Source organism: Megalops cyprinoides, chromosome 6, assembly GCF_013368585.1.
Source record: "Megalops cyprinoides isolate fMegCyp1 chromosome 6, fMegCyp1.pri, whole genome shotgun sequence".
Classification (NCBI taxonomy): domain Eukaryota; kingdom Metazoa; phylum Chordata; class Actinopteri; order Elopiformes; family Megalopidae; genus Megalops; species Megalops cyprinoides.
In genome coordinates, this window is record NC_050588.1 from 16,055,164 (window position 1) to 16,127,252 (window position 72,089).

At 42.4% G+C, this 72,089-nt stretch overlaps 2 protein-coding genes across 7 annotated transcripts; both read left to right on the plus strand.

The window, feature by feature from the left end:
* Nucleotides 1-28,569: 28,569 nt before the first annotated feature.
* On the plus strand, nt 28,570-38,421 carry LOC118779042 (potassium voltage-gated channel subfamily A member 3-like). 5 transcript variants are annotated; one of them, XR_005005026.1, is made up of 4 exons: nt 30,891-31,846; nt 32,777-32,942; nt 34,983-35,086; nt 37,948-38,421. XR_005005026.1 is itself a non-coding variant. In XM_036530899.1 (1 exon), the coding sequence occupies exon 1, from the start codon at nt 28,846-28,848 to the stop codon at nt 30,400-30,402; it is 1,557 nt and encodes a 518-aa protein (XP_036386792.1). In that variant the 5' UTR covers nt 28,570-28,845; the 3' UTR covers nt 30,403-30,774. The 5 variants fall into 5 exon arrangements, 1 of the variants encoding a protein (XP_036386792.1); XR_005005023.1 differs by lacking the exons at nt 30,891-31,846; nt 32,777-32,942 and adding an exon at nt 28,570-29,394; XR_005005025.1 differs by lacking the exon at nt 32,777-32,942.
* Nucleotides 38,422-52,985: 14,564 nt separating this feature from the next.
* Nucleotides 52,986-58,579, plus strand: LOC118779047 (potassium voltage-gated channel subfamily A member 2-like). Of its 2 annotated transcripts, none has more exons than XM_036530906.1 (3): nt 52,986-53,245; nt 53,980-54,400; nt 55,826-58,579. In XM_036530906.1, exon 3 carries the CDS (start codon nt 55,968-55,970, stop codon nt 57,453-57,455), a length of 1,488 nt encoding a protein of 495 aa, XP_036386799.1. In that variant the 5' UTR covers nt 52,986-53,245; nt 53,980-54,400; nt 55,826-55,967; the 3' UTR covers nt 57,456-58,579. The 2 variants fall into 2 exon arrangements, with proteins under 2 accessions (XP_036386799.1, XP_036386800.1); XM_036530907.1 differs by having other exon boundaries at nt 54,128-54,400.
* Nucleotides 58,580-72,089: the final 13,510 nt, after the last annotated feature.

Genomic DNA, 72,089 nt, shown 5'->3' on the forward strand with positions numbered 1-72,089 from the left:
TGTGTTCAGGCAACTTATGTTTCGTTTTTTTAAAGAGGCAATCATGGGAGCTCTTTAGAATGGTGCTGACGGGGTGAAGCTGAGGGAAACAGGAGGGTTTGAAGAGGGTGGAGGCACCGGTGCCACTGCTATGTAGACTGACAGCCCAAGCGGAGCAGAAGGTCACCTGCATGCCCTCTTTGAAGGCTCTCTACCAGGACAGGACAGCCAAGGGACAGCCAAGTGCCAGAACACTGACCTGGTCCAGAACATCAGGTTCCAGCCCATCAGGCTGTGTCAGTTGGCTGTACTTCTAAAAAGAGCCCAGCGAATGGCCTCTATCTATGCAATCTATAAAAAAAAACAAAAAAAACACGAAAACAAAACAGGTTAAACATGGCGCCGTGCAACCAAATCTAAATAGGAGGAGCTGGGGTTTTCTTGCTAAATTCTCAGAGAGTATGTTTGTGTTGGCTGCCAAGTTTTCAGGGAATGGGTTGAGGACGTGAGCATTCACAGGCAGTTTAGTGGAGAGCCCTGGGGAACCGCTCTTCATTGTGTTCACGCACTTGCATCAGTCACGGGTTTCAAAACAAACTTTGTCAGTTCTGCACGAAAACCTCTGCATTGGCCCACCGTGATGTGGACACGGACCTGTGGAATGGAAACACTGCGGTTAGGAGGGACTGCTCTGCTTTTTTTTTTTTTTTGCTTTTGTCTCAGAAGTGTCGTTGTGCAATTTGCAAGAACAAACAGAGCGCAATGCAAAAGCGCATGTGTTAAGGCCCTGACAGCGGCAAATCCCTCCGAATGTTTAAAAAACACCTGAAACTCAATGACTCCCTTTGTAAAACATGACAACCCAATGATTAATTCATCAGGTCTTCCCCCTCTGTTACTCTCCTCCCTACCTTGTCTGTAATATGGCCTTTCTCAAAGACCATAGTTGTTTTGTAAAGCAGTGACAGTCATTCATGTTACTCAGTCACAAAAATTTAATTTCTTATTGTTTAATTGGGACTGCAGGCAACATGCTAGGTCCAATTTACAAGAAAAATGTCGAAAGTATATTGGATATGATCAAAAAAGGCACTGCGCAGCTAGACAGAGAAGAGACTTGTGCTTGTAAGGATAGTGTAGAAATTGAAATATTTGTGAGAAATGGGAGTCTATAGTGATGAGAGACTTTTCTGAGAGACAAGCTCCACCTAATAGAATAGAGGTCTCCTCCACTTGACAGGGAGTTCCTCTCCTCGTGAGGGTGAAGTTAATTTTTTTTTTTCAAAAAGAAAATCACATCAAGCACACATTTCTATAAGTGTACCCCATTTTATTTTAAGATGATCTATATGGTGGGTAAATGTATATTACTACAACATTTTAGTGATTGTTTGAGAATGGATTCTTTAAAGCCATGAGATAGGGAGCATGCTAAGTACATGCTCCTCTGCATTCCAAGATATTTCTGTATGTCGCGTCAATTCTATTCTGTTAATTCTCTTGTTGTAACAGTTTTCTTGCATTAATTTCACTGGGATTGCTACACACTACTATCCAGTTGTATACAGTTAATTGGCATAATACAGAAAGTGGGTTCTGTGAATTATTCAAAATATCAGACCAGATGAGATTAGAGTGCCTGAAATCACTGTGTGTTCATTCTTTAGGGAACATACTTTTCCAGGACATTGTACTGTGCATGCAAAAATGCTAACTATTTTAAATCTATCAAGAACATATTGTGCATGTTAAAACAAAACAGCACAAGACAAAAAAAGAAGTAAGGGAATGGCTTTAAAGTTCCATTTGATTTTTGATTAAAAACAGGCTGGTCATAAACGTCTATAATTGAAAAAAATGAGTATAATTAGTTTAAAAAGGAGATTGATGTAGGACATGCAACTCAAGTGTTTTTCAGATGATAGATAAATTGTGGCCAGTAATCAAACAAAATCAAACATAAATCGCTCTGCAGTTTCCTCTTGTTGAAACAAATCTGTTTTGCCTCTCGTGAAATATAACTAGCTTGCTGCACGTGGTGTCTGCTCTTCTGTGAAATTCTGTGTTCCTGACAGCATGTTATTAAATGTCCCTGTGGAGGCAGGCGTCTGATTGCGCTATCCTCTTTGGCTTCAAAGAAGCAAAACTGTAATCATGCTGTTGGGGGATGACTACGTGGCTATGGTTTTTATGTGAAATAATATGCTTATTAGAAATTGTTCTGCTTTGCCAAGCGGCTTCATTTTTCAGTTGGTTATTACAGTTTGTGCCAATTTGTTGGCCTGTCAAAGTCTATCAGGCTGTCATGTTTTTGAATGGATTTAGGAAGAAGAGGATGTTTTGATTTTGAATTTTGTGTGACTTAGAGACGATGGAGCAACATTATGCAACTTTTTACTCAGTAGATTGCAACTTACACAGCTGACAATTTCACACATTGTCAATTGATATGCTCACACATTTTTTTTTGTAATTGTAATTACATACCTTGCCTAAGAATGCAGGTAATCAAATTGGAATCAAGCCTGCAACCTTTGCGGTACCATTGCAGCTCTGCATATAAAGATTTATGACATATTCTGTCTCTGAGAACTGACCTTGGGTCAGTGTCATATCTTCTCACATAATTGTGGCAGTTATGATCAGGTTTGGGAAAGCTGATCCTGAATAGGTTGTCTGAGACAGAAAGCACTTGAAGATCCATGCATTCATCAATCTTGCATCCTTCTATTCTTTATTCTGGAGCACAGATAAATAGTTCCTTATTGACGATCCTCATTTAAAGTACTACTGTACACATTGAGGGCTTCAGCGTCATATAGAGGTTTGAGCCTTTGTCTTAATGATCAGAAGTTTGCTGAAGGTTGCTGTTTTGGGTGTGTTTTTGCTCACAACATTTTGCCCAATGCAACCTTTTAACTGCATGCACTATGTATGACTTGGAGGCAGGTTCTGACATTCTGACACTGTTTATTTGGTGATGTTTCCCTGTGTTAGTAAGGACTGCCCAGAGATGAGCGACTCAGTGACTGATGGTGCAAGTACTCCAGGAACATACTGTAATAAAATATCCCGTGAGCTGGCCCCTGTTCAACTTTCTCTTCCAGGTTTTTTATAAGTAAGCACTCACCTGAGTACTATCACTGAACCCTTAATCTGAAATCTAGTTTTAAATTACCTGTGCTACTTGTCAAAGACAAATATATCTGCTACCTCCCATGTAGGACTGTAGCCTCTTATCATTTTCATCTGAGTTTATCTGAGTAAGCTCTTAATTAACTTTATGTAGTTGTTCATTTAGATGAATTTATTAAGGAGGTCTGTGCTGTTGCTGATGTAAAATAAGGCACAAGCTGTTGTCAGTAGGTCAACAGGAAACAAGTTTGTGCTGTGCTGCAGTGTTAAAGTGCTTTTTTCATTGCATTTTTCAGTGATTTTAGAATGGCTGTTTAGTACCTTTAGCATCGTAAGAAGGGTGCACTTGCTGGTAGTATGAAAATAATAAAGAGTTTTACTAAAAAACTCAAATTTTCTCTGAACTATTCTGAGCAGCATCTGTTTTCCTGTTAAGAAAGGTGCAGACTGAAACATTCTAGTTACTAATAGAGAGGGAAGAGCAGTGTATTTGATACGCCTTGCAGTCATATATTTATATAATCAGAAACATTCAATGGCATTTTCACAAATGCAAGATCAGGTGGGAACAGCCACATTTGCTCAACTCAGAATACTATTGTGCTGTACTACAGGAGTTATTGTAGTCAGAAGCCATCGTTTTGCTGCCCTCCAGTGGTCGTTTTTATAACTTCTCTTTGGGAAGAATGAGAGCCAGAAGTCGTGAACATTTATTAAACGGGTCCAAATTGAGACCAACGATCTTCTCTGTGATAATGTGGTGAACGCAGCAAATACAGCATCAGACCTGTGTTATGTTAATCATACTCAAAGTCAGTGTCAGATACCCTTGTTAATATTGCTGATTGGTCTACAAAATGCTCAGCATGACTGAGATGAGCGCAGTGCCCAAATATGCAATAGTAAGCCAGGGATTTGTTTTGCATTTTAGTGTTCTATGTAGAGTACTGTTCTGTTTGCTGTTACACTCAAATTAGGAGAGTATTGTTCATGAAGAAGTTTGATTGTGTTTTGAATTTTGGTTAGAGATGAGAGGGGAATTCTCATTGGCTGTAAGAGAAAAAATACACTCAAGATAAACATGGCTCAGAACAAAAAATTCATTAAGTTGTTTTCTTCTGTTTTGAGTGTGGACATATTCATCTTGCTATCTTTAAACTTCCACAATCACCATTTTGAACACCCTGGGAGAGAGTGTGGGTGTAATGTATAATTTACACTGTAAACGTGTGTGTGTGTGTGTGTGCGTGTGTGTGTGTGCGTGTGTGTGTGTGTGTGTATGTGTGTATGTGTATGTGTGTATGTGTGTATGCCAACACAGGACCATGACATATGGAGTAAATTAAAATGTTACACACACAGCCTTAGAGATGTAGTTTTTCTTCATAGCTGTACAAAAATGCTGTCCAAGAATGACCTCATGTACAAACTAATTAGCAGCACAAGACCACTTCTTAGTTCAGGGGCTAATATAAGATGCTATGCGTGCTGCCACATTGACCATAGTGCTAATCAACACAACCTGTAATGGCAACCTAATTCAAAATATATTAGTGTTTCCAGCAGAACACCATTCTTTCTGTTCTGGCTCAGAAGTGACACCCCTACCCCAACACTCTGCCCCCCATAGTCCTTTAGAAAAGTAGCTCTTGGCCCATGATACTGGGAAATTCAACCTCCTGTCAGTTTCCGATCCACTAAACGTTCTCTGTCATCGATGGCTGCCCGTCTTGATTCTGTGAGGTAGTGGCATATTGAGTTTCAATGTGCTATTGTGCGCCTTTTGTGCTGAAAACAAATGCGTGTTCTCTTATTCAACCGAAACCAAAATCATCCCTAATCATGACATGTGGGCACATTGTTGTGGACTCTGTGAAAGATTCTTCAGAGCCGCCTCAGTGTCCCAGTGGAAGTATGTCACGTTATGCGAAAAAATGAGCCTCATTTCATGTTGCAAGTACGTGGTGTGCTGTTTGATGGTACCCTGCCATTATTAAAGTCCCCACTAGAGGGCAGAGGGGTGATACTATAAACAATGCTGGTACCAATACCAATACTTTCCATATTAAATTGCTCAATGTAATAAGCAATGCCTTTTAAAATAGAAAATTAGCATAGTTGAAACATACAGACAACTCACAATTTATACACTGGATACATTTTAGGGAGCATTCAGTCAGGCCTTACAGACAATATAGATGATTTTAATTCTACTCGACATGGAACTTGCATTCCCTAATTGGTGGGTGTGGCCATGGTATTATGCTGAAGTATCAGGATTTGCCAACGGTTTCTGTAAGTTATATCAAACAGATTCAGTGCTTCAGTAGAGATGGAACAATGTTTTAGGTTAGCTTTTCTTAATGGAAATACAAATTAGCAATTGTCTTGTTAGCAAAAATGCCATGAAAGAACCCAGCCAGTCTTTCTGTTCAAAATGAAAGTGTAAAATACATTTTTGAACTTTAATTCCCAGGAGAAATATAGAAATCCACCCAAAGGCAGTCATTTTTGAATGCTTAACCTTATCTCAGCTTACAGCACGCAAAAGTCCAAACTTTACGGTGTACAAGCCCAACTAGTGTGGTACAAGTGGTTTTGGTGAAAAGATGAAAGTAAGGCCTTTTTTGTACAACACGGATGCTCCTGAGATCTTAATGGAGACACGGAGAGGTTGGTTGGCCGTCGGCTCGTTAGTGGTAGGAAATAAAATTCTCTGTGGATCCCCATTGCCAGAAGGTCTGCACCGCTGCAGATGCAAGCGCCGGCTGGAGGCGCCTCTAATTAATCAGTTAATTAAGCCGCTCTTCCTCAAGAAGGATGACTAGTCCCACAATAGCGTGCGGTGGTGCTGCTGCCTCCTTGTAAACACTGAATGGATTAGTGCGAACCACGCCGTGCGGAAAATTGATTGCAGCCGGGGCAAATGTGTCCATCTCACTTGATACCAAGCTTACTGCAAGGCAGGGCAAGTGATCGATAGCAGAAAGTAGGTGCCCCTGGGATTTTGAGATTTGAGCGCAAGTTAATACCTCAGTTGGGTGCAGCTGTCCGAGTTACACGATTTTACTACTGCAATTGGGGAAGAAGAGTTAGAGTTGGGGAAGGTGGCGGCAAACAAGCTGTTGCAGTTAGTTCCTCTGATTATTGCATTACACTGCATTTATTATTTACTGGCTTAGCAAACGCCCACATCCAGGGACTTGGCCTTCGATGCACACTGCCTCCATTTTCCATATTACTCATTTATGCAGCTGGATGTTTACTGAAACAGTTCAGGTTAAATGCCTTGCTCAAGCATGCAATGGGCACCTCACACCAGGGACAAGATCCCACACCCTTCTGGTTATAAATTTGTTTGTCTCCCATCTAAGATACAGTATTATGCACACACATATACACTTACGAGCCAAAACATTATGACCACCTGCCTTATATGCTGTTGGTCCTCCGTGTGCTGCCAAAACAGCACCGACCTGCCGAGGCATGGACTCTACAAGACCCCTGAAGGTGTCCTGTGGTGTCTGGCACCAAAACATTAGCAGCAGATCCTTCAAGTCCTGTAAGTTGCGAGGTGGAGCCACCATGGATCGGACTTGTCGGTCCACGGCACATCCCACAGATGCTCAATCGGATTGAGATCTGGAGAATTTGGAGGCCAAGGCAACACCTTGAACACTTCACCATGTTCCTCAAACCATTCCCGAACAATGTGTGCAGTGTGGCAGGGCACATTATCCTGCTGAAAGAGGCCACTGCCATCAGGGAATACCACTGCCATGAAGGGGTGTACCTGGTCTGCAACGATGTTTAGGTAGGTGGCACGTGTCAAATTGGCATCCACATGAATGGCCGGACCCAGGGTTTGCCAGCAGAACATTGCCCAGAGCATCACACTCCCTCCACCGGCTTGTCATCTTCCCACAGTGCATCCTGGTGCCATCAGTTCTCCAGGTAAACGGCACACATGTACACAGCCATCCACGTAATCTAAAAGAAAATGGGACTCATTGGACCAGGTGACCTTTTTCCACTGCTCCAAGGTCCAGTTCCCTCGCTCGCGTGCCCATTGTAGGCGCTTTTGACGGTGGACAAGGGTCATCTGAGGCTGTGTTTTGTGACACAACCATCATTAAAATTTTCTGTGACTTGTGCCACAGTAGACCTTCTGTCGGTTCGGACCAGACAGGATAGGCTTCGTCACCCTCACGCATCGATGAGCCTTGGGCGCCCAACACCCTGTCGCCGATTTGTGGTTTGTCCCTCCTCGGACCACTGTTAGTAGATACTCATCACCGCTGACTGGAAGCACCTCACAAGCCTTGTCGTTTCAGAGATGCTTTGACCCAGTCGTCTGGCCATAACAATTTGGCCCTTGTCAAAGTCACTTAGGTCTTTACTCCTGCCCATTTCTCCTGCATCCAACATGTTGACTATGAGAACTGATTGTTCACTTACCATCAAATCTACCCAGACCTTGACATGTGCCCTTGTTTGGAGATAATCAACGTTATTTGGTTCAACTGTGAGTGGCCAGAATGTTTTGGCTCATCAGATATACAGTATATGTATATATATATATATATAAGAGGGAAAGCAATCTGATCAATACAATAATAGTAATGCAAAGAAAAACAATAGATTTAAAACCAAAGTGAGGTCTTGCATATAAAAATAATGAACACTTGGAGGAAAAAGAAAAACAAACCAAAAAAATGCAAAATGTTAATTCAGCATCTTCACACAGCCTTCAGCCATGAGGAACTGACACGTGCCTATGCTTTCGCTTCTGATAGATGCTCCTGTGAGATTTGCGTTGCATGATAATGTCAGCTATATATAGGGGTAGCCTACACTTGAGCGCTAAGTAAATGTGCTTTGTGGAAAGCTGCGTGAGACCAGTGGAATGGAACATGTTCTTTTTTTCTTTGCTGTAGGATTTTACATGCAATGTCATGCAGGTGTGATTCTTTAAAGGAGCCATTAACAGATGATAGGGTTGTCATGCTATTATCACATTATAACTCTCTATTGTATTGATTGGACACGATCACCTCTCCTGTCCTGTTTCACGCGCCATGAGGTATTGACTAGGCGCTGACTCTTTTAGGGTTTCCTGTTAACACAGCATCGATAATGAAAATTTCCTTAGCTGCCAAGCGAGAAAGAACACAAGCTCTTAGCATCAACACATTCAAAGGTTATAAATACATTTGAATTTTTTTTTTTGGCTACAACTTAGCAGCCCAAGAAACAATGTCCCTCACTGAGTGACAGGATTATCAAAGTGATAATGGCAACATGGCTGATAGGAAGTGGGGGACCACTAGAGTTACTCATTGCCTCTTTTTATTGTTTGTAATATAATCGATAGCAGCCACTGCAGCCATAGTTTCATTTGCTACCATTTTACTCAAATTGTATTATATCAAGTCATATACAGTAGCTGCTGTGTCAAATGTGATATTCATACTCATCTCATCAGTATTGCAACTTGATTGCTGTATTGCTGTATTTCACCTCTCTAGTACATGGCTTCACACATTGGAATAACTAGGGCAAGAGGAAGACAGATATCAAACATCAGATATGCTAATTTGTCTTGGCTGTGTTTAATTGATGTTTACCTTAGGTTGTCGTCACATTCTGCATTAATAAGGCTTTTTTTTCCAAAAGCTGATATGCATATCAAACAGAGGGACACATGTGTTTACAGATGGTCAGGCTTTCATCTATGTTTGGGTATCTTAGAGCTCGCTGGTGTCGCCTCTCTCTCTATCTCTCTCTCTCTCTCTCTCTCTCTCTCTCTCTCTCTCTCTCTCTCTCTCTCTCTCTCTCTCTCTCTCTCTCCCCTCTCACCCTCTCACTTACTCATGTGTTGTGTAAGGCATAAAAGCTTAAAAGAAAGCCTAATTTTCACTGAACAGTGACAGTTTCTTTGGGGTCATATTGTTTCTCAATGCTTCCAGAGAAGACAGCAGCCTCCTTAGACAGTGGCTAAGGATCTGGGTTTGTATGACAGTTATGGTCTCTATATTCCCAGCAGGGTTACCATTGATGAAGGTGATTAATACAAATCACTTACTTAAATATCTAGCTGTATAAATGTAAAGTTTTTTGTATAAATATAAAGTTACCCCCCCCATATGGACATCTACTCAATAAATAGCTGTGTGAATTTCTTCTCTGTGTGACTGCCCTCCATACTCATGGCTGCTTGGATGGCTGTGTTGTGTTTGCAAACCCTACAGTTGTGCAGCCCGTTGTGATCAAAACGCTTAATCTAAACTTGTTCCACTGATTTGCACGTTTCTTTCAGCAGATCATCTGGAAAACCTCTTCATTGCACACGTACACAGGAGACCTGTGGTTTCTGAAACCCACCATGCCATCATGGAGAATGGCTTTTGAGCATAGATGCATACAGTATAATTAAAGTTACTAAAATGATCTGTTTGTCAGGACTGAGCTGAACGGGTCTCCGTGTAATTGCGGAGTAGCATGACGGCACGCCGGATGTGAAATGGGTGCCAAAAGGGTGCCCTGCGGGACGCCCATTGCAGACTACAGATCTGCTAAAACTCCTGTTGCCGAGCCAACCTTCACCACAGGGCCTTTGCCCCCGCGGAAGAGCGGATGTTTGTTCTGAAGAGAGGGTGATCTGCGCTGCCAGCGCGGTTCTGATGCCAAGGTCCCAGTGGATGTAGCTTTTCTCATCAACTGTCAGCCGCTTCAAAGCTCCGGTTCCAGCAATCTGAAAATAGCACGCTGAAGTCTCCCGCTCCCCCAGGGCTCTCACGACCACGTGCACCCTGAACAGACCTGCACTTGACAAATTTGCCTGGACTTGACTGTGTGCTCCCTGACCACAATCTGACCAGACTTGACTGTAATTGGGTGGAAGCCGTCCAGTGGAACATATATAACGGTCCAGTGCCACAGCCCTGTTCACTTTATTCAGGAAGTAATATTCAGTTTTCTGCTGCTTCAGTGTAGAGTGTGTGACATAGGCTGTACAAGATCATCATTCGCCTTTTAACCCAGGGTTGGCAAGATACAAAATATAGGTTCTAAGGCTCAGGAGGGTGCATGTGTGCTCCTTTATTTTCTCTGTTTTTAGCCAGACTAATAGAATGTGTCACGTCAATGCTTCATCTAGGCAGGCAGGATCAAAATTGCCTCATAGGACTTTTGATTGTTCTCAAGCAAAATTCACTGAAAATTGATCTTCTGTCCTCCGTTCAAGAACAAAAATGGCGTGTTTGTGAGTAAGTGAAGTGTATTTAACAGTGTGCAGTAACCTCTGAAGGCAAAGGCATTACTCTCTCAAAGGGACAACGCAACTGTGGCGACATGTTGAAGGTCCAGAAGTTTGCAACCACCATATGCTCAACAGGATTGTGCTGACATGATTGAATAAAACGGCAAAAACAATAATATGTGAAACTACTCACTGAAAGAGGAGGTGTTTGCAAGAAGCAAGAAGAGATATTTGAAGGGAGCATTTAATCGCTTCATAAATTTCTATCACTGGCTGGTGGGGTGCCGATGTGGAGTACCCCGCCCTCCCCAGTGCAATCGAGCAGGGTGTAAATTACTTTCTCCTGTTGGAACAGCCTTTGTTTATTACCTTATTCTTTGGCTTCCTGCATTATCATGGGTCCTGTCAAGAGTCACCACAGCACAGCCTCACAGTGATTGAGGAAGAGCCCCTTTGTCTTTTTATTTTGCTGCAATCATTACAGAGCCTTCTGTCTAGATCACAGTTCCACTGATACAGGTGAGGAAGGTCTCACAGAACTCAGTACCGCTTTCACTAACAACAAACCCGTCCCCTCCGGGCCTTGACTCAAAATAGAGCACACAAAGAGAGAGATTCTGATTGTGAGAGAGGAGAAAGTGTGAGAGAGGAGAAAGTGTGAGGTGAGAGAGTCTCTCACTTATTTTGGGGGAGAGGTGTGTTCCTCCCCAAAAAAAGTGGGATTACACTTGAGTTCTAGGGACTACCAGCCCCCCCCACGCACACACACACACACACACACACACACACACACACACACACACAATTTCAACTGTGTGAGGGAGCACAGAGGCCAGCAGTACAGTTGCCATTAGATACCCCTACAGTAACAAATGGCTTTGACAGGACGGCCTTGAGATGATGTGAGTGATGGCTGCATCTAAACAAGTCTGTTTCTTCCTCCCAAGAAACTTGCCTTTGTCTGATTTGAGACAATGATAAAAAAACATATTCCCACTAAAAAGCCAGTGTTGTAAAACCACAGCTGTCTGTCCTGTTTCCTCCTTCAGCTGCTGGGCTTCCACACCAGACACGGGCCATAATGGCCGGTCAGGTGTATTTGGCTTGATGACTGGCTGATATACTGTTTTTTAGTTGGTTATACCCACAGCGACTGGAAAACACAAAGGTATCTTGGGTTTGCCCCAGACAACAGGCTGACATGGAGCCTTTGTCTTACTGCCACCCCTCTTTTATGAATGGGTCCTGTCATGTCCCTAGAACAGCATGACTTTATGGAGCAGCACTCGTTCAGGGGCCTGTTAGCATTGTGATGTCATAAACAACGTTTGTGCCTCATTGTCCCATCTGCTCCTGAGCAAACGGATTCCTTCATCTTACCAAATGGCTGAGTGAAAGCAACTGCACAGGAGTGCACCTGAATGAGATCCCTCTGTGTGTGTGTGTGTGTGTGTGTGTGTGTGTGTGTGTGTGTGTGTGCACATGTCCGTGTGTGGATGGTTGGGGTGGTTCCTCTCTGTTCTTTACCCGCATTGTGGCTATTTCATCGCATCTTACAATAATGTAACACCTAGCATTGTCAAATCTGCAGCCATCATACTCTGACATCAGAGATTGGCATACGCTGTGCCATCATCAGGGACCCGGGAGAAACACTTACCCCAAGCTGACTGCGTGTCCCTCAGTTTGGAGCAGTAATCTACCCCTACCCCAGATCACTCTGCTAAGCCCCTTATGCAATTTGACAACAATGAAGGTTCAGCAGCAAAACATCTGCCTGTCATTCTGTTTCCTCCATAGTTAAAAAAAGCAAGTCACTGCCTTCAGCACTGGGCGCAACCTTCCTGAATGCTCCCAAAGTGAAGCTGAGTTTTTGGTACAATATGCATTCACATAGTGACATTTCAACTCCATTGGTCACTGCAGGATGTACCTGAGGGAGTGTTCCCTCCAGAACCATAAAGTTGTTCACCAACAACGTGAACCTGCACAATAAAAATAAAATTCATTTGAACTCCTACGATGATGCTGTTACATTGCTTAGTAGATGACCTTGCCCATGTCAGCTTGCACAGCTCACATCATCTCTGAACTGATTCAAATAAAATGCTTTGCTCAAGTCTGCAAAAGCAGAGCCCTGTCTTGGATTTGAGCCCTTGTTGATCTGGTCACAAGCCTAACCCCCACTACTGCATCACACTGTGAGGAGGTTGAGGTGAGGGGTATTGTGCGGATCTTCCCTCAGAAGAGTGAACAGCTTGGTGACAGAATAAAAATGGCTCCACACACCTCCTCTCGAAACGCAGAGAAACCCCCGCCCACCTTTTGCTGCACACTTGATTAAAGTTGTGAATTGATTTTCCTGTTAGTGAAAACTTACCCTGCGAGGCATAACCTTTACGGTTTGCAGCGGCTGGCACATTCATCAGCTACATGTGTGATTCATCAAGCCTGTCGTTAAGACCAGTCCTCTTTCCCTCATTAATTCTCCATCAGCCCTGGAAGGACATTGCATTGAACACAATGGGTGACATTTTTGCCACGGGTACCGGAGATAAAATGGGACAATTATTATTCTGTTTCATCACAGTTCGTGCTTGTGGCACAAAGTCAATGATTATTACAAAAGTCCAGGATTAAGCAGCAGAATAATTGAAAAAGATGGTATGTTCCAAAAAGCTTTTTAAGAGATGCAATCACAGACTGCAACAGTCATTAAAAAGACATTATTTGGAATCTCCTACATTTCTGGAATTATTATCAAATGTTCCCTTTCTGGTTTTTTTTTAATAGAATCTCAACCCTGTGAAATAAAGCTGGAGATTCATCAGCCTCTGATCTTCAAATGATATAGCTGGTATTCATTAGCAATGGATGGCAGCTCTTTTCACACACACACACACACACATAAAGTCATAAAGTCCAGCAGCTCTTTCATCAGCTAGTCACCTTCACCTTCCTCCTCCCAAAGCAAGCACAGTGATTACTCACAGCAGAACACCTCACTTGCATTCACTCCATTTTCGACAGCATCGCACTCCAGGCTTCTATTTACTGTGTGGCACAGTGTAGCAATGGCAACACTACCATAGGAGACTTAAATATTTTTTCCAAAGCCCTGATTCCTGGTGATCATTCCAAATCCCGTGCTGTGCTTTACAAAGAGATGGAGGGATAGCATTCTTTGTCACCTAGTAAAAATTCCAACAATTTCCAGCAAATTATGACATTTTCATTTTCATCCCCAAGTTTAACTTTCCAGATTCGTGACTTGTCACCAGGTGATGTGAACCTTCCTCAAAATGGCTGTTGTTTGTGAAGTCTCTGTGTTTCTCTGGAGGCTAGCATGAGATCTGAATAAAAGTACAGAAAGTGGAATCCATCAATTATTAGATGCTATAGTTGGTAACTATAAATGGCTTATGATATGCATATCATGCACAACAAACAAAAAACACAAAAAAATCAGGGTAGAAACAAATTAAAACCACTAGTTGCTAAAGACAAAAAACATGGTACTGAGTCATTTGAGCTATAGAACAGTATATCTCCCTTTTTTCTCTGAACATCCCTTCAAAGCATTCATAAGCGAGAGACTGATTTAAGGAACATTTTAGCTTTCGTCTCTCACCGCAGCTGCAGGATGGCCCCTTTTTGATTACTTCAGCTTTTACTTTGTATTTTAACAGAATTCAGAGCTTCGCTGCTCATGAAAGTCCCAGATAAGAAAGTTAGGGACTGTTCAAATTGCACAGGTAGTGTCTTTATGAAAGAGGAATAGTCTGTATGAGATGAGTGGAAACGCAGAATATAAATGGAGATGATGAGTCACTCACCTCTCACAGTGTACTGCACTGAGTGCTCCGGTGAGGCTGTGTATGCAATGTTAAATCATGTGACCATAGAGAGCGCGTGCATCTCCTTGCTTTTGTTTAGTTTCCACACCACCTTCAAGGGTTTATAAATGGTTATTAGACATAGTAAATAAGATGTTTGAGTTTTTTCAGGTTTTTTTGCCCACTAATTAAACAGCGTCCTGTAAATACTAGAATAACAATTTGTACTCCAAGGATAATTGAGTTTTCCCACTTCTCTTACAGATGGCTTTTAATCAAAGAGCAGTCAAAGGGGAAGCTGAGAATTCCATCAGCGAAGTCAGCTAATGTCTTTTTACGATTAACATGGAGTGTCAGACAGAAGTAATTAATCTGCCTATCTCCAGTTTTGTTTGCTCTCCCTCTGATAAGAATGTCATTGATGGAGGCATTACTATTTCAATCTGAAGCCATTGAAGGGAGATGAAAATTTGATTTACAAGCATGATAGCATGTTCAGACTGGGCTTGTCATTCTAATAGTGTCTCAGGCTGTTTCCCATCCAGCTCCCCTAATTGCACTCCTTCACCATCAATGACAAAAAATGAAAAGGACTGTTTATTAGCGTGTGAAAGATAGTGATGCATAGGTGCTATGACCTGAGGCTATCTCTATCGCTCTCTCTCTCTCTCTCTCTGTCTGTGTGTGTGTTTGTGTGTGGAGTGTTCCCCTCCTACGTGCACAACAGATTTGATTTGATGCCATGAAAACATGGTGCTGTGGGCGACAAAATTGTTTTTGGTAATTTGATTTCAGCGCAGTTGGCGAAAATTGGGTCGATATCCCAATAGGCTGCCAGGGCAACGCCACGTGAGGTCAAGTTGACTGCACCCACATGCAGCACACCACCCAACGGTTTCATTTGTTTCAGCCGTCAGGGGCTCCATTCCATCGACTTCCAGGTATTTTGCAATGCCAGCTGTAACATCACACACGGGCGAACTGACTTCACAGGATCATCTCCTGATGACAGGATGATGTCTCCATCCTTGTCACTCCACTGTATCAGCTACAGCTCCTGTGCAATTGTTCCAGTTATATCGGATAAGTAACATGCAATATAGAAATAGAAACAGAAATAACTAAATGATTAACTATCATAAAATCCTGAACTGACTACCTTTTTACCTCTAACAGATGTTATACCCCATTCACACTCTCAAATTTAACACAGAACAGGAGACAGCAGACAGACGATTACTTCCTTTGCAGGCTGCATTTCATCACTTTCTTATTGTGGAGCAATACACTGAAAAATATCAAGCATGAAAGTACCATCACTTCATACTCCTCCAAGCCCTGCCTCAGCTGTTCTTCTGTCGCAAGTTATACCTAGCTAGCCGCCCGGCAACTTGTCATATTAGGAGCAAATGAACAGAAGCATAAACAAGAATGGAAATGTTCTTGTGGTATTTACTGTTTTTCCTTGATTGATTCAATATTCAGGTTGCACTCATTAGACTCAATGCTTTCTAAAATACCTACAAGTGAAAGGTAATTGCTAATGTGACTGTGTGGTTCTGCGATAATGTTTAGTGAGGCTAGCTAAGTACTATTAAAAAGGAAAATGTCTCTATAAATCGACTGAAAAAGTTTGTTAACTCGCTAGCTAGCTACATTTGTGAATGAGAGAATGGTTGATGATAACCCATCCACAGACAAAAGAATAGTCAATCTGCTGTGTGAAGCTGAATGTGTTGTAAACTGATGCTAAATTTCACTTTATTTGTACATTTTTATTGAATTGGAAAGTATCGTCTGTCAGATAGCCAACTGCTCTTCCAAAGTGTTTTTTGGTAGGATTTTGGTTTAATTGTCTCCTCACAGCTTCCAAAGATCACAGCCAAGGAGAATTTCCCAAGACTGATGGAAAAACCTAATTTACCAGCAATGTTAGCATGATCACAATTGTAAAACAATTCTGACTTGAGTGAACTACACCAGTAACATCAACAAGAAAAATAGCCTTTACGTGAACTTGACTAATGGGTTTGAATAACGCCTCATAACCCCAAATGTGCATCTTCCACATGAGATGCTTAAGTTCCCATGTCAGAATTCACACAACAGTAATAGAGCTGAGGAAGTGCATCTGGGAAGCACTCGTGCACATGAGTCTCAAGTTTAAATTGGCCCCATTTGAGAATATGTAACGTCATAGCATTCCCATTAATGACAATGAGGACAATAACAATAACAGCAATAACACTAATTTCTATATAGGCAATATATAATTAATTATGTTGTCCTTCTGTACATGCAGCAACAGAGCAGTCTTGCACATCAGTTCCAATCTTTCAATTAATTTCAGTTTTTCCTTTCAAAGAGGCTTACTCCCTAACTGTACATCACCGCCATTGTGTTAGTTGGCACTGTAAATGCTCTGTGGTAGTGGGTGTGATTAGCATTTAGTAGGGATGTAATGATATATCGAATTTCGCAATATTGCGTTAAAAAATTGTCTCGATACCGTCGTGGGACTGTGACAAAATCTACCAAGATATTACATGGTAATTTTGCTAGTATAGCTGCGTTCTACTATCTCTCCATGTCAAAAATTGTATTGTTTTTGTTTTGCAATTGTACCAGGGGTGGTTTGTTCCTTAGGGTGGTCGGGCGACACACCACCAAAGCGGGAAAGGGAGGGAATTTTTCTATCACATTCTACCACAGTGTTACACTAGCTGTGACTGTTCTCGACAGTTTGTCCTGCTTCTGAATATCATAGTCCAATAGTCCAGCGTCAAGTTCTATTCCGTGGAGTACCGCCCCTTTCAGGCAATTTCAATCTGGTTGAAAATTGCCCAGATCGTTCTGATAGACTCTCATGTGCTTTTGTCATACGTAACCTGGTGCAAGGATCGCCGGGGCAGCCTTGTCACATTCAAGGTCAACATGGCTTATGTTAACTCATAATATATACAGCTGAGCTGAACAACTGGAGTAAGTTTCCTGTTTAAGCATACAGCAGCAATGTCCCCATGTGAGATATTTTTTCTGTATCATTCTGCAAGAATTCTGGCATTGATCCATGAGCTTTCCGCAGCATGAATGGACCTCTCTCCGAATAGAAGCCAGTGGTCAGCTCTAGCTGTGACCACGGGCCAAGTCAGGATAGCTATACCTTGGGCAGGCCTGGCTGAGGTCAATTACGATGCTCCATTTCTCTATCCACAGGCACAGTGCCATTGGCACAATGTCCAATCACATGATTGTGTGTGTAGGAGTTAGCTGAGTGAGACAATATTCAATGAATCAGAGGTTTCCATTGGTTGTCAGCACTACCATCATAGAGAGTGGCCCCATGATGCACCAGGGTCATGTTTAGAAGATGTGCACATGTCAATTTGCTTTTGATCCCCAGAGACACTCTCTTTTCTTGTTGACCCCCCCCCCCCACCATCTCTTTTATCTCTTCCTTTATCTGTTTGAAAGGGAATTCTTTGGGTACACACATTCCATCTGAATGGGGATTTAGTCTTTGAGAGTCTGGGCGTCAAGTGGAACTTGGAAACTGTAATAGCCCTGCCACAGAAGCAAGAAATGAGATATGAAATCTGGCCATTATTATTTCATTCATGCTAGACCAAATCTGACTTTCCCTTTGCCAGTGTTTCTTCTCTCGACTACTTAAATTTCACATTTGATGCCACTAACAGACTGTGGATGAATTTTCAGTCTTCCCTCTTTAACACTATTCAGTGCAAATATAAGAAAATAAGCAGACTTAATATACCAGACAAAATAACCACCAGAATAAAACATTTACAATTTCATGCATATATTGTTTGACATGTTCTGTTCTGTTCTTTTATGTTCACATATTCTGTGTGTGTGTGTGTGTGTGTGTATTTGTGTGAATAATTTATCTATATTCCATTCCAATACATGTAGTGCATTTTGGCATGTCATTTTAATTAACATTTTACAGCACCTTTTAATTTTGAGGTGGTCCTTTTTTCATCTCCCTTTTTCAGTCCGCTCATGCCATCCTGTAGCCCTCACCCCTGACCCTGCTGCACTGTGTAGGGCTTTGCGCCTCAGCTGGATCCCACCAGAGAGAGCGTTTAAAAAAAGCAGAGATCCGAGAGCATTCCTAAATTATTTATCAGCGCATCGCCTCCGCTGGTGAAACTGTCAGCGCACAACAGCATCTGCGCTGACATTTCAGCGCTGCTGCTCTTTGGAATGGCTCAAGGTATTAATTACAAACTCTCACTGGCAAGGTCAGGGGTCGGGGCAGAAAAGAGAAGGTGATGGGTGACAACAACAGACAGATGCCGGGAGAAGAGCACAGGATTTTTGAAGTAAAAGATGAGGAGAGCTGCTCCATCAGAGGAGCTAAGCGGCCACAACGGATTAGGATGTACCATCATGTACCATCATGATGACCTGGGTCAGTATGGTGAGCTAAAGGGTTTGATGTGCTCTCACTGATTTCCAGTGGGTTTTCCAGATTCCTTTAAACAAACATGCTGAAGGTTATGAGTTATTTTCTGGATGATCTAATGATCACTGAATTAACACAAAGAGGACATTTCACCATATACAGTACTTTCATCGCATTGGAATATTTAAACAGAGTTAAAAGGACTTTGAAGCCAGAGAGAGATTTTAAAGGGGCAGGGTTGCCATGCAGTTGGTGGATGTAAACAAGCATTTTCTTTCCATGCTTAGATGGCTCATTTCATTTAGTTCAATTATTCATTGTAATTCCTGCTCAAACCACAATGCAACTGTTTTTTTTTTTTAGAAAAAATAAGAATACAACATGGACAATTCATTTTTCCAGAAAATTGAACACAGTAATTCAGCTATTGACACCCTTTTCCATAAAAATCACAGTGCAGTTATGTAGAGGATTTTTTTAGAGGAGTTGTGGTTTTGGCTTTTACCAAACCACACTTTATTTATGCATTGATGAATGAATCACCCTTTGGAGGTTTGGCCAAAACAAACAATATTCTGAGGAAACCCCCCAAATTAGATTTATTAACTGCAAATAGTCATGCAAAAATAAAATGTGGGGTAGGTTGGACTATTAAAGTGTGCAAATTTACTGCCTTTGAAATCTTCTACATGCAAATTCGAGGAGAATACTTTTCAGGGGAAAAACCTACCAAAGCCCTTGCACAATGGTCATCATCATGTTTTCATGCTCCCTCGATAACACCAGACAGAGAGACCTTTTCGTGACAGAATGTTCCATTTCAGAGACCTGCCGGCTCTAATGATGGGTCTGACTCAGACTCACATTATTATGTTTTATCCGTGATGGTAGTTCCATTTGGGCTCTGCAAGAGCCATCCGCGTTTCACAGGACGCTGTGTTTGGGGTAGGGCTTCATCTGTGTGACAGCAGTCCCCACCGAGCAACTCATTACGAGCGTATTTGAAATGTAACATGTTTAGATAAGCACCCTGTGAAATATTCATCTGACATATTTAATTGATGCGCAGAAGCAGGGGGCCAGACAGGCTGCACCTACAGCGGGAGGTGGGGAACCCAGGCAGCCAGGGATGGTGGGGGGGGGAGAGTAGAGTGGCAAGTAAACTGGTGAAGTCAGAGTGATGTAGTTAACAAGCAGAGGATGCAGGCACCACTGAAGAACCAGAAAGGACATTATCAACGCTGCTGAAATGCACACTACTCAGCCGGAACCGTACCCTGCATGTATAATCACTGATAACGAGATCATTTTTTGCTCTTTCTCACAAATTAAATCTTCCTTTCGGTCGTGAGGTTTGGCTGCGGGCTTATTTCTCGCTCTCCATCCTCCTCTATTCCAGCATACTCCTTGTGTCACAGAGGGTCCCGTCTCACACACTGCGGTGAATGCTGGGCTTCTGCCGTGCTGTACCTATTTGTTTAATCTGTTTCACTGACTGACATCTCCGGCCTACGAGTTTGATCAAACCGCAGTTTGGTGTCAACAGAAAATGAATAACAGTGCCAGTGTCTGGACCTGTGCCGGCAGGAGTCTGAATCACTGCGCGATCAGCAGAGGAAACATCATAGCAGAAGCAGTGCTCACTTCCCAAAATGAACTTCATTAATGCCATCATGAGGCAGGCTGATCCCCAGGGTGAAAAGAAAGCTAGTGTGTTTATAATTCATTAAAGGAGTAAAAATCCCCTACAAACTAATGTTGAGCCACGCTCCATCTTTCTGGGAGCCCCAATGCTCCGCAGGTTTTCCTGGCGACATGTAGCTCAGCTCAGGCTGAGAGCTGCTGAGAAATCCTGGAATGCATAATGAATGGAACAGAAATAATGTAATCTGGTTGGCCTCGATGCTGCGTGGAGCCATCTGGCTGAGGGGGAATCTGTTTTCCCTGAGCAAGGTACTGGAGCTGGGAATTTCTCCAGACCTGCTTGTGTGCTTCCTGAATCTCCCTCTCCTTCCCTCTTTAATCCCACTCTCAGGGAAACCCTGCTGCCAAGGGCCAGACAAGAGGCAGAGATAGAGAGAGAGGAGAAAGGGTGTGTGTGTCTGTATTTGTGTGTGTGTGTGTGTGTGTGTGTGTGTGTGTGTACTATGTGTAAATGGTTGTGCTTGCACGCATACATGTGTCCCTATGCATGTATCCACATAATTGTTTACTTGTACATCGCACGTCTCTATGTACGCATGTGGACAAGTGTCTGAATGTGTGTGCTTGTATGCGTGTGTGTGTGTGTGTTTGTGTGTGTGCATGCACACGTGTGTGTACGTTTGTGTTTGTGTTTGTGTTTGTGTGTGTTTGTGCGTGTGTGCGCGTGTGTGTGTGTGTGTTTGTGTGTGTGCATTTGTGTGTGTGTTCAGCGCCAGTACAGCTCCCTCTCATTGCGGAACAGCCCGTTAATTCTCCATGCTTTGGGAGCTGGCTGACGCCCACGCTCTCTCTGAGCATGTGTGGGGAGCTCAGCAGGGATGTCCCCTGATTTCAGTCCTTTCTGCGCTTCCCTCCACCCCTGCCACGGAGCTGTTCCAAAGCTCACGTCCTCAGGCGGCAGCCTGCACAACAGCTGTTTATGAGCTTGATTGTCTCTGATTGTTCTCTGCTGCTGATTGGCTTGCATGATTCTGCTCTGAAATACACCCTGGAACCACACACAGGGGATGTCAGCTGCCGCCGCATTCATGCTCCAGACAAGGAGGGTTGCCATTGACCTGTCCTCAGATGAATAAACAGGCTTTGGAGATGTGGATTGAAATCATCTGTTTAATGCCCAAAATGCCTGTGAGAAAATGCTCTCTAGCTGTGCATGGACAGGCGTGCTTATGAGCTGCACAGAGGTGAGAAACACTGACACGACCCAGGCTCTGTAGCTCTGTATCTCTCTCTCTCTCTCTCTCTCTCTCTCTCTCTCTCGTTCCTTTGATCCAAGTCAGTGAGAGGGAAACAAGGCTTTTAAGTGGCTCAGCATAAATGTAAGTTAAACCATACATGTGTGTTAAGACTCACAAACCGCCAATCACCCTACCTGTTCCAACTGCCCCAAACCCCCCCCGCCCAAAAAAAAAAAAAATCACATTAATGATAAGAGGTAACAGCTTCAGAAAGTTGGTTGCTAGCGATCTGTATGAATTGGAATGGCTGACACTTACAATGAAAATTGGTTCAGAAAGTGGAAGTGTGGCTCTGCAGTTTTGCCTCTGCTGTCTGGTTTGCCCATATGTTTTAACACCTGCCAGGCTAAGAAACATGGCATAGAGGACGATGAATCCATGGGCCGGTGAGGAGAGTATAGCCACATTTATTTCCTTGTTGCTCATCACAGCTACAGCCGTGAACAGAGCACCAGCTCCCTTCAGTCATAAAGATTCATGGAGCTGGATGCAGCTCAGCTGACAAATGGCCTGTGCCTGGTCTTCTTATGGCAGTGGGAGAGTGGTGCTGATCCTGGAACTAAATTGAAACTTTGACTCATCTTCCAGCCGCAAATAGGAGGCGGCACATTGCTGGACAAGAATGCATAAGTGATCTGTTGACATTGAGATATATTGGTAGTGTACGTACTTGACTTCCCTTAGTTTTTCTAGGCTGTCTAGTTTGAGATTAGTGCGAGTGAATTTGTTGTACTGTTTAAATGGTGTTGTGTTCAACACCATTTAAACACTCTTCTCACTGTTCTGGGAGTATTGATAATCTGGTCGGACACTGTTGCTCATTTAACTTGGATGAATACATTTCTGTTATCTTGTGCTGGAAGTTGCTGTGGATGACAACATCTGCTAAATGAATGTAATGTAATGTAATAGATAAAGTAGAAGGGGGGGAGGCATTGTTTTTTCATGAAAAAATAGCATCTGTCTTAAACCCATTGCAATGTAATGAAGCCATTGTGAAAATACAAAAAAGCTCATTGTTCATTCATGGCAACATGGCATTAGAAAGTAGAAATGAGAAATATAATAACAATAATATTCCTCATCATCCACATTATCATTATCATCATCATTGTTATAGAACCACAGGACTAAATGCAATGCGTGAGCAAGGATTCCCGTTCCGCTGTCTTTCCTCACTCAAGCTGTTTGCTCCACTGGGGGAGACCTCTGTGGAAGGGTCGCACACTCCATATTGATCCATTGCCTAGGGGGAGCTTTTTGTTAGCACAGCCTATCCATTACCAAGGCAGTAGGACAGGACAATGTCCAGGAAAATGCTAACAGAGGGAGGCATGATCACTAACCTCGGACTCCATCTGTTGCACTCCTGCCCTCAGGGTTCTCTCCAGGAGCAGGCTTCCCTCTGTTACTTCCAACAATCTAAAAGGGAAATGGACAAATGAAATGAACAATCTGAGGGGTCAATTCACCAGTAAACTCGTCATCACCTCTGTTGTGGTGATCACTCAGTTCAATTCTCTATATGATAGCTGTGTGTGTAAGTGTGTGAGAGAGAGACAGACAGACAGACAGAGTGAAAGATAGATAGAGGGAGAGACAGAGAGAGAGAATAAGACATTGAGAGAGAGAGAGAAAGAGAGAGAGAGAGAGAGGGAGGGAATGCAAATTGTACTTTAGTTTCATTTTTGTTCTTTTCATCAACCCCCAAAGGCATCGCTGCAACTTTTCTCCTGACATTACCCTACTGAGGCTTCTGCATGTGTAATGCAATTAAGATCATTTCAAAGCCTTATTCATCAGACCCAATGAGTCTCTGATGCAGCAAGAACAGTACTGAACCAAATATACCCTGTCAACGTTAGTGGGTTTGTAGACAGGAGCACAGCCAATCCATCAAAATGCAATGCATCTGATGTGGGACTGTGGCATGCAATAGAGCAGGCTGATGAAATGACAACCACTGTTACCCAGGGAGCTTGGGCTGTATGATATATCTTCTTACAGCTTCTGCCTGTCTCTGCATCAACGGTGTGAACAGATGTTCACATTTTCCTTGGTGGCAGAAAGTAATTACAACAGGAAGATATGAAACCAAAGGTGAGACCTCAAAGACAAACAATCTCATTGGCTTCCTCAGGATGACAGATGTTTGATTTGACCTCTGACTTGACCATGATGAAAGCAGTTAAAAATCAGGAAGCAGCTCTGATTAATTGGTAAAAAAGTGTAGGATGGAAATTAAGCAGGTCTTGCAAAATGTACTTACTGTAATAAGTGAAAAATGTCAACTTCGGAAGTATTAGACTTGAAAGAAAATGCCAAAAACAATGAGTCCTTTGTAATAAATGCATATGGTACATCACAGAATATAGCACTGGCCGTGAAAAAAGGAACGAATAATTGCCAGACACCTTCAATGCATAACTTTCTTGAAGAAGCGAAGCTGTCCCAAAGTCACACTTCTCTCTGAGCAAAATGAGATTCACTGTGAAGACAAAATTAGTGAGGGAAAGAGGTGAGAAACAAAGTGCCACTTAGTGGTACATTTTGACCTGTTTTTATGTTCTATGTGTCTGTGAACAGTGCTAGATTTCATGTGCCCATCTGCTGTCAGCAATAAGGTTATTTTGTCAGTCCTCCAGCATTACAAGACTAAAATTAACCAGGGAACACATGTCTTTATGTGCCTGTTCATGTGTGTGTGCATATTCAACTGTGTGCAGCTGTTTGTGTGTGTGTTTGCGTATGTGCATGTGTGTGTTTTTGTACGTGTGTGTGTGTGTGTGTGTGTTTCTATGTGTGTATGTATGTGTTTTTGTGCGTGTGCCTCTGTGTGTGTGTGTGTGTGTCTGTGTCTATGTGTGTGCCTGTGTGTGTGTGTGTGTATGTGTGAGTGTGTGAGTGTGTGTGTGTGTTTCTATGTGTGTATGTATGTGTTTTTATGTGTGTGCCTGTGTGTGTGTGTCTGTGTGTGTTTGTGTGTGTGTGTGTGTGTGTGTGTGCGCGCACGCACAATATGTCAGGCTGTAGCAGTACACAGAGGTGTAGTGTGACTCAGACACAGCGCGCTCAGCAGGACTGCAGGTCACAGCTGGAGTGTGAGTAACAGTCACGCTGCAAGCGGGAGGGACCTGAGAAAAAGCACATCTTTCCCGGGCTTACACTGATCCAGCTCCGAACTCCAGCCAGGCTAATTCAGTCACCACCGAGCTGGGTACTCCATCACTATCCCGTGACTGTGATGGACATCCCCACCTTCCTAAAGCCATTATTGTCCATGCTCTTCGGCACGCTGGGAGAGATGCCCAGCCACTCTGCAGATGCACTGTCTGACCTTGACCTTACATCATTATGGAGTTCAACAGTGTCAATGCGTAATGATTACAACAGCGGGGCACTGGAATCAATGAACGAATACTAGTTTGTTAGTGCATTGATTCGTTGAAGTAACAGCAAGACAAGAACTACTAGAGGTGAAACACACAGCCCTGTTCAATCCAAAATAGTTCAACATTAATATGCAGTGAGATTCTGCTAGCTACTTTGCAGTATTTTGTGGGGTGTTTAACACTCCAGTGATCACTGTACAGTTTAAACAAACATGCATTTGATTAGATGTCAAAATTGGTCATGACCCCAGCAAAATATGACAGTTAATTACAGATAAATCCTTTTATGTCTCAAAAAAAATATCAGGAGATGACCTTATGACTAACATTTCACTGTTAACATGATTTTAAAGGTATTAAATTCAATTGCTTCAAACTGGTGAAAAACAATGGCACGTAACAGAAAGAATTTGATGGACATCCCAAGCACACACCAAAATATTGGCTCTAACAGTGTTACTGATCTACAAATGCTTTGTGTGTTCAACTGAACCCTTTCCCTGGGATTAATCTTTTCAGTGGATCACCCCCGGTGCCCTTTCATTTCAGTGTGGTTTATTTACTTTGGTGATTGACAGCTTTGCCCTCAGGAAAGGGGTATAATTGAACCAGTCCCAGACTCTCATGAAAAGTAAACTCATTTTCCAGCTTAATAGGGAACTCTGAACTGGACTATTTATAAGTATGGGAGTATGAAACAACAAAACTGGGAAACCCCACACATTGTTATGTACATTTTTTCCCTGAGAAAATTCTTGAACATTATGTGCACACACACACACACACACCATTTACATACACATGCCATAACATTACGACCTTAAAAATGGGTCTTTCTGCATTTTTTCAGAGTGTATTCACATAGGATGGATATTATATCTATCTCTCACTCTCTCTTTTCCTATATACAGTATACAGTGTGTGTGTGTGTGTGTGTGTACATGTAATGTTCAGGAAGTTTCTCAGGGAAAAAATGCACATAACAATGTGTGGGGTTCCCCAATTTTGTTGTGTGCACTATATACTATATTATATGTATATAGGGAGCGAGAGAGAGAGTGTGATGTCATATATTCACTATCACAATACACTGAGATGTACTTGCAGCACAGTAGCAATACAACCGCCTGTTTTTATGCTGTCAATGCCTGTAGCCTGGGGACCATGTCTGTAAGAACCATTTTTTTGTATTGACAGGAGCATTAACCATCTATGTCCCTGCATGATGTCTGAAAAAAACCATTGATCCTGGTGTGACCTTTACCCTTCTCTGTAGTCCTCAGTATCACTATGTTCGACACACAGGGGGAAAACAAATGCATGACTGCAAAGGACTTCCCAAACAGAATTCCAGATATAGGATTGGTGAGGCGTGTGTTTCCCCCTCTGAACCACAGAATTTGTGCTCCGTTTCTGTAACAAGTAATGGCAGCTAGGAACAACTTAAGACTCTGAGAGGTATGGCATTCACAAGGATAAACACTTTTCATAAAGAATTGTGAAAAAGAAGGGACAAAATGTATTTGGATTCTGTGTACTTGCATTTGAAAGCAATGCCATTGAGCATATATATAGCATACAGAACACAGACAGCTACAGGATGCAGGGGAGGGTGAGAGAAATGAGGAGAGTGTGGTTCAAAGCATAGGAAAAAGGGAGAGATGAAAGAAGAAAAAAGAGTGAGTGTATGACAGAGAATGTGAGAAAGTGAGAGACGGGAGAGAGAAAATGGAAAAGGAGAGAGAGAGCAAGAGAGATAGAAGCAATAGTCCGTCAGCTTTCAGCTAGGAATGGCTGTAAGCAAATGAACTGCGGCTGCCTCTCCTCTGGTCTTTTCTTTAACCGCTGCTTTGTTGATCCAGCATAAGATTGAAAGAGCCATCACTTTCAGTTCCAAGGGCATTTTTTTTTCATTCTCATTTCAATGCACTCTTTAGAGCCTGTTTGTCTTCTCAGTGAAAAGAATCTCTGCTGTCCTTGAGCAAACGGAGGTTCATTTGTTTCAGCATCAGTATGCCTCCCATGGCATGCCACAGCTTTTGACATGTATCATTGCTAACAACTGGTAAGAAACAGGACAATTCAGGCTAATAACTCAGTTAAATTTGTGCAGTGCCATTTTTTCCCACCTTGCAAAAGCTGTAACCATTTAAGGATGCGTTGCGGGATTTCTTTTAACTGTGTTACATTAACGTTGATCAGACACTTGGAATTTAGCACAGAAATAATAAAAAATCAAACCATGGACAGTGTTTGCGTAAAAGAGTAGCTCCTCTATTCAGTAATCAGTCGGTCCTGAGTGCCGCATGCATGCTGATACCATGTCAATCCTGCCTTGACAAAAGCGGAAAATTTCCCTTTTTTCCTAAGAGCATTTTCTCCACATTATGCTTTCATGGTGTGTGATGCTGTTAAGGATATGCCTTGAGTGGAGCTGTGCGATTGTCGTGGATTTATGTATGCATCGGTGAGGACAGGTCAGGCTCAACGCATGGAATATTTACTGTGCTTGCGCGCGATGGGCCTTTCAGCACCAAGGACAGTTCCCATCCGGCTCACGGAAGGTCCGTTACTTTTTCGAAATCTATTCACGTCCATCTGAAGGAAACCGGTGTAATATTGGCGTGACACGCAATGAAATAAACAAAATATACTTTTTTTCATTTGTCTGAGTTTGACCTGTAATTTTGTCATGGAACCGGTGCTGTCAGCTTTAATGCTTCGAGTTGTCAGCATAGAACACAAAGTGCGCACACGTGTAGCGAGTAAACCACGTTCCAATCAATGTCACGCAGGTAGTAGCCTATCAAGAGGAGATTTTTTTAATCGTAGGTTGTGCCCGTTTTCCTAAGCGCCTCCTCTTTTACTAAAAAAACAGACCATGTCTTTGGTGCTGGGTGCACATTACCTCTCCCCTTGTCTCAGCTGCTCATGTTACAACACACGTGTCAGTAAAACACTGCCTGAATTTCTCTCCATTAAAATTCAGATCACCGTTTTCCAGAAGATTCAAGGTGCGCAGTAAATCAAACTGCCGTCATCGTCACGAACACGCTGTGCATTTTAATAATCCATGTTTGCATTCTCGGGCAAATGATGAACAAGATATTTTCCATGAAAACGCCGTCGATCATTTTAATCCTTAATGTGGCTGATACACTTTAAATATCCTTGCAAAGAATAAGTGGGCAAGACGTTTGCTGTACCTCTAGGAGCATAAGCCAATACCGCCATTTAAAGCAGCTTTGGAGAAACTGACACACTATTTTACGCGTTTCAAGAAGTAATCAACAGACGAATAATAGAACGCTGGAACTGGTGTAGATAATTGGTTTAGCACTCAGATATGATACAGTTAATACGTGCTCTCTTCGATGGAAAATAATAGAACAAAGCTCTATCGGGATTACAAAATAAATAAACTGATACATAAATAAATGTGGTTTTCTGAGGCACGTGCTCGCATTGTGGGATAAATGTGTCATGTCTACTGAGTATAAATATTAGAGGAAATATGAGCTGACCTTTCAACAGTTTGCTATTTGTATTCAAAGGGGGCGCGCCACGAGGGGTGGCAACCGAAGTGAGAGTCGGTGGCGCGCGTCTGGGGTCTATGTTTGTGTCTGTTTGGGTTCCGATTGGGCGAAACGTAGAAGTGTGTCAGGCATCCGTGCGTCGTGGGCGGGAATAGACATGTTTATAAACCACAGTGTGCGCTCGGTGGGGCAGCGATACTATATAGAGAAACTGTAGACGGAGAGAGAGGGAGAAAGAAGCGAGAACACGGCGGCTAAGAAGCGTCTGTGGCTAACCGTACAGCAGGTAGTTGGAGGAGGCGCGGCTCTCCCTGCCCCTCCACACCAGCCCCTGTATGGATGACCACTTCGGCCTCCTTGACTCGCCTCCGCCTTCGTCTACCAAACAGAGGGACAACAACATCGTTAATAACGGCTACACCGAAACCGAGCACGACATCATGACAGTTGTTGCTTGTGACAACATGCTAGAGGAGACGGCGGCGCTCCCTGGCCACCTCTCTTTGGACCGCTACGAACCCGACCATGAGTGCTGCGAAAGGGTTGTCATCAACATTTCTGGCTTGCGCTTCGAGACGCAACTTAAAACTTTCAACCAGTTTCCGGAGACTTTGCTGGGGGACCCCAAAAAGAGGATGCGCTACTTTGACCCTCTGAGAAACGAGTACTTTTTCGACAGGAACCGTCCCAGCTTTGACGCTATCCTCTACTACTATCAGTCAGGTGGGCGTATCCGGAGACCTGTTAACGTCCCCATCGACATTTTCTCTGAGGAGATACGTTTTTATCAACTCGGGGAGGAGGCGATGGAGAAATTCAGAGAGGACGAAGGATTCATAAAAGAAGAGGAACGTCCTTTGCCCAGCAATGAATTTCAGAGACAGGTTTGGTTGTTGTTTGAATACCCCGAGAGTTCGGGTCCGGCCAGGGGCATTGCAATTGTCTCAGTTCTAGTCATTTTAATTTCAATCGTTATATTTTGTCTGGAAACTTTGCCGGAGTTTCGGGACGACAAAGACCAAAGCACCATAGCTCCTGTTATAAACGGGACGAGCCCTTATCCTTCTAATACTTTCACTGATCCTTTCTTCGTGATAGAGACACTATGCATTATCTGGTTTTCGTTTGAGCTGCTCGTGCGGTTCTTTGCCTGTCCCAGCAAAGCCACTTTCTCGAAAAACATCATGAACATTATCGACATAGTGGCCATCATCCCCTATTTTATCACACTGGGGACAGAGTTAGCTGAGCGGCAGGGAAACGGCCAGCAGGCGATGTCTCTGGCTATCCTTCGGGTGATCAGACTAGTGAGGGTGTTTCGCATATTCAAGCTCTCCCGACACTCCAAGGGGCTCCAAATTCTGGGACAGACGCTGAAAGCCAGCATGCGGGAGCTGGGACTGCTAATCTTCTTCCTTTTTATTGGAGTTATTTTGTTCTCCAGCGCGGTCTATTTCGCCGAAGCTGACGACCCTACCTCCAGCTTCAGCAGCATCCCAGATGCGTTTTGGTGGGCTGTGGTCACCATGACAACTGTTGGCTATGGGGACATGCACCCAGTAACCATAGGCGGTAAAATCGTCGGGTCCTTGTGTGCTATCGCCGGCGTATTAACCATCGCTTTGCCAGTGCCAGTTATTGTTTCGAATTTCAACTATTTCTACCACAGAGAGACCGAAGGGGAAGAACATGCACAGTACTTGCACGTCGGTAGCTGCCAGCACCTATCCTCCACGGAGGAGCTTAAAAGGACACGTAGCGCGTCCTCTCTCAGCAAATCGGAATACATGGTGATAGAGGAAGGAATCAACAGCGCCTTCAAACAGCCCAACTTCACCACTCAGAACAACCAGAACTGCGTGAACATCAAAAAGATTTTCACAGACGTGTAAACAAAACAGAGAAGTTACGACCTCTGTTCTAAACTGATATTAATCGTGATGTGTCAGTGCAATCTGTCGTGTGAAGGCAACGCAGTCTGAGAAGCGTGCCCGTATTCAATCAGTGAGCTGCCGAGTTCATTCGATTCCCTCTCGAGTCGAAACCAGGTCTCATGTCTGCTGTTTCAGGACAAGTTTCATGTGCAGTTGTTGAGTTCGTTATATAATTGAGGTAGACGTCACCAGCCGTAGCTCGTTTTGTTTTTGTTAAGCAGAGGCGATGTTTGCTTCCAGTGCTAATTTTAATTGTTACGTGGGATTTACTTCGCATTCAACGTGTCTTTATGAAGTAATTTTATCAATATCATACTTTGATCATTGATGCACCCGAGTCGTGAACTATATATATATATATATATATATATATATATATATATATATATCACGTTGTGCTAAATGCTTTCAACCAAAATAATATATAAGGGTGTGTTAATGTCAAAATATCCATTACAAGCAACTGACGTTGAAGTAGCCTAGACTAAGGTACTGTTTTATGCTTCCCTTTTAATGAGGGGGAAGAAAATAATATCCGTATATTGTCATCGGAGTACAGTTGTTTCACTGCTAATATACGAAAACTTGTTTTGTGTGTGCGTAACGTAACATTGAAATCAATGTATATGCTCAATATTGCACTCGAGTTGCAAGCGAAATGTTGTCACCAATAGGTAGTCATTGTTCATATATAAACGGCGTGTCGAGGTTTTTCGACGAAATGTGGCTTTTTGAAGACCTCAAATAAAAGCAGGAATACCAGCACGGAGATAAAAGCTTGCTGGGTGGCGCTCTTCTGAAGTAAAGAGGAAAGATGCACGGTGCGAACACGCCTTTTTGTGGATACTTCTAATCCCGCCTTGAGATACAGTCTCCATGGCGACCACTGTTTCCTGGATAACCCCAGTTAATGTTGCCATGGCATCCTTCCCTGTTTCCACAGTAACCTCAGAGATGGTTCAGCTAGCCTGGTCTGTAAAAAATGAAAAAGCCGCAAAAAGGAGGGAAGAAAGATTGTTTAACTTCAAAGGAACCGGGTTTAAGATAAAACTTTAACACGTTATGGCATATACGGGCTCAAAATGAATGTGCGCAAACTATGCATTTTAACTGTACATTTCCATGGGAGTTAACTGCAGAAAAGTTTGACAGTAACAACTGTCTGAATCCACATTTAGCTACAAAAAGACGCAGTATTCTCGAAAGTACACAACATGGCTACACTAACAAATGATTCGAAATAAATACAGTACATGGAGGTGGTGTTCATACGGAACGACTATACAGGCAAATCCCTTGCGCCGAAAATGGCAGGATACTGGAATCACTGAATGGAGACAAACAAACTGAATTTTACGTCATCCATTCACAACGGACCACTCTACACTGGCTCGTGCAAGAGGTGGGTATGACTGACAAGTGTTTGTAAATCAGATCCTTTCTAGTGAGGGCGTTTCGTTCTCTGCGCTCATCATCACCCCAGTGATAAAGTGTTACTCATCATGCTTTTATCTAATCCAAGACGCTTTACAGAATCCCACAAGAATACATCAGGACATGCAGGAGGTACGACTAGAGCTTTAAAGTTGTGTGAAGTCCTCATTAGCGATGAAACGTAAACAATACATTTTATTGATCGTCACCAAAAAAGCCTAATTTGTTCCGGAGCAGACTGGGAGATTGCACAGCTGGTGGGATTGACTTTACTCCCCTTTAATTTTTAATGTCTCCCATCCAGAGTCTAAAAATAGACATCATGAAAGATGAGTCCTCATCCCCCATGACTACGTTTGATGTGATTACATTTCACTTTCAAGAAGAGGTTGGAAAAAAGAAACACACATACACACACACACACTTCTACATTGGCATGTCAACTAGAGTTGACGTCAAGCCAAATCCTGCCCCCTCTGACAATCTCAATTGCAAAACTCCTTTTTATACAGCAGTGCTTGGCCACAAATTGAGTGCAAGTTCATAGTCATGCTACAGTGGCAGTGCTTATCATTGAAGAGAGGGTAAAATATTGGTAAAATAATAATAAAATGATATGCAAATATAATATAATATAACAACAATAATCATAATAATAATACTTCCATATCCAACAAGATATATATATATATATATATATATATATATATATATATATATATATATATATATATATATAATTGTATAAATTATTGAAGGAGGGCTGAGCCCAGTGTCATGATGGGTCCAGTCTGCTGGTGAGAGTGACAGTTGTGCCATAAGCCTTAGGCTGTCACCGAGCGCACAGCATCGAATGACCAGTCCGGTGACTCAGTGGGCTCATTTGCTGTTCCCGCAGGGCAGCAAGATATGTGACTGTGCGTGCCTGGCGCCTGCTGAATCTCATTACCGACGCCCCCGCGTTTCCTCAGCGTGTGCGCCCCCTGCAGGGCGCTGTCAGCGCGGCAATGCTGGCAGGTTCTTTTCCTGGCATCGCGCCCTGCGCTGCCGGTCATACAGCGAGGGTGAATATCCCTGCCTGCAATCAGGGGAGGACCGCTCCTCTCTGTCACAGCCGGGGCTGCACAAATTATCTGTCACAAAGTGTTTGTCAGCAGCATTTCAGCGGCACAACGTTGTGATAATTAAATTGCTGATCTAAAGCGAGCAAATTAGGAACACTCTGGTGTTCTCGCGAAGCCTAAATTAGCTAACCTGATGCTAGCATAACTCCACGCATGACCCTCCACATTCTGCTGTATAGCCTTCAAAGTGGAAGAAGTGTGTCATGCCCACTGTAACTGATGGCATATGTTTAGGTGTTTTTGCATCATTATCAGTCTCTATAATACTTAAGACAAGCGTTATTTATGAGGATTAAGCAGACCACATAATGCTATATAAGGATTCCCTTGAATTAAGGTGTGAAAGCCCTGTCCTATACCTGCATTTCAACCATGTGTGGCCTTGGTTAATGATGACGGGCTGTGATGCATTTTGTGGATTTACACATATCTGAGTTATATTCCAAACTGCTTCTTCCACTTCTGCTTATCGCATAAATGAAACCATCGCCAGCACCTTCATTGTCTTTCCTTTGTATAAACAAATTAGGATTTAGGTCAAGTTTCTGCTGTTGTTTAGTGATGTAATCTGTGGCTTCAGTGTAAATGTTTGGATTCTATTGAGAAGGGAATGAGGTAGTACATTGGTTTTGCGGTGCGTTCCCCAGTTCTCTCTTTGTTGTGTGTGTTTAACAGGGCTCAATATTGCCCTCAAGTGGCGTGACAGAATGCAGAAATAATTTCATCTGAGAAGACAGTTTCTGCATGGTTTGGCCCCAGTCTTTTTTATTTTTACACACACACACTCACACACACACACAGACACGAGCTATCATTATGACGATGATGATTATGATGATGTGACAATTTAGAGAGGGCCTGCTAATGGTCTGTGCTTATATATTCGTATTCATGTCGAATTCATTCGTATTCATGTCTGGTTTATGCTCTGAAATTTTAAATGTTAGTGTACGTGTATACCTATAGTAGCATGCATAATATGCATGTACAAACATAATAATTATACAGGTGCTTTAATATGAAGCACGACCAAGTCCTATTTTAATAACTTCTATTTGATTAGGTGTATCAAAAATTTTGCTTGAAAGATATATAATTTATATCTCTAATTGAAATTTCAGTTGAACCACACACACATACCGTAAGCATACACAACTGAATGCGTAGCAACAGAACTATGTGCACCTTCTCTTTAAGACCCTGGGTAACAGTTTTGACAGCTTCAAAATGTTCTTGTTAAAAAGACCTACAGAGAGTGTAAGACAAGTGCATGAACAGGCAAACAAGAGTTATTTTTGAATGGATGCACGATAAGTATTTGATACATGCCTTTTATTACACTTCTGTCTGGCATGTGAAAATTTATTTCCGTCCTCCAAGGGTATGATATTGGCCATCGTTGTTGAGTTTGTTTGTGTGCTCCATTTCATGGCAATTCATATCTTTGGAAACCACAGTGGTGGCTGCTTTCAAAAAAGCAACCACAAAGTTTTTCAGTTACAGAGGGAGGCTGTGTAGCATAGTGGTTAAAGAGCAGGACTCGTAACTAAAAAGTTGCCGGTTTGATCCCCACTGGGACTCTGCTGCTGTACCCTTGGGCAAGGTGCTTAACCCACAATTGCCTCTGTAAAATATCCAGCTGTTTAAATGGATAACATTGTAAAGAACAGTAACTTATGTAAGTCGCTTTGGATGAAAGCATCTGCCAAGTGAATAAAAGAAACAAAAGTTTTAATATGATATGACAATGTAAAATGAAGTGACCATTAGTCAGAAAGTCATCTCACCATGCTATAGTATTCTTTATTTTTTCCTCCCAAAGTAACCATTGCTGTCTTCATCCATAAAATGGCTGCCTTGACTTGTCTGGGACTTCCCATAGCTGTTAATGCAGGGTACTTGTCTACAGTGATTGAGATGTGCAGATGTACTCTCCTGAAACTGTTGTCTGTCCTTTGTTGCTCTCTGTTCCCCAAGCAGAAGATGTTTCAGGAGGCCTGAGCTGATTGGTGGATCTGGAAACTGTGTTGAGCATGCCCTCCTTCAAAGTAAATCTCCCACCCAGACAGAAAAAGACAGCCAAGGTACAGTCTCTGTCTGTCTGCATGAGTTATATCAATGCTATGAAGATGAGCACAGCTTGTCTTTCTGTATGTTTTACTACAGTACTGCTGAGGTCAAGACAACATCCTTCTCTGGCTCTTTGTCTCTGTGTGTCTGTCTCATATTAGTGCTGTCTAGGAGCAAAATTATGCATCTCATGCACTCATTTTGCTCTTCATTTGCTGACACAGAGCAGTAAAATTAATGCTAATTTAAGGAAATCATTCAGGGAAAAAAAAATTGCAGCCTTGTCACCAAAATCTGAAACGCAATAGAATTAACTTCCAAATCAGATACAAAACTGGTATCAGTTAAACTAAAAAAAATAAGTTAAAAATAGATATTATTTGCTAGATTGTTTTGTTGTGTCTCTTATGTAGCTTAACATTTTTTCAATAAGAAAGAGCAAAATGGCTTTATTACAATTGTGCTGATCCACAATGAATAGGTTTACCACCAGGGGGAAAGTCCATGTCCATTGTGAGATGAAAAGAGGACAACATTTGCTTAGTGAAAGCTAGAGGTAAAATATAAATATAGTATAACTTTCCTGCATTAAGTAACAAAAATGTGCCTCACAGCATAAACATGTCTAAGTGCAGGAAATATGTCACATACACTGTTTTGCTAGAAAGAAAAGTATCATTCCAGTCTTGATGTAGTGGTGTATCTGAGATCTGAGATGCTGGTCAGAATGCTGTTGGAGGCTGGGTATTAATGTTCTGTGGGTGCTGTTGGTCTAGGATGTCCTGTATCTCACACACCACACTGCAGACTCCGAGTGGGTGAGCTCATCCACCCCCAGCTCTAATTCACACTGCTGTTGCGGGACCTGATAATGCACACACCTGGGGGGGCAACCTAAAGGCATCTTACTAATGTATAGCTGCCTGGCGATGCCACCAATAAAACTCTCGCCCGCCCTTCTGTTCTTCCTGTTCTATCTCGGGAACAGATGCTGTGTGGAGTAATGGCTGGTGTGTGTGACTCTGAGCCTGAGGGTTAAGACCCACGCTGTTCCATTGAAGTGTACAGGGAGTTCTCAATTTAAAAAAGGACATGCTTTAAAGTTTTCGCACATTTTGAAAACATCACCATTCTCGCTGTTTTGAAGCTAAGAATTAGAATTATAATTTGTGCCATTTCTCCTCATGGTACATATGTGTTGCACATATAGAAAGAAGCCATTTGTCAGTAGCCTTGTGGGATTGAAAAAAAAAAATATTCAGGTGTCTATAAATAGAGGAATCTTGTACCTACATCTGTAAAACACTGGGCTACTAATGGGTTACAGTATGTGCAAAATGCAAAAATCAATACACTGTGAGGTGGAGGGAATACCGGCTTCTTCCAAGAAAATAAATCATTGCTTAAACCCAACACTTTGTAAATGTTTACTCTGCACCAAAATTGTGCAGGCATTAGCATATGCAGCTGCGATAATACTGTTATGAAATGGGCAATCTGATGTCGGAGCCATGTTTCACCTCTTTAATACAGCTCTTATGCAATGAGAGATGCTATGTAAAAAATTCAAGATATTGCATGTACAGAAACTAAATTTTAATGGAACTATGATTTCCTTCATTCAGTACATTTTTAATGAATGAAGTGTGTGCTGAATACGGTTGAAGTACTGGTACGAATTCATTTCATTTGTCTACAGAGTGCTTTGACTGTTGGAAAGGTTAATACTATAATGTCATGTATCGATACTTACTCTGGACTGTTTGGAAGCAGACTTGGTTTTTGGAAACATCAGCGCAGACACCGGACGCAAATGTGTCTTTCTGTGTGGTCTGCGTAAGACTGCAGCCGCTGGCCATTGGAGCAGTGTCTCGTGACAGCTAAAGCAGCGCTGTTTCTGGTATGATGATGACGCATTCTGAAAAGGCTTACTTTGTGTCAGTTTCATCAAGCAGCAGTCAGGGGAACGCGGTTTCCTTCATTTTCCCAAGTTCTCATACACCAGTGGTCCCTCATCCTGTAGTGGTTTTGAACACATTTTATGGAGCAACATTGGAGGGATTGAAAGGTCAGGGATCTGACGTTTCAGAACATTCAGTTACTTGTGCCTCAGCGTGATTCTGTGCAACCTGGTGTTGGGAGAGGCATTAGCATTCTTCGAGTGATCGAGTCGGTGTTGCGGCTTCCAGCTTACAGCGGAGTCCTTGGCGATCGGGCAGGCGAGTCGTGACTCCGTTCTGTGGGGGGGAATGTAAAAGCGTCCTGCAGTGGCACGGCTAGATGGTGCTGGCAGGGCACGGATCAGGGAGGATCCTCTTATCAGGGTGTTGGCGCATCGCAGAGCCACCTGCTTGCAGTTTTCTCACTCTTGTTCAGACACTCCAGTCTGTGTTCCTGCATTTTAACTGACAGTGAACATCACATCCACTCCATTCTCCTTTCTGTGAAAGACATCAATATTATTAGAATGAAAAGGAAAAATCCCTGCTCAACCTACTGGGTCTCTCTGAAAAAGAGTATATTTTTTCATTTAGCAGGGATTCAGCTTGTGACTTCATTGTGTGATCTGCTGTTCACCCCCACGTTGGCATTTCGTGTTCTCATAACATTGCTGCAGTGTTGTGCCTTTGAGAGACTGGTAATTCTGCACTGGAGGAATGATTTGAGAATCCTCTGAGTTAGGAGGGCAAGCACAGCATTAGCATAGGTACTGATTTAACAACTGAGAGAGGCCCTCTCTGTTCCGCTGAATTTGTATGTGTGTGTGTTTTTGATTGTGTGCATGCTTGTGTGTGTGTGTGTGTGTGTGATTTGTGTATGTGCATGTGGGCCTGCTCACCTCCCTGTCTGATGTTCCTCTCTATTGGTTCCACAGAGAAAGAGGAGGCTCGAGATTCACGCTCCTTTGGATAGGACCCCCTCCCACGCCCATCTCGTCCAGCCCAAACTCCTCCCTCTTTTCCTGGCGATGTCGACTGAAAGCCTCCCCCCCCTGCACCAGAGAGACAAGAAGAAGCTTTCCGCCATGGATGCGGGAAAGCCTGGACACTCCCACTGCCTCTCCCGGACCAGCATGTGCTGTGGCCGCTCTCCGGGAGCACCCGTGCCCCCCCCAAGGTCCCGGGCCTACCTGCCTGCTTGTGTTTAAGGGACACCTCCCCAGTGCAGATCGCTGGTACAACTGTAAGTGCACATGGCCCACCCCCAGCCTGCCCCTGAGGACGTGCAGCATGTGCTGTCTGTGCGCTGTGGACATAGAGATGACGAGGGTCTTCCTGCTTGTCCCATCCCGCCTGTAGTCGCACTGTATTGTCCTTAGCAATTGTGAGTACATAAAGGGATCAGCTATACCACAACCCTGGCTTGTCTCTCCTTTGATTAACCCTACCTCACATTTTTAATGTCTTCCACCTTATGTTATTTATTTTTGGTTTGTCTGAATGTGACAGAGGTGTGTGATGATGACAGGAAACAGGAAGTGTTTTCTGACTGGCTGCAGTTAAATGGAGGGAACCAAGCTATGAAATCTTCAGTAGGTTTTTATCATGCAGAGGGAGACGGGTGGAGTGCACTTATCTCCTTTGAAAGCATTGCTGGACAGTAGCCTTCTAAGTATTTTCTCCAATTCCCACAGTATCTAGGGCTCAAAGTGGTTTGAGTGCAATGACTCTTCCTTATCTGCAGCGGATGTGGAAAAAGATCTAAGAAAAGATTGGTGAGGCATTCCAACTTGCTGTTCATCGGCTCTGGGGCAGCATAGTGGGGAGTTGATTTAATGAACAAATATACCACTGCCCTACAACCCTTTTGCTTTCAGATACACAAACGTGTCTGGGAGAAGTTATTGTGATTTCTGGCTATTGGCAGATAATTGGCCTACATGGGAGATAGCTGAAGGGTCGAAGTCTCTTGGAGAAAAGATGTGCACCAATCACAGATGCCTATACAGGTCTGATTCAGTAGGAATTGTGTACATTGTGTTAAGTTCATGTCTATGTCAAACCACTGATACTGGATCAGTGTACACATTCCAGACCCTAACCTCAACAACCTTGTGTAAAAGCCGAATATTGATTCCGGATCAGTTGAGAAACTCTCTCCATGCCACAACGTTATTTAGAAACGTTAGAGGATGCGTAACCAGACTGCAGCACAGCTCAGCAAAGAATGATCACTTCAGAGGCTATTTTGCACCATCTCAAGGTCTGAAACTTCGAGGAAGGAAATGAAGCTTGTCGACACAGATTATTACATGGATCAATCACCTGGAGGACACATTAACTGCCAGACAACAGTCAGATGGCGATGTTTTTCTCATCTGGTGTCTAGTTTCATAATGTACTTCAAGGAGCGGACAGCAGCTGACTTTGTACTCTCATATTTCACATCAGACTGAGCCAGTTGCAGGTGCTGTCAGAGGTGCTAAATTGGTTTGTTCTCCCCAAGTTCGCTTGTCAGAAGCGAACACTCCACCCTCCCCCCCCCATTCCCACCCCCCGCATCCACAACTGGGAATAGAGGCAGAGAAGAAAAGTTATTTCTTTTCTTCACTGAAGACTGGCCTCTGCCCAATGATATATCATCTTAAACACTGCAAAGGCAATCGGGAAAAGGCACTGAGGTGGAACACAAAGTAGGTTAAACCCAGCCGCAGGATAACTCTATCAGAAGTCGCCTGGAATCTGTGCAAAATAGCTGTTCTTAATGGCCATACCTGCATTTCATTTTAGTGTTTTTTTTTCTGATTGGCTCATCCTTTCACCAGAAAAACACACAGGCACAATGTGTATAAATGTATAGTAAACATGCAGAAAAATAGATATTCTAATGAATCAGGCCAAAGGAAATAGATGCTTTTCATCCTTGCTTCCTGTCTACAAACAATTACTCTCATCTGCGACAGCAACGCCATCCTCATCATCATTCATAATGTGTATTGATTTATTCAGCGCGCGCTGTGCCAGTTTATTATAATGCAGACACTGGGTGTATTCTCTTTCATCTCTCTCATCCTCACTTAAACTCAGGCTGCTGGTACTCAGGAGCATTCGAGGTCCCTCTCGCATGGCTTGCAAATCACAAAACAAAACCCTGAGCCTGTGGTCTCAGTCTGTCATCAGGTTACACAAAACCAAGCCAGTGACCGTCTGGCCTCGTCTCCCGTGGAATCCGCGGGGATTTTAACACCCCCGGCTTTGACAGAATGCCATCTGTGCTGGAGAGGACCCCCAGAATCGGGGGGGGGGGGGGGGGGAACCACATCCGGATTGGTGCGTGTTGGCGTGCACGCATGAGTACACCACAGCTGTAAGACAGCCCAGGGCCCTGCTGAGTTTTCCGTCTCACAGCGCCGGGGTGCTGAGAGGCGTCTCACAGAAGCTGCGCTACCCTGCTACTGTGCGTCAGGGTGGAACCCCTCCCTCGCCTTTCCGAGACTCCGCTGCCCCTCCCCCAACCATCCACCCACATCTGCACAGCTGGGCTCCAGTGTTCTTCAAAACAAGTATTCACATCTGTGTGTGTGTGTGTGCCTGTGTGTGTGTGTCTGTGCATGTATGTACACGTACTTATATGAATGATGTGTGCTCATGCATGCATTTAAGCTATGTGTGTGTGTGCATGTGTGAATGCATGAGTGCGTGTCCTTAGCTGGCAGAAGAATATGTATGTTTACACTTTAAAGTCCATAATTATGTTTTCAGCACCATAGTGTGCTCAGATTTATATCTTTGCATGCTGTAAATATTTAAAATGTACATGCATGTGCTGTGTGCGTTTGTATGTAATATGTGGGTGTGTGTGTGTATGTGTGCGTATGTGTACGTGCATGTACGTGCATCTACATTTGTGTGTGTGTGTGCATGTGCGTGTGAGTGTGTGTGTGTGTGTGTGTGTGTGTGTGTGTGTGTGTGTGTGCATGTGCGTGTGCTTGTGCATGTGCATGTGTGTGTGTGTGTGTGTGTGTGTGTGTGTGTGTGTGTGTGTAAACTATACTGCTTCCAGGTGGTGCACCACATCAGCTAACCATAAGAGCTAGTCTGCTGAGCATAGCTTCTGGGAATTAGCTGGAGTGTGAATATGTCTGCCTGTGACACAGCTGGAGATGCCTGTCTATGTCTCCCAATCCCTCTATAATGATTGATTTATAAGGCTGTACATAAATACACAGCACCGCTGAGCCATTTACTGATAGATCCATTATAAGAAAACAAGAGCTTTTACATATTGTTGAAGCTGGTTGAGTTAGCTTTGGTCTTTAGACTTATTGCATCCTTTAAATATTAGGTTGAAACTGGTTGTATTGCAAAATGCAATGTTTTCTGTAATTAGCACTTACTGATATGTTTTATTTGTATTTCCATGGCAAATCAAGCAGCTTTTATTTTGTTAAATGCTTAATTCAACAGCTGAGTATTTACTGAAAAGATTTAGTTTAAATATATCCTGTATTCCAGGTCTGAATGTAAAGGCAATAAGCTGTTGTCAACATTGTCAACATGGTCAGCTAAAAGTGGCAATGAACAGGTGGATGTGCCTGGTTCGTTCACTCGTGGGAGGATGCTGGGATATGCACCTTAACATGTGCTTCCATTAGGCTTGCTTGTTGGCCAGCATGATACGTGGAAATAGAGGTCGTTTTCCTTGTGTCAAAAATAGCTTGTGTCAGGCAGTTTAGTGCCGGCTGGCGATTTTGTGTAACTTCTCCTTTAGTGGAAGGCATCCATCTGCTCTTTGGCTTCTATGCAGAGGAGACCCAGAGGCAAATTGTTAAAATTGTTCCACTGAATCAAAATAGATTCCCTTTTCATGTGGTTTGGCAGATTCATTTAAGACTAAAGGGCCTCAGATTCTAAAGTTTAGTGAATAGGTTTCTCATCTGTTTCCATTACACGGTCCTGAACGCCAGTGAATGATAGCGGTAATTAAAAGCCTTTCAGGGTTTTTCATGTTTTCTCATCATTTTTTATATCACAGAGTCTATTGAAGTGATCCACTCAACGACATGATATGCAGCATGTAAACCATATGTTATTATTACTTTAATTTAAAATGCTGCACTGTAGTCAACAACCAGAACAACAAATCTTGTATTGTTTTCCTGAAGGAGACCAACAGAAAATTTTCAATGTTTTCTCCCTGGCCACAACACCATGTGAAATTCTTTGCTGATTTTACACCAATAACCTTCATATTGAATGACAGCACAATTTTAAATCTCAGGCTGTTTCCCAAAGCAGTTTCAAGCACAATTCAAGTTACTGCCCAGTCTGAGCTCAGACTGCTACAGCATGATGAAGAAAGGTGTTTATGGGTACCTTTGCACATCACAAGGAGGAGTTGTTAAATATGGGACTTAATTAATCAACTGAGGGCATAAACCAGGTGGGCAGTGCATCCCAGAGGCTGCTGGGATAGCTCTTATGGGGAAAAATGATTAGTTCCCAGTCTGCATCGTGGGAAAGCTATGCCTTGCAGAAGCTGATCCAGTGCAAGCTGTAACAATTGAGAAAGGGGCTATTCTGCAGATGGGGTTGTGCAATGTCCAAACACCCCCACCAGAGGGTGCACTCTGGCGGGGTTTGATTTACCACCTAAACTGGTCTGAGATTCACACTGATGCTGTTGTTAATTGATGTGTGGTAATGAATGATACAACATATGCAATGTCTATTTTCGAGAATTGTGTCATCTGAGTAAAATGGTTTCAAGCACGTGCCAGCAGGCATTTTCTGATTTACAGTAGTAATTAAATGCATCCCATCCACACACAATGTTACAGTGTCATGGCCCCTGGCTCTGTCAACACTGAGCGGTAATCGCGTTTGACCTCTCAGTTTGGTTGGCTGAATAGTGTGCCAGCTCGCTTCAGCATGCGCATTCTCACACTGATGCGTGGGTTCACTAGGGCCAGCGGCAGACGCACTGTAGTCAGGCGGCACGGAAGGGGGAAGAACATTAAACGCTGGTGACAGTGAAAGAGATGCAAACTGTTTATTCTGGGCCCCCTGTGATGTATCCAGGGAGGGCATCGGAACAGGCCGCACCTCCAGGGACACAGGAAGTGACAGGAGCTTCTGCAATGTCATGGCAAAACAGGCAGGAACAAGCGCTGATTTTCACCACAATAAGAATGACGCGAATGCACTGACGGGGCTCCTCTGGGGATCCCGGGCTCTTCTGCAATGGCTGTTCAGTCAAAGCGACACGCTGATCTGAAGTGACTGTGCAACGGCCGAAGCGCAAGTTTTTTGGAACAAGATTTAGTAGCTGTGTGGCGATAACACATTCATGCAGCTACAATATATTCAAATGAAGATGTATTATTGTGAAAACAAAAACCTAAAATGTACAGTACATTGATATGTATAGTGAAGTGTAGTTATACATCCACACACCCTCTCTTCTATTGGACAGGGAAGTGCCAAAATTTCAAATTTGTTGTGTGTGTGTGTGCGTGTGCGTGTGTGTCTGTGTGTGTGTGTTTGTAAACTACTGTTTCATGTGCTTTTTGATCACCTTCTGACCTATCCTAGAATCACTGGAGGAGAGAGGCTGCATCTGTGTGCTGTGGGAAATTTTTGTCCCTGGACAAAATCTGGATCTAAAATCTGTTTCCCACTCAATCTCAATCCCAACTCATTAGTGTAAAAAATAAATTCTGATCGAGGATCAGTTGCCAAGGGAAATGCACTCAACATCTGTGTGAGCAGTGTTTCCTCAGCCTGGGTGATGTCATCACTGCACTGCTCTACAATGCCGGCAAAGATACTGTGGGAAGTTTCCACAGCAACAAGGTAAGATGAGCAGTGACAGGGTACCACAGCCAATGAGAGAAAAGCAACCAATTCAGAGACCTAATAAGCTGTGTTTAGTGGGTGTGTGTATATCTAGGGAAGGGATTAGTGCTTGCAAGGCAGCTGAGGTAAAATAAGCCTGAGGATGTGAACTACGGAAATGATCGGTTGTACTGGCAGTAAGTTCATTTCTTTGGCATATGGGGCTTGTTAAGAGAATGAAGTCTAACCAATTCTTTGTGTGTGTGTGTATGTGTGTGTGTGTGTGTGTGTGTGTATGTTCTGGGAGTCCTTTTACTGGCTACAAGCAATGTGACAAACATTCAGAGTGAAAAAAAGATTTGATAATATAACAGTACTCTGTTTGGTAAATGGTCCTCCAGTGAAAAAACCAACACCTGATGCCTGATGGCTATTTACAAGAACATGCAATGGATGTCAATACAAATGACTGAAGTGTAGGTGGTATCTGATGCATGGTACTCAATTAAGCCAACAGAGTCAAAGTCTGTGGTCATTTAACTTCCCCTATTTTCCTCTCAGCCTGCAGTAACCAGTGCACATGCCACTTGCAGGTCACACATCTTGAAAGGAGGGGAGCCACAGCTCACAGCACAGGCTAGACCCACACTAAGCACTCTCAGAGCTCTGATACAGAGCTGAGAGGAGTCAAGGACCACCCCCAGCAGACATCTCCACCCCAATGGGGCCCAGCAACGCTTGCCTCCTTTGCTTGTTGCCAGGCTCCACTCAGGTGTGATGCAGGTGACATGAGCTAACACCTTCAATTGATTGGTCAGGCTGCAGTGCCTTGGGTCTGTCAACATGCCAATAGGGAGTCTTTCTGGAACCAGCAGTGTAATTAGATCATGTCCGATATTTTCCCCTCTCCATGTCTTTATCCCTTTTGTTAGTTTTTTTTTATGCTCCATGTGATTGGGTGGATTCATTTAACTGACAAAACATGAAAAACACCACTTGTTACAGCACATTTTACACAGTCTCAGACAGTCAAACATCAGCACTCTGGGTCTTCTTCTGTGTCTGCTTCTGCATAACTCATGCAATGGATGCTTCAGTTCATCGAAGCACAAAATCCAAAAATCTCCAGGGTCAAATACCTTTTGTCCCTGCGGGGAGCATGACTCAGCAGTGAATGGAAGTCAGTGCTCAGACACTTCAGAAAAGCAGGAAATGACTGCCCTTTCCACTGCACATCCAGTAAACTTTGTGCTGGCACACAGTGAACTTTATTGTACCATGAGAGCGGAACAGAACTGTTATTAATGAAATGAGACACATTATTATGCTCTGAATGCAGAGCTGAAAAAAAGGTTTAAAGAGCATAATTTTATTGATGTGAGGGGAGGCTGGGGTTAAAGGCCATGGTTTAGTGTGGCAACATATTCCATGACTGTCACTTTCACTGGACATTGTGAACAGGCTGGTTTAAATGCATGTTTTACATAACTGTGGTCACTGTGAGTGGGAAAGTTGCACAGCACAAGACCCAGGGTGGGATGCCAGGCACACACCTGGAGATGTCAATCAACCTGAACACCATTTCTAGAGTAAATGGGAGTACGCATACAAAACCCAAACCTGTGACAACATGTCAGCTCCAGAGCCAGGCTCCATTCATTTGTCCTGAGTTATGTCCACCACCAAATAACTTTGATCTGTTTCACATTTTAATCCAAACAAGAACAATCTCAATGACCCCGCCACACAGAGAGGTTGTTGAAAGTGTTGCTTGCAAAAGCCATGTTAGCTTGAAAGCATTATTAGCCAATGGGCAAAACCAATCACAAAGTTACTTTTCAATGACATTCTTCCAAAATATACCAAATATTCCAAATTAACACCATGGTATAAATGAAAAAAAACCTATAGCACCAAATGGTCCTTTTATTGAAATTGGATCAGATAACTTTATTAAATGTATAAATGTTTGTAAGTGTATGCCACTCTAAGACTGAGGAACCTCTTTCTAAACAGAATGACTCCCTCCTCCCCTGGCCCTCATCTCTGGAGCAGGTGCACATAGCACAAGGAGCGGGCAGTGATGCACGTGCAGGTGCTGCTGGAGACTTGCCTCTCCTTTCCCCAGCGACTGTTCTCTCCGGGGTAATTACAATAGTTGCATGCTGTCCAGTAAAGACAGGGAAATCTGGGACACATTCCGCCTCCTGCGCATCCCGGCAAACACAGGACACTCCCCAGATCTTGCAGCATCCTCATAACTTTGCCGCAATGTTAGAGGAACATCATGAGATGTTTTTTTTTTTTTTTTTTCTGGGATGTACTTTGCTGCTAAACTGTAAATTTTATTATACACACATAAACAAAATACACCCACTGTAAACACACACATGTTGTGTGTGTGTGTGCGTTTATTGTATATTCTTTTGAATATATTCTATACGTAAGAACAAATGGAAAGAGCACAAGCAGCCTCGACTAATGAGGTCTGTGTTTCCAGGAATACATGACCTCCTGTTCTCCAGAGGCAAAACACCTTTTGTTTTCATGCAGCATTTAGCGAATGCTCGGGTGTGCATGATATCAGTGGTGTAAGGTGTCACACACAGCCTGAAACACAATTGTGAGTATGCTTTTTGCTATTTACATGGCTACTGCAGACACACACATTCGCTTTCCAAAAGAGAGACTGCAACACTAGTTAGTCCTCTTTGGAGCCGGTGTGGAGTGCTGACATTATACAATTGTGGTCTGGTAATGATCACTACCAGTGTGCCTTACAAATACAATGACACAACTGCTCTAATTGCTGAATGGGTTTATGTCAAAGTTATGACACTAGAAGACTCTGTCATAGCAGCTAACTGTCAACTCACTGGTCCAATGAAGAGACCAAAAATGGCATAAATATACAGTTTAATCAGGATTTAGTATAAGCACGAAGGCAAAAAGTAAAACCACAGTGCATTTGGGGCTGTCAGATGGGGTTCTCACACATTAAATGTACACAGAGCTTGAATACACTGTGGTTACATGGGTAAGAATCATATACGCTGTTATTGACAAGAGCAATCAATGCTAAACATTCTGAGAAGCTTGACATTACCCTTGGAGATCAATCCAGCAGCTGAAAAAAGGCAACGCTGGAATCATCTGTTGCCATGACAGCAGCAGACTCACCACAGCAGCGCATTGATGTCAGCAGTGAAATGTGTGAATGTGCAACAGGCAATTACTGCGAGCACTGTTTGCAAACATGACTGTCAAGCTGTCTTCTCTGCAGTGTGTGTGTGTGTGTGCGTGTGTGTGTGCTCGTGTGTATGCATCCATAAATGACCACTGGTTAGCTGGCAGTTCAGTGGTGGGTATTATAACTGAAACAACTGGTCCTCTCAGACTTGTCAATGGTTGCAAACAGACCTAAAAAGGGCTTGCAAATCTTTTAAAATGTTATGCTCACAACTCACAGGGCATGATGAGATTATATTTAATAGGCATAACTTAATTAAAGATTTCTTAAAGATTCCCTGCATGATTTTAGTCCTTGGTCTGAATGGAAATCGTTTTTGCAAAGAACATTTCTTCTCTGAACATTTTTAAAAAGTTGTATAGATTCTTCCACATACTGGTGTAAAACTAACCTAAAATCAATGAAACTATCCGTCCAATGAAAGCATCCATGAGGATCAATCAGGACTGAGCCTTATATTTTTATGACAGCTAAATAGCAGTTCCTGCAAGATCTTCTGATCCTTGGCGTTATCACAGATATTCGATTTATTATCACCAGATATACAGCTTGTGCATTCCTTTCCTCCGCTGTCTAGGAGTTTCCAGCTGGTAACAGGAGATTATGATGACGCTCATAGCTAACCCTATTTTCAATCCATCAACAAACCCTACACACCAGCCAGATTAATCTCTTCTGCAACTTCAGGGCACCTGGCTATTTACTGTACATTATATGCACTTTGCACTCACTCTTTGCAAGCTGCTATGGGTGTCCAGTAAATGAGAATGTGATGTAATGTAAATGCTGGACAGGTTCCTGTGCCAACTACAGATTTTCTGCCTTAGACCAGACTGCTTCTAGAATGTTTGTAGTTTATAGCTTCCTTCAAGAATGCAGTTACAGTTACAGCAATGGCAAGGACAGAACTTTCAATATGAAGCACATAGAGATGGATATCATATCTGGTAACTGTAACAATCAGATCCACCCGAACATGTTGTTTCTGCTCAACAAGTGTCATTAATGTCCCGGAAGATGGAAAATCCCCAGATTTAATAAAGGCTGGACCCTAACCCTAACCCCTGTATTAAATTGACCCTTATCCTTACAACAAGTGTTGTATTTTTTCAACATGAATGCATTTCTTTTTAGTTTTGGTTTTCACTTCGCTCATCAAACAGTGCATGTGAGGAGAAAGTAACCCTTGAATTTAATAACGAAAGTAAAAAACAAATGTTGAATGCATCCAAATGTCTACACTTGATTGGCTGTTCGTTTTGGGTCATTTGTTTGTATATTTTAAAGATCTATCATACAAAGGTGCCACATGTTTCTACAATTAAAGTAAATAAATTTGATAAAAGGGGAACTTGCTCAAAATGCTACATCCTGCTAGCATGAGGGACTGTGTTTCATCAGCAGTTTTACTGCAGAGGACAGGTAGCCGCGGAATTCAAAAGTTGTCGACGCTGTTTGAAAGACTTACAGCCGGGGGGATGTGAACCAAAGTTTACCCTACAGCACTGAGTCAGTGGGAGTGGAGAAACGGTAGAGCAGGGAGGAGGAGCGTGGAGGTCGTTTGGGCTGCGGCTTTTTAGCTGCAGTCTCTCTAGCGCGCGGCTGTCACACTGCAGCGTCACTGTTTCTGGAACACACTGTTCCCCGCGCTGCCACCTACTGCGCGCACAGATGTCACGCAAGGAATGCGGTGCGGGGCTCTACCGTGCCGTCTTGCTGTTTCACTTTGTCTGACTCACACAGACACACACACACACACACACACACACACACACACACACACACACACACACACACACACACAAAGAAGAGAGTGCTAAAATTAAATTTTGAGCTGTGTGCTGAAATCAGCAATCAAACATGTTGGATGAGAAGAATGTTGACTTGCATTATATTATCAACAAATGATCCTGTGATTAGTAAATACAGCATGTACAAACATCATGTGTCATACACATAAAAAAGAACATTGTCACCTGCTCTGCTTGCTGGGTAAGGCAATACATTTTATGTTTGGAACTGAACTCAAATGCATATTAAATATTGCAGCAGTAAATGGTCTATGTGCAAGCTATGTTTGATATGTATTGCAGGGATATGCACCATTTCATATAAGTGAGAAAGCATAATTGAGCTATTAACCCATAAGCCTCTATGGTTCTGCATGCTAAAATGACATTGCTTGCAGAGTGAATGAAAGGCCAACCGTCCTCACTGCAAATGGTTAAACTGACAATCACAGCTTCAGTCACCTCCACACCGCCATCACTTTTACCGCTTGTCAAGTGTATTTTCTTTCCGCTGTCTTAATGTAACTCTGTATTGACCAATCATGTCAAGGGGTGACCCAAAATCAATACTGTCCGGCCTGTATTCACGGTTGTCCCTCCACAAGTAAAATGCAAATGAATTTAAACACAAGGGAACATTGGTTTTAATTAAACTGGGCCAGCAAATTATGGTATGTGACGTCAGCCTCTCAAAGCTCCCCGTTAATGCACCATGTATAATATAAATAAGGGAACATTTCCATCATACATATTAGCCAGTCTACTGTATGAGGAGGATGTACAGCCAGCCCATTAAAAGACAAGGTTAAGAACATGCCTGTGACAGCCAGAGTCCAGCAATGGCCTTGAGGAAAAGGGCTTGCAAAACCTTTCCCTGCACTAGTGTTCCATAAGTGCTCCAGGGGATCTCCTCCACCTATTCACTGCCCACACTGGGCCTGGTGAAGAGCCAGCTGCCGCACGTGTCCGGCCAAAGTGCCACTTCACCGGGAGCTCCCTTTGAACCAGCAAGGCGTGCCTTAACTGATGAAAAACTCAGCGACCTGGAAGTCAGAAATCATGGCTGGGACTTCGAGTAAAGGCAACAAATCATCCAAGCTGGCCTTGCAAATGCCTTACAAAGCGCGGCCTTACAATTGCCTAATAATTTCGCAAAATCCAAAATGTACCGTGTTTCGACGGTGTGTGCATGCAGATCAAGTCAGAAATAATAAATGAAACACATTGTTTGGTTATGTAATTCTCAAGCAGCCTGGTCTAACTAATGAGAACAGCAGCTATTGTGTACTTCTGATGTGTCGCTTCCCCGCTGGAGCCACTTAATTATGGATTTGTTACACCTTGTTATGACTCCATTTTAAATGCATTATGTTAGAGTATCTGTTTTATCATATTTTGTAGTTGTCCTGCAGTGGAATTTCACGTCCATCCAGAATGCAGCTGCCCGACTGATCTTCAACCTGCCCAAATTCTCCCATGTTACTCCCCTGCTGAAATCCCTCCACTGGCTTCCTGTCGCTGCCAGGATCAGATTCAAGACCCTGACCCTCGCCTTCTCTGCAGTCAACAGGACAGCCCCTGCCTACCTCCAAGAACTCATCCAGCCCTACACACCAGCCCGACCCCTACGCTCAGCAGCAACTGGACGCACTTGCTCCCTGTAAGCCTTGCTCCCTGCATGGTCAAGGCAGGAGGTGCTCGTTCTGCCAGACATCGGCGTTTCGCCTACATCGCTCCCCAGTGGTGGAACGAACTCCCGGTCTCGCTACGGACAGCTCCTTCACCCCAGTCCTTCAGACGGGGCCTGAAGACGCACCTCTTCAGACTCTACCTGGACTGACCCAGCACACAATTGCTGCCCCCCCCCCGCCCATCAGTGCTGTCGTAAATTGCTGTGCTTTTTAAATTGTGCTTTTAAATTTTGTCTCTTGTTGCCGCCTTAACCCTGACGCTCATTGTGCCGTTTGAAGTTGTTGAAGTTTGCCGTTCGAAAGTATATCGTACTAGTTGCCCTTTAGGCTGTAATTGTAAAAATCTGATAGTACTGCGTCCTCAAACAGACCTTGCTCTCAGCTGAGAACTGTCTCATTGTGGAACTGTACACATCCTGTCCCCGTACTGTCGCTGTACCTACTGTATGCACTTTTGTAAGTCGCTTTGGATAAAAGCGTCTGCTAAATAAATAAATGTAAATGTAAATGTTATGGTCTTGATTTTGTTTTGGTTTTGACTTTGAACTTGTGGCCATCATGTTCTAGAAGATGCTGTTTTGAATAAGACTCTGTGCTATTGCTATCCCACTCCTGTCACCTCAGCAAGCAGACTTAAAAAATGTTTCCATTCTCAAACGGAAGAGAACCCCTAGAATAGACTCGCAAGCATCAACAGGAGATGCTGACAGCGTGGAGGAGGGGTATAGAAGAATTCATCCACTAAGGCGCTACTGTACAGCTCTTGGCTGTCCTGACCACTGGCACACAAAAAAGCGCAGTAAATTAGGCAGAAAAGGGAAATAACCATCACAAGTCCTGGGACGTCACAACAAAGCAGCCCTCACAAACCCAGTCACTGTTAAGAACTGCACTGAACGAGCCTGATGAGGTTCTCTCATGGATGCACCAAATATTTTATAATTGTCAGTCATTGCCACATAGTTTATCAAATAGTAGACTTTCAAGCATGCTCTTTGATTTAAAAAGTTTGCTTCTGTATTTTCTGGGTTTTGTTAGAGACAAGCCTGTCCCTGAAGTAGATACTGCCTCACATGAAGAGGTTGACTTCCTTGTGCACCACATTGCTTCAGGCATAGTGCAAATAAGGGATGGATAGGGTAACTCAGTACGGCTATGTGTGGGTGTTGGGATGTGGAATAAATGAGTGAAGAAAATCAATTCAGAACCAATGCCCTAATTTATTTAATCCTTCTTTGTTGCATTAACTGCAGACATTTCACTAATGACACATTGCACATATGTAATTTTTTCTTTGGCACTGTTGATGTAAGTTTATGTTTTGCCTAGATTTCACATCAATCACTCAACTGAATAACCTGACTCAAGAATAATTTCAACAAATTTGCAATAGATTATTTTCATTGACTCCACAGCACTATGCACCCCCAAAGGTCTTTGTTGTGCTTGTTTGAACTAGATCTGTGTATTAAAGGTATCTTAATCCTGCTTAATTAAAATGAGGCTGTTATATTCAGTCTTATCTGAGAGCTACATCTATATTTACTAAAAAAGTTTCTCATTGTACAAGACTTGTCTCCTTTTCTGCCTGAGTCACCTTCTTGATAAAGAGGCTGTTTATTTTTCAGGAGAACCTGACCAGTAAAATGTTTTCATGAGCTAATTGGGTTATTAAATAGGTGCTCCAGTACAGACTGGCACAGGATATGTCATTAAAAGTTGGATAATTTCTTTAAAATTCCTAACATGGCCTCAGTTCAATTTTAATGAAGAAATGCACATAATCACAATCTCCAATGACTGGAAAGCCTAATCAAGACTGCCAGAAGTTGGTTGGCACACTAGCTGTAAACTTTTACATTTTCTTGATACCTGGTATTGAGACCTTGCATTACTTATATACAATTTTCTGCAGTTTCCCCCCTGGAACTAGCAAACAGACAACACATATGATTTTCCCGAAATGACGCCTGTAGACTTCAAAGTGGTTCAGAGATTTTAAATTGTGGTATATTTGTGGTATATTTATATTGTTCTGCAAAAACAAGTACTACTACTGCTACTGCTACTGCTACTACTACCACTACTACTACTACTAATAGTAACAATAACAATAATAATAATAATAATAATAATAATAATAATGACAATGACAATGACAATAACAATAATAATATAGACTTGATACGTTTATAGAGATTTAAATAGCCCTTGGTGGGTGTGTGATTTTATGTATTAATTTATTTAAAAAGGGAGTTAAAAAGGGAATCTGCAGCAGCCTCTTATCCCCATGGGAACTGAAGTCCCAGATGGGCCCGTGAAAGTCGAGGGGAACAACACAGCCTTGTATGGCGCGTCCCCTTTAAATTGCCCACGCTGCAGAAAGGTAAGGAGTGGTACTGTATAGAGCAGGGGAAAGCGCGTTCGCTTGCCCGCTCGCAGGCTCCATAGTCGCTTTGTATGCACAACAATGTCCGACTGCAGACTTGACTGTAAGCTTTAACTAGCCGACCTAAGGCAGTTTGCGGCAAAATAATAAAGGGTCAAAGTCTAAAATAAAATTACAAAAGAATACGGCACCGTCCATCTAACTAACGATTGGGATCCGAGAACTGAGGCGAAGGATGAAACCGAAGAGTTGCATCATGTGCACTGCTTGACGAGGGTGATTTTATATGCATGCCATTTCGATTCAATGCCTAAAAGCAACGTTAATTCGAATGCCTGTTATTTGCATGGAGTTACAGTAGACTATGGGTCCACTTAGCCTGACAGCGCAAAAAGCCATGGCTTGAGCATGCCTCTGTAGCCACCTCCTTTTGCCTTTCACCTATGTCAGCTAACGGCACTCACAAAGCTTGCATTAAGAACAAAATAAATCTATGCACGAAAAATCGACATGGATCTTTCTGGGAGAGCTTGCCTGCGGTGCATGCACGTGGATGCGGAAATGTGTCAAATTGTCATAGAAATGCATTTAAAGTAATTGAGAGTAAGCTACATCTAACGCGATGCATTGGTACCCAGAACCACATCCAAATGCCTCCAATTTATTACCACTTTGGGGTATACTGCAGCATTTGTGGATTTTTTCAATTGGCTAAATATTACAGTGGGTTAAAACTGAGGAAGGGTGGAGGGGGACACCGGTCCCTCTGTTCACACCCATTAACAAAATTCATGCTGAAAGAATGCAGAGATGAACATACAAATAATATCTATTTACAACACCTTGTGTGTGTACGTATGTATGTGTGCAATTTGCTGTGATATAAACTTAGCACAAATCAGTCGAAATACAATCAGCAACGCCTCCCCGCAACCTCCCATGCTAATTTCTGTGCAGATCTTACTTCTGAGTACAGTTATCAGGACTACCTCTGCTGCTGTGTGTTGCAGGCAACGTCATATCTCCTAAGGACACTGGGGACGTCCACTTTTGCTGAGCGTAGCATCTTTGGATTTTAGAGCAAGGTTTAGGGGTAAAATTAAAACGCATCCCCACCCACCTTGTTCTATACCCCCAATTCTCTTCACCCTTCAAAAGACAACCTATTGATGAAGCCGAGAACCCGGCAGAGAGGAAGCGAGGACTCGCCCGCATCGCTCGTCCCCCTTAACACGGCGGTGCGGGGGAGCTAACGGTTGCTACCTTCAGCACCTGAATGACTTTAGGAGGTGGACAGACCGAGCACCGGGGGATCTGAGATCCAGGAATTCCATCAGCGGCACTGGCGACTTTCTGAGATCAAGGAGACTGCTTCGGATACACGACCCTCCCCCTTTGCATCAGATACAGGAGGCGACAAGCTGTTTGCAGGTATGTTTTGGCTTCTGCTGTACGAATTAGCGAAGTAGGCCTAAACTAAGTTTCTCACATTTATTCCGAAAATAAGTTTACCTATACACTGCAAAGAGTTTGTGCTCTGAAAACTGTTCTTAAAGGCTTCATTCCCCACTGCGGCAACATAATCTTAGATTGGTGATTGATAACTTTTCAAGCGGATCTTACGCCACCAAAGGAGAGATAAAGTTGTAGGTTTATATGCACTTGATGCTGTTTTTCCGGATAGCACACTGTAGTAATTGTGACTACATTTGTTTAACAACTCCATACACCTCATAATATTTTTTTTTTTTAAAAATGATGTTAATTGAAAATCACTAACACTTTTTATCTCTTAAATACTACAGACAGGCATTACATTTCGTTCCATTTACAGTATTACATATGTATTTAAACAGTTTAATTAAAAAAACGACAATGATAATATTGTAACCGTTGATAAAGTGGAAAGCACGACAGAGAGGAGGGCAGGTAGACAGATGAAGTTACACTTAATAATGGCACTAAAATCTATTTGTCTGCAGTTTAATATTTTATATGATGCTCTTGAATATTTTAACAGCAGTTGCATTTTAGATCGCAAACATTCCAACAGACCTAATCAAAAAATAATAAATAAAATTGGCAATTATGTGTGTGTTCTTGGAAATTTTGAGTCATTCACAAGAAGACAGTGGTGCTGATAGTTGCAGTTTTCTAAGCAAATGTGTACTATATGTAGTGATTGGTGAAACCCCTATTATATTTGCAATGGTGTTGATAAGCAGATATGAGAAGCGATATTTGGTCTGGTATTGTAATAAGACAGGTTAATAGTGCATGATTGCACCGCAATGAAATTATATTGTGTATGCATGGATATTGGCCGATGCAGTAGATTAGAACAAACACATGTCTTGGTTCACTATCTGTCATTACCATTATCTGCCTTTGTAATTCAATTTCAGTAATTATAATATAGTAATATAGTAACAAGCCTTTCACATGAATACAAGTGTAAATATGTTTAAAATTTTCACCCCTCAGGCTTGAATAATTTCAGCTATGGACTCTTTAAAATGTGTACAGTTGTGGCAAACATAATGTGTATTCTATGATGTGCACATGTTTTGAGAAAGTTTTAAGTGATGAGAATGCCATGTTGTAAGCTTTATTCTGAATAGCACTTTTTTGAGCCTGACAAAACATACCTTCGGTGAGGATTTTGTTAAATGTGCATTTATGTCTAATCTGCATGGTATGAGGCTCAAACAATTTGCATGTCTTACATTTTAATAAGATTAAAATTAAAATGAAAAAATACTGAAAAACAATTTTATAAAACAGACAGCTGTGAAAAATAAAACACTACTCAAAGTATCATTTTAATGCCTTTCCTTCTGCTTTCATGTCCTTCAGCTTGACCTGGACAGCATCCTGTAGCCTTCGGCTCTCTATGCGGTTGGGCGTCATCCTTTTCTGAGTCTGCACAGCTGCAGGCTTCACGAAACAGTGCAGCCCCAGCCCCCACCCCAGCCCCACCCCAACCATCCCCTTCAGAATGACAGTAGCCACTGGAGACCCATCCGATGAGGCGGCGGCACACCCCGGCCACCCCCAGGATGCCTATGACCCCGAGGCTGACCATGAGTGCTGCGAGAGGGTGGTCATCAACATCTCTGGCCTGCGGTTTGAGACGCAGCTCAAGACCCTCTCCCAATTCCCTGAGACCCTGCTGGGGGACCCCAAAAAGCGGATGCGCTACTTTGACCCGCTGAGGAACGAGTACTTCTTCGACAGGAACCGTCCCAGCTTCGATGCTATCCTCTACTACTACCAGTCAGGCGGCAGACTACGACGGCCAGTCAACGTGACCCTGGACATTTTCTCTGAGGAGATTCGTTTCTACGAGCTGGGGGAAGAGGCTATTGAGATATTCCGGGAGGATGAGGGCTTCATCAAGGAAGAGGAGAGGCCTCTCCCAGACAATGAGTTCCAGAGGCAGGTGTGGCTGCTCTTCGAGTATCCTGAGAGCTCAGGGCCAGCCAGGATCATTGCCATCATATCGGTGATGGTTATTCTCATTTCCATCGTAAGCTTCTGTCTAGAGACCCTGCCTGTATTCCGCAACGATGAGGAAGAGATGCACAGGATCATCCAGCCCCTTTCCAACAACACCTTCAGCTACCAGTCCACCTACTTCACCGACCCCTTCTTCATCCTGGAGACACTCTGCATCATCTGGTTCTCCTTTGAGTTCCTGGTGCGTTTCTTCGCCTGCCCCAGCAAAGCGGGATTCTTTGTCAACATCATGAACATCATTGACATTGTGGCTATCATCCCCTACTTCATCACCCTGGGCACAGAGCTGGCTGAAAAACCAGAGGATGGCCAGCAGGGTCAGCAGGCAATGTCTCTAGCTATTCTCAGAGTGATCCGACTGGTGCGTGTCTTCCGAATCTTCAAGCTCTCCCGGCACTCCAAGGGGCTTCAGATCCTTGGCCAGACCCTGAAGGCCAGCATGAGGGAGCTTGGACTGCTCATCTTCTTCCTCTTCATCGGGGTCATCCTCTTCTCCAGCGCTGTCTACTTTGCTGAGGCAGATGAACCAGCGTCCCAGTTCTTCAGTATCCCTGATGCTTTCTGGTGGGCTGTTGTTTCCATGACTACAGTTGGCTATGGTGACATGGTCCCCATCACCATTGGGGGGAAGATCGTTGGGTCCCTCTGTGCCATTGCTGGCGTGCTGACTATCGCTCTACCTGTGCCTGTCATCGTCTCTAACTTCAACTACTTCTACCACCGCGAGACAGAGGGTGAGGAGCAGGCCCAGTACTTGCAGGTCACCAGTGTCCCCAAGGTAGACTCTACTGAAGACCTGAAGAAGAGCCGGAGCGGCTCCACCCTCAGCAAGTCGGACTACATGGAGATCCAGGAAGGGGTGAACAACAGCAACGAGGACTTCCGTGAGGAGAACCTCAAGACGGCCAACTGCACCCTGGCTAACACCAACTATGTAAACATCACGAAGATGCTCACGGATGTATAACCACTTGGGATGATCACATCAGGGGTGGGGGTGGAGGGTGCGGCTTGAAGGACTTAGGGGGCTGTGGGGCTAGGGTTCTGGGATGGTGCAAAGGAGGTTACCCTCTCATTTTTGGAAAAACATGGAGCCCAAGCCGCTGGATCTAGGAATAATTGTGTCACACAGAGGATGAACATGGACTCTTTGCTCTCCATGACCTTCCACCCCCACCCCTGCTCATTCTCTCCATCCTTTCAGATCCTCCAGATCCAATTCCGCATTCTTGTTTTGCTGTCTGCATGGAAACAGTCTCGTGTGTGACTGGTCAATCGTCAATGTCCTGCTCGCAGTAGTAGCCAAAACTGAAAACAAATAATAAAAAAGGACACCGTACTGTAGCATGAGGGGATTCTGACTCCTGCTCGCTAGACCCCGCTGCCCGTGTGCCTCCCTGCTACCCCCCCGCATGTGTCCTCGTCCCCTACCCTCAAAGACACGTCACAGTTCCCTGCACCTCCAAAGAATGCCATTTGCGTGCTTCATTTTTGCCCTCTGCTGCTCTCTTTAGGGTGTAGTGACCCAGAAGGCTCGATATGTTCAAGGAGAAAGACAGAGGGGAAACGCGCATCTCCTGATCAGCATAATTAAAGCTGAGCCAACCTCTGTAAAGGGCTGAGAGATCCTTGAAATACACTACGTAAATGTAACCCATTACCACGGCTGCCCTAAGAGAGAAGACTGTTTGTCAGTTCTGTAAGGGTCTCCTATACTGACACCAATGAAGGATTCACTGGGGCCTAGTATATTCTTTTGTAAGCAGATAAGCATACAGTGTAAACGTAGTCGTATGACCTATCGTACTCCTACTGCTTTGCTCCTGAATTTTAGTTGGAGGGAAGGGAAGGGGAGGGGAAGTTCCCTCCTCTTTTTTGCCTGTGCTAGTTTTACAGAGCTTTGAAAACAGAGCGAATGTCTGTAAGTGGTTTATTTTTTATTCCTTTCTTGTGCATATTTATTTTGTGCGGCTGTTCCTTGTCCTAATGTTCCGTCCCAATCCCGCTTGACTCCCAAATGTTGCGGCCATTCTGAGTTGGATCCTTCCTCTCTATCTCTGCCTTGTGTCACACACAAATCGGGGGGGGGGGGGGGGGGGGGGGTGGATTCTGAAAAACGATGGGGAAAATTATCTACCTTTTGTTTGTCGTTTCTTCTGCCCCTGACAAAATAGTCTTCCTGTCTCCTATATAACATCCAAACATTGCTGTAATTATGCAGCTTCCTCCTCTCTGTAGACAGCAGGAGTAGGATATTGACATTTCCCTGACATTGTGTTTTAATGAAGCAAAAAGCCAGCTGACTTCTCAGGGCTCTGCTGCTCGACATGCATTCGACTTAGTTGAACTCATGAATCAAAACTCTTGTTTTTATACCCATTTAATGCAGAGTTCATTTTCTGAGTGCATTTGACTCATTCTCATATGCAGGAAATAATTGGAACTTGTATAAAATTATGTTTACCCTTAACCTGTTTTTTCAACTGGTAGGAAGCTATTCTAATAGATATAATAATGTAGTGCTGCATGACCTAAAACAGTTGTTGTGGCATGCATTTCAGTATGAAAATAATTAAGAACAAAGCTAGTAGTTTTATAATTATATATGTATATGGATAAAATACATATCTAAATATACATATATGCATATATATGTATGAAATATATATTATATACATATAAATGCAAAGTTACATAAATACAAAGTTATTTATATGTAAGTATATATAACATATATAGATATGCATATAACTAAAGGTTTTTCTACTTTATCATTTTACATTATTTTTTTATCATTTTGAGCACTAATACTGTAGGTTGAATTCAGGTTCTGCCCGTAGGAAGGCTGTTAATTGTTCTGTGCTGTGGGAGTGGAGAGAACAGAGTGCCAAAGAAATGTGCATTACACTGCGTCCATTTTCAGTGCAACAAATGCATCACTCATATCCAGCAGGATCATCGCTGCCGGGTCACAGTATGGGATGGTGCATTTTGAGCAAGATTTTTCCTCCATTGTAAGAACTACCTTAATGAACGGGCTTCACAGTATCTACGGTGTTAAATCACCCAGAGAAAAAGTAATCTGCTGCACCAACAGATTATAATAGTGGAACACAGTATCCATTTCGATCTACAGCTAGTGTCAAATTAGGACACCATAGTTACCTCCAGCCCTGGTAATGCTGCATTGCTTTGGTTTTAGCCTGAGGCAGCAAAGCATTACAAGCTTTATCTGTGGGTCATTGTTTATGCTGCTGTGGTTTTAAAGCCCAGAGTGGCTCATCTTAAGATGGATGCCACAGTGGTGGTCCTGCATTTGTGTTTGGGCCATGCAGATTCATTGGGAAAAAGGTTCTGTGAACTGATTTGTCCTCTGCCAATATGTGTCTTTGACATGTCTTTGCTTCAGTGTAAGATCAGCTCAGCCCAGAAATTAACGAATAACAAAATGGATTAAAAATAACCTTTCAAATCAGGGCATTTACAGGTCAGAAAATGATAGCCTTCTGCTGTGACGAGTTGATTCCAAAATGTCTCGATTCCTCAGTAGCAACAGGAGGTAGAGAGTATCATGTGTGCAATTTGGGAAGCTGTCACTACTCTGAACTCTGAACTGGTACCGAGAATGAGAGAGGCATGTCCTGAGGTTTCCTGTAGAATTTGAGTGGCTCTCCATGGATATCAAACCTCCACCCCAGCACCTTCCCAAACCATTCACCCTCTCAATTCATTCTCACCCTCTCAGTCCTAACATCTGGGTGAGTGATGTCCAGGTGATGTCCGAGTGTGTATCTGTGTGTGTGTGTGTGTGTGTGTGTGTGTGTGTGGGTGCGTGTGCGCGCGTATGTTCATGCAATGTCAGAGATGTGCCAGAAAGTAGGCTAGATTTGCCCAAAAGGAAACAACACCCTAAATCAGTCCCTATAGTGGACCAGCTGAAAAGCTTCAGCTCCAGAAACAAAACTATGGAGCAATGTCAGAAGACATTTCAGACAGTGTCTAAAATGAATGGATTCAGGGTGGTGTTGAGGAATCAGAGCAGCTTCTAGATGCTTTTCATCAAATTGTAGACCTCTCTCTACAGGACCTGTGTATATATTTACACATTGCATGAAGGCAGAAATGAGAGAAGTTGGGTGGATATCTGTGGTAGTAGAACCTACATATTAGTGCATTGTCTGTGTACAGACACATATACAAAGATGGACAAATCCACATTCACAACTGTACAGAAAATAATATGCTCACTTTAATAACTTAAAATGCTAAATTTGGCTATAAAATACCCTTTTCTATGTGAAAGTATGTCTTAAGGAATCCCTGTGTACAATTAAAAACCAATAATGAAATGCAACTAAGTATTACAACACCTGCAACTACTTCATGTTTTAAATACAATATAGGTGAGAATGTGAATTATAGTCAAGCTTACTGTCGTAACTTTTCAATGCCTCATTTGTAAACCCCACAGACTGTTTATATACACATGCATATTTCATATTAGCCGTTTATTTATTCATGTATTGCTCAAGTGGGGAAAAAAAATCTATGAATGTCTTTTCATGCTATGCAGTGGGCCTCCCTTGAACATTCCATTTTGTGCAGTTAATAGGATTGTCTGCACATTCATGCAGTCACACACTTATGCAGATGTGAACATACGTGCAGAGGGACATGCAGGATGACAGATGTCAGCTTCTGCCGCGTGCCTTTGGCTTTTATGTGAATGCAAAGGAGGTATTGATCTATTGGTCAGGGTCTCAGTTATGGCCAGCCTGCTGCAGCTCCCTGACAGTAGGTTGTAAATGAGGCAGGCAGGGTGGCTCGTAAACGCACCAGGCAGCAGTTGTTTCAAGGAGCTGGTATTGATTTGCAGGCTGAGCTGTCGAGTCTGCCGTCTCTGTGAACCCCCCCCACCCCACCCCACCCACGCCACCTACGGAGGCACCCCTGAAATATGCTTCAGGAGCAGTCTGAGGGACATGGCTGGGTTGTGATGGGTGAGATGTGCTTCCACTCACACACAACCTTGCAGAAACAAAACACTTGCTGATCCATAGGTAACGTCATGTGTATATATACATATAAATACTGTTTTTAAAGTACCTTCTCTCTCTCACTCTGTGTTTGTGTGTGTGTGTGTGTGTGTGTGTATGTGTGTGTGTGCGTGTGTGCGTGCGTATGTGTGTGTGTATGTGTCATCATGGTCTCACTTGATAGTAGAGCCCACACAATTGTAGCTCCAAAACCTCATCTTGCTCTTCTTCATCAAGAAGGCCTGAGTTCTGCTATCTTCTGTACAAAGCTGAAGTTTTCTATCAAAAGGAACACCTGGGGACAACAAATGACAAAAAGGGGTATATAAACAAAATGGGAGAATCACTATGCTTTGTGTCTATGAAGTCTGGATATAAAAATACATGATGCACTTTACAAGGACGAGAAAAGGATCAATCTAAAGACAATCTATGAAGAGAAAATAAAAAGACTGCAAATAGAATGCATATAGCTAATCCTTCCAAATGATCATAACCATCATACCAATAATATCAGTAATGATGACAATAACAACAATAATAATAACCTCAACAAATTGTCTTGTGTTTCTTTCTGGAGTTTCTTGTCATATGCTAACAGATGAATTTCGGTATTCACCCTTGAAAAGTGTTACAATGGAACCAAATGCTGTTTACAATTGTAAGGGCTTTGTTTGCATTTTCAGATTCTGTTGCTGCTTGTAGTATACCTCTTGAAGTCCCTAACCATTTTCAAAAGGCATTATGTATAGAGTGATTTACGTTGCCAAAAAATCCAAAAAAATGGGTGATGTTCTTCGATTCTTTGGCTTTTCAAACTGAGAAACTACTGTTGTGTCTGTTACCTGTGCTCAGATTCCCCCCTTAGTCTATGTAACTGCAGACATCTTGGAGGGCAGTCATCTACCAGTGTGCTGTGCTTCCTTTGATAAGTGCACAGAATGCGCTCTGCGGTTGACTGAGAGAGGGAAGAGTTCTCTATTTATAACATCATGCACACTGTCAGGGGAATCAGAATGCCCTTTTTCCCGTCAAGTCCCTCCCCCCTTAGAGGCCCATCAGTGTTTATGCACAAATCTGTACATCTAGCCTTGACAATGCCTTCACATCTTGTATAATAGGCACTTGATTTAAAATGCTTTACAGATTCCTTCCGGTTCTGTCACAGATATCTGGAGGTCTTGTGTGACTAGGTTCTGATCTGACTCAAACATATTTCCAAAATTGCTGTCACTTAATATGATGTCATAATGTTCTACAATTTTTTAGAGACCTTGGGAAGGCAGTAGGATTTAAAATATATATATATATATATTTATTGAAAATACCCAGTACTTTTTTCCCATTTGCATAGCACTGTAAGAAATGTCTGAGCAGGATAAACTGAGTTTGTGAGTCCAAGCATCCAGATTGTACTGTATGCTTGTATGTCAGTTGTAGTCACAAAGGAAAGCTATATAATACCTTTTCAGTGCTTTCCTTTCCCTCTGCTCCGGGCTGATAGTATAACATTTAACATTGCTGGGATCTCTTAAATATGTAAGACAAATACTGAATCTGAATTTATAGTCTCGTATCACTCCCAAATCCTTGCAAGATGGACACACTTGTGTGTCAAATCCTTGCAATGTTCAATATCAATGTCAATGTTCAGGTAGTTCCAAAGCATTGGTGATACAAGGGACATAGTTATATTGTTTGGTTTAGTTCTGATCATAGGATGTTTCAGAATTACATGTGTAGAAAGGACAGAGAACTCTCCTGAATTTTCAGTGTCCAATATGCTGGCTGTAATTAACCCAGTTCACAGACCTGTTTAATTACATTAGATCCATGTCTTTTGCTGTTGTAGCATGGGATATAAATGATTTATGCTGCAGTGGAATGGCAGATGCATTGCAGTCCTGTCTTCAGATTTACAGAACTCAGACTCCTCAGACGTGCTACAGTTCAGTAGAATGGTGTAGAAGCCTCAGGGTTGCTATGACACAGTACAGCAGAATTGGACAGAACCATCACTGTTGCTATGCTACAGTGCAGTATGGTGTCAGAGCCACAGTGTTGCTATGCAACAGCACAAACAATGGGACCAAAATTGTTTATGTTTATGCTGCTAAACAGCATTGGGTTGGATTTTCAGTGTTAACATCTTAACAATGCAGTAGAAATCTGAGTGTTGCCGTGCAAAAGTTCTGCATAGTGTTGCAGAAGCCTCCATGTTGCTATGCTGTAGAGCCATTGAATGGGGCACACACTATGCAATGATGCAACACAGTAGAATGGGGTAGAGTCCTCTGTTGCTATGGTGCAGCACATTGGAATGGGTCGGAAGTATATGACAGAACTAGAAAGCTGTGAGCTGGGGTGGAACTTGAATGTTTTGCTCATGGAGAAAAAGTCATTTTGAAACTGGTGTTTCGCAACCCCTGTTCAAAGTAGTTTTGGGCAGGTTTGTGGGTATGTAAAATTGGTGAAGGTATTTGGCTTGGAGTGTAGGCTAGGTTGTGGCTGCCACTGCAGCAATAGGGGACATTTAATGTCATGGTTGCGGTGAATACATTTGATATTTTCACATATAGCCTATGTGTGTAGTCATGTTACAGCGCAATAAATTGTACAAATATTGGTTAGGGTTAGGTTCAAAATTTTGAATGATATTTTATATGTGAATGATTGTGAATGATTTCTGTATATGAAAGACAAGCACACACTCTGTCATGCAGATGTTTTTCACCTGAATGTTGATATCAGTATCTTTACCACTTTAGAGGCTTTACACAACATTTTCCTCCTGTACTCAAAGCAGCCCTGGTAGCCAGGGGTATGTTTGTCAGACAAGGCACAGGTCTTTGGAGGTTGGGTGGAGCACCTGCGATGATTCATTTGCACCTTCACTCACCTGCTGACAATTAGGACACCTGCCTCAGGGGCCCGACTGTTTTCAGAACAGCAGCTTGGAGTCTGTACTCTCAAGTTGTCAGTTAAGTAGAGCTCAGTTAAGTACATTCCACACCTCTGAGTTATAGCAGATGTTCACACTGAAAGGTGTCATGGTAGGATTGAATATAGCTCTTTGAGTCTTGATCCAGTGGTAAGTGGATTTTGCAATGTAGGAGTTACATCTTTTCATTGCCATTATTGTGTGCTGCATAGCCTTCAAGGAGTTCTTAACAAAAACATTTTCAAAGAAGACTCATTTCTGTTGTCAATGTGAGAGTCATTTGTTTGGGTTGAATGTCTCTGGTTGACTGATAAGACCACATTGACAAATAGGACAAATGTATTGATGTCACGGTGCTGTCCCCATTGGTCATTACATACAATGTATAGGAACTAACTTGCAAATTGCTTTGTCATTCAAAGATGGGCATCCTTCCACATCCGCTAGGGGGATAGTCTATGGACCCACTGAAAGAATATTTACACTGGAAGAATCTCCCAGAATGCAGTCACATGGAGGTTTAATATTTGCAACAACATTCTCTTACTTTTTCTATATATTTCTCCTCCAAAAAAACAGCCGTATCTGTGGGGAGCAGTGTGGTGTCATGGTAAGGGGGGCTCATAACCAAAGGCGGCAGGTTAGATTCCCTGCTGGTACGCTGCTGTTGTACTCTTGGGCAAGGTACTTTGCTTAGAGTTGCCTTAGTAAACATACACCTGTATAAATGAATACAATTGAAGGTCACTCTGGATAAGAGTGTCTGCAAAGTGAAAATAATGTAATGTAAATAGTCTCCAACAAAATCTATGTTAGCTACCAACAAACTGTCATCAGTGTATGTAATGTTTGCAAAATTTATCTCCACTACTTGCACAAAAATGAACTGTAATGGGTATGTAAGGACTGAAAACATAAGAAATATGTGTGTTTATTATGTAGTGCTGACCTGATGCTGAGAGCTCTGATAGTATGGTGGATAATCCATCCATATTTGCTGCTGCTTCAGTCTAAAACTGCAAGCTAGACTGAGACTTGGTAAAGTGTGAGCTACATAAAAAGTAAGTGCTTTGTCACCACTATATCATTAGAATTTGTAATTTAAGAAATCAATATATAAAATGTCTTGATGATAAACACAGCCTTGATTATCTTCTGTAGTTGTAAAGAGGAAGGTACAATGCAAAGCACTGCTACGCCTTCCAGAGTTTCTTTTGCAGACTTTTGAGTATCTAGACCAAGTGCTTAGTTAGTGTCCGGACGGCGGCTCTTGAAATGCCAATTGAAACACCTTTGCTATCTTTGTGCGCCCATAAAACAAAAGAAAACTACTTCCAAAGGGTGTTTCAGAACACAGCAAACAATTTCAAGTGACCTGTCTGTTGAAGAGTGAAATACTCACAATATTCAGGAAACATTCTGGCCACAGTGGCCATGAATGCACAGGCCATCTTGCCTAGTTATGAACAGTAGCACATGTTCAATGCAGTGGTGTGGTCTCAGACATAATCCCACTCAAATTTCTTTTTCGTTGAGTCTTCTGCTGCAGCACTGATTACCATTTAATCATGCTACTTATAGTATGGTCAGCTGATTTCAAACAAATCATTTCAGTTAGAACTTGGAAAGCATCAGGTATTGTACAACTGCTGAGGCATTGACACATGACTATGAATTATTTGTCCCAAAGAAAGGATTGTTTATGGAATATGCTTGTTATGCTTAAAAAAGCCCCTGGGTTTCTTTATCGTTGCTTTTTAATGTACAGCATGTAGTGTTACAATTGATGTCTGCCATTAACTAGCATATCAGAAGTACTAAGCGCCAACACCCTGAGGATAAGCCATGAGGAGAAGACAGAGGAAGGTAGGTGCTTTGTAGCTCAACAAACACAAGATGCAGGTTATGAAAATTTGCAGTGTAACAGTGCAGTCAGGTATATTGGATGATAAGGCTTTTGTGTTAATCTGACTTTTTGTTATCTGTACTCATTGGAGACTGAGGATTTGTGAACCCTATCATGGACAAAGTTGTCACACGACAATTAGTTTTTAATTTTAACAATTAAGGTCATTATTATTTTATGTTATTGGTGATTTTTATCACTATCGTTATTGGTTTTAAGCAGTCACAAATAGAGAGCATGTGGAAATCCCAGCCAGTACATGATTAATTAAATCTCTCTCCCCAGCAAGTATGAGTATCCAATCCCTGGACATATGGTGCTATCAGTGCTGATACTAATTTTAAGTTTGAGTACTTTGTTTTTTTCTGTGTTGTATGCTTATAATAGTCCATACAGTCTTGTGTAAAAGTTTTTTCTTACTGTAGCTCTCTGTTTGAAATGATGCAATCTTTTGAAGAGAGTAGTTAAAACAGAATCTGAACCTGTCAGCAAATCCTCAGCCAGCCTTTTTCCACCTTGAAAGATGTTGTTCTTCGACACCCGTAATGTCATTTACAGCTAAATTCTCTTACCCGCTGAAATTTTAGATGACAGTGAAATGTTTTTTAAAGGTTGTTGCTGATTATGACTTTGGCTATGGAAATTGATACAACATTGATCCTTTCGGGCCACAAGGACAGTGCCAAGCATTGCTTGCACATCACTTCCAATCAGCTTAACCTTAAATGTGGAATGTCCTTTCATACCATTGCAGTCTTTGTCCTGAAACTGAAAAAAAAACTTTACTGCTGCGGCTTGAAGTTTTTTTTTTTGGCTAAGCTTCAACCCCATCCCTGGATGCCAAGTCCATAAGTTTTACCTGTCCAGCTTTTTTTTTTTTAGCTCAGACACTGACCTTGAATGAATAAAAAAAACACTGTTTTATCTGTTCTCTATTATAATTACCTTTCATAGTGAGAGAGTAATGATAATATTTGTATAATAATGTTAGTTTCACATATCACATATCTGTGAATAATGACTCATGTTGAACTTATTATGTCATATTGACACTGTTATAGATGTAGTAAATTTGCTAACATCAAGAAGCATTTCTGAATATTTGCCAAAATATTTTTGTCATACTTCAGCATTTCAGTTCATCCAGAAGTGAAAAGCTCCCCAATCATCTGAGATGTTAGAAAGGGGAGACCTGCCTTGATCATACAGAGAGTTTCATAACAAGTCCTACAATGGGATTTACTGATATGTGCATGTTCTTATCCAGCTCACAACTAGAGATGAGGGGACTGTTCCAGGTGTGGAGGAAGGAGAATTTTCATAGGAAATTCACTGACCTGAAACTTACTTTCCAGACTGCAGTTTCAGAACTAGAATGTAAATGAGGAGATATAAATATCGAAATCATCCCCTTCAAAAATGTCCCTAATTCTATACACATGACAATGTGTAGGTTTTCACCATGAGTGGTGTCAGCCTCGTTTGCCTTTTGTTTTATAAGAAGCAGAAAGCAACATACAACTTCAATTGCATCTGGCTCTGAGTGTATTTAAGGACATGAATACATATATTATCTAGTTGTTAGTGAGAATAAAATATATTCTAATAGCCTAATCCTGCATGAATGTGTTCAGTTTAATTGTGTATTCAAATTTCTTCTCTGTCTCTAGGATAAGAATAGATTTGTAATTAATGGATTCTCCTGCTCTTTTGAAGTCTTTGAAGACCATTATGAGTATTGGAGGCTTACATCTCTGAGACTGGAATAGCTGAAGTATACTGGTATCTCAAAATCAGTGACAAAATTAAATTACAACTTTCTTGTCTGAATATAGTAACACACAGACCTCTTGGCAAGCATAATTTACTTGGATGATTTCCGTTTGTAAATTACTTGTTAGTCATGGCATTAAATTTAGAGAGAATGGAGTCTTTCCCTTTTGATATGCTTCATTTAACTCAAATCAAGCATTGTTTCAACACTCAAGTTTTGTTGCTCTCACTGGTAATTGCTTTCTTTATTGAGATTGATACATAATGTCTAGTCTTGTTCTTGGCTCCAAGGTAATTGTCCAGATTTTTTTTTTTTTTTGCTTTGGTTCCCAGTAATGTCATCTTCCAGCCTTGTAAGATTGTCAAAGCTTCTTGAGTGTTTATTTTCAGCAAAAAAAAAAAAAATCTGGGTCTTAAGATAATGAGTCTTAAGATAATATAATGGGTCTTAACATAATGTGAACATAGGAAAGAAACAGGTGATTAATTCAGGAATGAAATCCACATCTCTGGCCCAAAGAGTTTAAAGACAACAGAAGTGCTGGAGTGTTGTTCACAAATCAATCCCTTCCATAGGATCCTGCATAGCACACTGAAGTGCATTCTGTCTTGACAAGATGTATGCACACGTCTTCATCTGTTTTTGAGCAGTTAATTCAGCCCACATTGATTGTTTCCCCAATGCTCCAGACTGGTCTTCTGGTGATTAACAATGTTTTTTTTTTTTTTTTCACTTTGCATATACCAGGAAGCTTGAGATGCAGACAATGGCCACTACAAGGCCAATAGTGTGACAACATAATCTCCAAAGCTTTGTATAGTTATTAGATTTTGTTCTCTTAACTGCAGAAATAATAAAAGTGGCTGTGTCTTCTGGTGAAAGCTGGCAGTGTAGTGATTGTGTTGTAGATTATTAAGGTCTCAGAGAGGACATTTTTCACATCCCTACCAGAGACAGAATGTGAGTGGCTCAAAATATCCTCCATATGTTAATATTTCATGGTAGTCGGCACAGAGAAGCAGCTTTTAGGCACATCCTGCTCTTTTCAGCTCCATCATAGCCTCTGGTCTCCACTCTCTCTCTCTCTCTCTCTCTCTCTCTCTCGCCCTGATGTGGAGCAAACCTGCGGCTCTCCGGTTGTTTCCACATCGCGGCAGTGAAAGTACACAGTGTTTTTGTCCATTTTTGGCCCTGGTCGCTCGTCACGTTTTCTGTTGCCTCGGCTGTGCAGTCGACCTGACAAATCTGCACAGATTTCTGATCCCAAGGATGCTCTGATGCACGTCTTCTGCATACCAGTACACACACACACACACACACACGCGCACACACACACACACACATACATTGTCTGATTGTGTGGGATATATATAATTCTTAAATAGAGCTGTTGGAACTGTCTTTGGTACTCTTTACAATGTCCCATCATTGCAACTAATATTATTATTTATTAATTTCACATAGGTAATAGATGCATTACGGAGCGAACAGTGCAGAACATTGTGTTATAATTTAAAATGAAAGAATGAAATTTACCATTACCTGCTATTTCCTATGGCTAAATAAATCAGCCAAACACGTCACTGGACAGAAAGCTGCATCAGGCAGTGTGCAAACCTCAGTGTTAAAACTCAGAGCTGCACTCTGCTTCCCGCTGCTCTGCAGGGCCGGTCAGGTAAATGTGTGACACAGTTTCACAGCTGCTTTGGGCCTTATGAATTATTCATATGGCTGCACTTCTGAAGATGGGAGGGGGATGGAGCTGCCTGTTCCTTCCTTCCATCTTTAACTATGACTATGAGGCGTGGCTAGGCTGGGGTGCATCTCAGGCACCCAGGGCTGCCTCTTGTCTCCTGCCCTCCTCCACATTGTGTTATGAGGAGGACGAGAGAGCACGCTCACCCCCAAACGCTCATCACCATCATCTCACCATTGACGACAGACAGTTGGATGAGTGTGCACCTATTGTAGATACATACATACAGTACCGGTCAAAGGTACACAGTGGACACACGTTTCTTTCTTTATTTTAGTAAAGACATCAAAACTACGAAGTAATACAAGTGGAATTATGCAGTGACCAAAAAGTGTTAGACACAAATCAAAACTGTCTTATATTTTAGATTCTTCAAAGTAGCCAAAAATATTTTTTCTAATTAAAATATTTTTTGTCAAGAAATTCATACACAAGCATCAACTTCACTATTTATATTTGTCTAAGAAACAAATTTAAATGAGTCTTTAGATCAAAATGTCTTTGAATGCACGTTTCCCATTATCTTAATCAGGTGTGTCCAAACTTTCAACTGGTACTGTAGGTGCCCGCAGACATACACATGCACACACACACACACACACTGTCATGCACACAACACATAAACTGCCTACCCTAGGACCTATCACTTAATGGGTCCAAGGGTAGCTGCATGTCGGTGATAAAAGGGTTAAGTCCACAGCGTTTTCAAAAGACTGCCTAATTCATCTGCTATCAGAAGGAAGGAGCTGGCATCGCTATGAAGTGAGCATAGAGCTGGAGACAAGCCACACAAAAAATTATTTCAGGGCACTGACCCCTCTTTACACGCACACACTCACACACACACAGAAGGCACTTTAAATACTGTATTTCTTAGTATATCTCTCTGCCATATGGTAATTATGGAATGCTCAATGGAAAGCCTCTGCATGGTGTCTGCATTCCAAACACTCCCTCAGTAAGCCTTTCCCACCATCTCTCACGAAATACAAATATATTTATGCAATTCGTCAACATTGCCTTCTTGTTCTCAAAGTAGCATTGAATTGTCCACACATTTGAACATGACCGCACAAAAATACTCTGTCCACAACTTTGGGATGCAGTTTCTCGAGAAGTATCCACTTGTATATTTAATTAGGTCAGTTTATTTGCACAATGGTTGAAATCAGCGTGAAGTCAATTATTTCCTTCTGGTTCCATATATAGAAAAAATGCATTGCATGACTGAGACTAGGACCAAATATACTATGCATTTAACTACATTACTCAAGTAAATAGTATGTATTCAACCTCAGTAGAACATGATATGAAACTGGCCCTTGTGTGGTCATATAACATTAGGCTTTCAGAATAACACATTAGCCTTAGCCTACGAGGCTAAGATTAACTTGGCTAACTAGAGTTTGACAGTGCTGCTGTCTATGACCTAGCAGGAATAGGGGTAGCCTTGGTGCTGATGCAGGGAATCCAGTACTCCTCCACGTGTGTCTGTGTGAGAATCATGAACTGGAACCAAAACAGTCAAATGTGAAAACAGTGATAGAGGCATTTAATTCATTCATCAATGAAACTGAAAAGTGCTTAAAGCCAATTTTCCTGTGCTGATCTTAACTTTTGAATGGGAGTTGCATTAAATGCACAATGATGTTCAAATGAGCTTCCATTAACATGGCAGTCAAAGCCTGATACACAGTAATTATTGGCACTTAGTCATGCACATTAACCATTAGCCTGTGCCTTCACATACATTCATTATGGTTGTACTCCAGGTCAAAAGTTGATCTGAATCATGCACCAGCAGGTGCACATTTAACGTTTGATTGCCAAACACAAAAAAATAACGGAAACAAATATTAAATTGAATATCAAGTGGAGCAATTATTCAAACTAATGGTCAAGTATACTTCATAATAAAACCCATTTATGTTAATGGAGTCATGTGCATGTATGCAATAAATGTACTGTGTTTCATGCACTGCAAAGCACTCATTAGAAGTGCACAACTAATTGGCTCTTTGAATGGGACTTCAGTATTTCTCTATAATGCTCTCCATCATGCTACTTTCATGGGTGTGAATGGTAGGGGGACCAAAGGAGTAATTCACAAAAGAGGGTCTCAATACAAGAGGATCCACTGACCAATTAAATAATCAGGCTCTGCCTGATCGCGGAAAGGACCTCTTGA

Bases quoted from the DNA above. Each gene is read 5' to 3' on its own strand.
- LOC118779042 (XM_036530899.1), top strand. From the start codon at position 28,846: ATGGATGACCACTTCGGCCTCCTTGACTCGCCTCCGCCTTCGTCTACC.
- LOC118779047 (XM_036530906.1), top strand. From the start codon at position 55,968: ATGACAGTAGCCACTGGAGACCCATCCGATGAGGCGGCGGCACACCCC.